Here is a 63311-nt window from a genome sequence, read left to right on the forward strand (position 1 = left end):
CACTCACAGCTGACCAGGTCTGGACAGATGACATACCAGTTTGATGCACTGTAAATGATAGTAGTTTTTAATTTGCTGCACTTTTTAACCTGTGTTTCGAAAAGTGATCAACAAACAAAGAATATTATTACAAATATTATTATGAGCATCAATTCCAGAGGAGAAAACCTCTCCTTGCTCAGTGGAATGGTGTAGACATGATGATATCAAACAACGTGTCCCCTAAACACAGTTGACAAAGCTCCAAGGCGGCAGCAGGACGACCACTGACAAACACAGCAACAAAATGTCAACCAGTTGGCAGCTCAAGGGAAGTCAGTGACATAAAAAGGAACCTTTTACCGCTAAACGGCAGCATGTCAGTCTTTGTAACGATAAAGGTCTGCAGTGCCAACACTGAGCACAGACCTACAGAAGGACAATGAACAAATGGGGAGGGGCATGGTCGCCCAAAAACCAGCTGCAACACAACCCGTCTGTTATTTCTAACTTGTTGAGAGAAATTAATCGAGGGTTTCTTCTGAAGTGCCTCAAATATACAGAGGGGATAGGAAAATGACGTCAAAAGCCACAGTTATCAAACCAGCACTTAGAAGTAGGGGAGCACAATACTCACATCATTTAGAACTCATGCTAATTTCACATATTTATAGGATCAGTTTGTTTGAATTCTAATTAAATTTTGATGGTGAACATTCCCAACAGTGAAATTATAATAACTTGACCGTTGAAAATACAGAGTTCTAAAAGTTGGAAATATTTCAACTTTAGTCGAATCTAGTCAAAACTTACATTTTCAATAACTGCATGTCTTCCCACGAACATCTGCTGAGTGCCTTTCGCTTAAAATGACGTGTCTGGTGAACACCATAAATTCTCAGTGAAATGTCAGAGAAGAAGAGCAAATAGCCGTATATAAACACACAAAAAACTCACCCACATATTTTTGGTGTGTGCGCTCACATTCACAAAATACCAGGGGACAAGTTATGGAACTTAAAGCACAAGGCTGTTGATCCAGGTGCCATCTGATTATTTTTGGCCACCAGGAGTGTCAGGAAATCAGTGATAGATGTTCCAGGATAACCTTATCACCCCCTTAAACCTACCACAGAGATAGATAGCCTGTACTAAAAAAGAGAGAGAAAGAATTCATGAATCTGTCACAGTCTGCGTAACTTGATCTCTACGCTCTACTAATCTTTAATTACATGAGGGTTCCTGAGGTGAAAGACAAAGGTGGTAAAAAAAAAACACCTTCAACATGTGCGAGGCAGATACGTATACCCTATATTCAGCTATTAAAGATGGAGAGATTGAGTGCAAAAAAAACAACAACACCTCTGTAACTGTGTTGGTGTTACAAAATGCGCAGACAATATTCACTGAGCTTAAGATTAGAAAACTGTTATCTTTTCAACATTTACTAATTTATTCATTCAACAGTGACCGCTCTTTTCCCTCTCCGTGTGTGCGTGTCTTTGCATGCGTGTGCGTGTGATTGTGCCGGTGCCGGTTTGGTCCAAATTAAGTTTAAGAAACAACTACGCATCCGCAAAGGAGTAACACAACCTTCCACGCAGTATGCATGAGACACACCATCTGTTGTAGTGAGAGGTAACAGAGTTACCGTCTGTGCGAATGCCCGCCATGAAGTCTGGCAGCAATAGAACATTGCTCCTTTTGGCATGGTACTGGCTATGAACTGGATCATTGTGAATGCATACACCTAAACCTTCCCGCATATTTAACACATTTTTGTATTATTTCTTTATCAAAAACTGGAGATGACAGTGGATTTTTCAGTTCTGACTTTTAAAAGAGACTGCTGCTAATATTGGCTGGCCTACGGGAATTTAAGCTTCAAACATTCAAAAACTAGACAAATGTGGCATTTAAAAGAAGCTCTTGTAATATGTTTCATGCTTGTCCCATATTCACTGTGAGGAAGGGGAGGAAAGTGAAAGAGGAAGAGTCCCAGGGTTTAACAAAGAACAACTATCACTCCGTTTGCAATCAAGTGTAGACATGACGTCACTATCCTGGGAGCAGTGCGCGTATATGGGCTGCTTCTTTGTCAACTCTGAATGTTTGGAGGTGTAGAATGAAGTCCTGAAACACACGTCACCTGGCTCATTATTGCTCATGGCAATGTGAACCCTTGCCTCCTCTTCTAAACCCCCTTAAAAAGGAGAGCTGTGTAATATATTTACTTGTGTTTGTCTGTCCTGGCCTACATAAATGTCTCAAATAGGATCACATGGATAGAAGAATATAATGTTGAGGTGACATGCTTCTCAGGGGTAATTTCTTGCTGAAGACTTTATACTCTCTCCTGTAAATGTCACATGATTGGCAGTAGAGTGTAATAAAATGCACACCCTCGAATAAAAAAAACAAAACGTTTTAACAGCGGCAGCAAAGTAACTGAATTAAAATTAAGGCTCTGTGTTTTATCAAGCCTTGGAAACGCTCATGTGTGCGTAACTTGTTTACTATAGTGCAGAGAAAAACTGGCAGCTAAAGCCTTCTTCTTAAGGACAACAAGGTCTGACACTCCAAATTATGGTAATACATACTGAAAAAAAGCAATTAAGACAACTACCACATAATTATAAACAAAGTGGTAGATCTAAGGAGGAATGGAAATTAAAAGCAAAGTCAGCATTTAAGGACGCCCACCAATGGCACACCTACACCAGTGTTTTCACTTATTTCCCCTGTTAGACCTCCTGTCAGGTTTGTGTAGCTCTCCTGTTTTGTGCAACTGTTAAGAAAAGACAACTTGCGTCCTGGTCCCACAGGAGAGTGGTGCAACAAAGTTTATGTCTAAGTGACACTGGTGGTGCTATAAGCTTGGGTGATTTTGGAACTACTCCCAGGGCTGATTGGTGAGCGACTGTGGCTTTGGAGCTAACCACAAAAATGTAGTTTGCTGGGAACATGCTAACACAGTAGTAGGTAAAGCGGATTTAACTGCTTCAGTTTCAGGATCATGGTTTTGTGCCTGCTAGCTCACTGTCATGCTGTCAATGCTTATTAAGATACTTAAATAGATCGGAGGCATTATTATATATATATATATATATATATATATATATATATATATATATAATTATTATTATTATTATTATTATTATCCTTAGTGACACATGTTGATTTCCTGTGATTTTATGACAAGTTCAGATTTTTCCAATTAGAAAAAAACTCACTAATATGGCAGAAACTTCATGCTGTCTCACTCATTAACAGAATAGTTTGCTATAGCTTGATGTATCGCTCCATCTAGCTTTACCACCGCCACTATTGTTGGAACTACATTCAGAAACAAACACTTGACTTCAACGTCAGCACATTTAGCCACAGCTACTGGTCGCTGATTGGCCTGCCCTTCACAGGGACTGAGCGAACCTTCATGCAAAAAGGACTGCAAGACTATCATCCCTGCAAAGACTGAAGCTGTGAACAACAAGCGGGCAGAGGTTCGCTACAGCTCTGTATAATAACATTATTGATGGCTAAGTTCCCTGTGTGGGTTCAGAGTTCTGACATTTTGCAATGTAAGTCACTTACTTACTAAGAAACTCCTCCTACAATACTGAGCCAAATTGTCATGCAAAAAGTATATTACCGCGGGGCATTGGATGACCTCACACAAACACTGCTTGGCTCTGCCTAAGTTCAGATAAAATACATAAAAACACCTGAGCAGCTTTGCCAAGAATGTTTAGGGAATTTAAAACCTCCCAAAACAGGACAAAAGAAAAAATGTCCCCAAAAAACAAAATGTAAATATGCATCAAATGGGACACTCTACTTCGAAGTCAAAGCAAATGAGGCCACGGTGCTTTGGTTTGTCATGCTGAAGTTACATATCTGCATTTGGCAGCGAGTATAACTGTAAAATGGTTCCAACAAATATTTACAAAGCCCCTTTTCATCACCCTGTTCTGTCACTTTGACACAGCAGTGATTACAGGTACTGTGTGAATAATCACTAATCCCTCATTAATGTTGTGTCCTCACTGCTCCGACTCTCAAAGATAGGAAATCAATGGGACTTTGCCTGAAGCAAGAACTGAGAGCTGTCCATCTCCCACGTTTAAGAAGCACCTACTCTCCATATGGAAAGATTGTTTGAGAAGTAAGGGATCCTGGACCTATTGACAGTAATTTAGTATCCCTAGGATAAAATAATCATATTTACCAGGAGGGTTTGGTTTTAGAGACTGATATGCCACATTCCTACAGAAGATCTCACAGCTGAGGTGATTCTGATCACGTTAGGTCGGCATTTCTTAATGTGATGATAAGAAAGACAAACCCTTCTGCACCCATAATCCACTCGGAAGGAGTCAAAAACTTTAAAGGTTTAGAAAAAAATAAATATTTTCTCTCTAAAGCTCCCTCAACCATTGACAGGACTTTTTTCATTCTTGCTAAATTTTACGTTGATTTGAATTACAAATGCACATGCACATTGCAAATATGTACTTTACCAAAAGATCCCCATGGCACCGAGTTGTTCTTTAAAGATTCATAAAGCGGTTTCTGAGCCCATCTCCCCATGTTTAAAAGTCCCTGTAGAGATGTTAATGTATTGTTCCAAATATTCTCTCTGCAAGCTTGTTAGGGAGTTAAAATTACAATCGTTGAGGCGTAAAGACATTTTACAGTTACAGTTTTTCCAATTTGAAACCTCAGCAAAAAATAAAATAAAAACTTGAAACAACTAAAGCTCTGAAAAAAGCTTGAATTAATGTTGCCAGCTCATGTAAGTCCAGTGAAGCACTACAGCAGAGCAGCCATGAAGGGCCGTAAAGATAATACTAACAGGCTGAAATGGCTCTTCCGAGATCTTCATTCTGTCTTTGGTACACAGCTGGATCATCCTGTTGGACTCCTGGGTTGCTTTACAGACACAGACACGTGCGCACACATACAGTAAAGCACACACACTGAGCCTGGCTGATGGTGACCCCTTGTTATCTGCTTCTCCCCAGCTTTGTTTGCATGGATCATCTGGAAACTCCATTTGTTGCCATTTTGGAGATGCACTAAAGGGGTGAGTCTGCACATACTGGTCTGCTGATGTTCTTTTTGAACAAGAAGGGCTTCTGAACCATAAAATGAACAGATGAAAGTTGAATTCTTAACAGTGAAGAATCAATAACTGTCTGTTTCAAAACAGTGGACAGCTCAGAAAATTGAGCGCTGCTGCTCTGGTAGTCGGTAGTGACCACGAACTGGATCCACCTCTCTGTAGGGGCCAAGTGTTTCTGCTTTTATGTGAAACAAAATAAAAACCTTTTACAGTTCTAAAGAAATACAACAATGTTTTGTTTTTTTCTTCCACACACACAGGCTGTACAGGTGATTTTCTGGCCTTGTCTTTTCCTCCTGTTAACATTAGAAATTTGGACATTCTTATCATTATATTGCCAATTTAGGTGGCTCACCGCCTAAAGCTATCTGACCTGGGAAGGAATTTACTGGAAGGGACTGCCTGTCTGCCTGCATTTTATTGTATAACCAATTAGAGGTGCGCTGTCGGCATGAATTTGGACCATGAGTGCTCAAACTTTGTGCAAAGAAAACCTAAAATGAAATAGGTTTCTGGTGGAATGTCCCAAATCTGCCTCCTTTGAGAGCTCCATTTTATCTTGTATTTTATTAATCTTTTGTTTTACTTCTCAGAGCCCAGTAAGACCTCTGTCAGCACAAAGCCACAACTTTTAGAGATGGTGCATTGGGGAGATCGAGGGTCAAATAGATACAGCAAATGGAAACACATACATATACCTCAAAATAAGGTAATCAGTGCTGTCTGGAATTTCAACTGTATTCTCAATTTTCTTTTTAAGCTCTTTTTAATTAACTCTGTGCTACAAAAACTCAGACTTCTTATTATATGAGCGCACTGAATGCTAAGTGTTAGACCTTGAGGTGATGATAAAGGACATGATGATAAAGGGAAGCCTTTATTTCACAAATCCCCGAGACATTAAAGTACAGTAAAGCTGAAATTATTTCGAATATTTAAAGTGATATTATATAAAATTTGTATCACGAAATAAACGAGAGATAAATATGAACAGGGCATCAGTAAATGCAATAAAAAAAAAAAAAAATACCCCAGAGCAGTTTAAGATTACCATAAACAATCATACACACACAGTAAGTCCCTATTGTATTAGCATGATAATGTTTCTGTTGCAGGATTAGTATTGTGCAAGTCTATATTACCGCTAAACCCTGACCATCAAAGCAGGCTGTTTAATGTCCGTTCCTGCAGTTCTCCCTCTCCCTCCCTCTTGGCACTGGTTCTTCCCGGCACTCAGCATCTCTCGAGCAGCAGACTCAAGGACTTGTGCTGACCACCTCGACGCGCAACAGAAGGCTCCCCCTCACAGCACAGGACCGTACAGCGCACAGGACAACTTTCACTCACAATATTACGCATGGCTCTGCCTTTGCGCAAAAGCGCGACTGTCTCTGCATCTTGGAAGAAACTGGTGGGATTCTAAGATCTAAAAGACAGCAACAACCAGATAAAAAGACGCTTTAAGGATTTTTCAAAAGAGAATTCTTTTTGCGCAAATAATGATCTCCAAATGCATAACAGGATATCCCGTTCTTACCGTGTAACTATCCCGCTGTAGGTGTAGCTCCGACGCATAACCTGAAATTCTGATTTGACACAGAATGGATCTGTGGGGAGTTTATCTGTTTCATCTCATAACTTTGGGTAAGTAAAAACTTGTCTTTTTTAAAAATCAAATTCACCAAATCGTATGTGTCTTTAGGAGGAAAAGAAAGTAATACAACCTGCTCATCTCGGTGTTTTAAAAAAATCTGATCAAAGTACTCAATCACAATGAGTTTACCGGTAGTTAGATCCTTCAGCGTCTTGAATACTCAGCGATTACTGCTGTTTTGAAATCTCACTGTAAACATTTTTTTTTTTTTTTTAAATTTGTGGAAAATGACTCAAGAACGCGCATGTGCCTAAGTGTGTGTGTGTGTGTGTGTGTGTGTGTGTATGTGTGTGTGTGTGTGTGCACCTGAGCGCGAGTGCATGCACGCTTTGTGTGTGTGTGGGCAGACGTGTTTTTTCGACAACACAAATCGGTGTAAAGATGATATTTTTGGGCTCTCCTGGTTCTAAATGTTTATTAACAGCAGTGTATTGCATGTCCACATGCATTAAATACGTTTGACCGTTATATTCGCCCCGCAATGAATAATATCAGTCATAATTACTGTCTCTATGTGCATTCAAAGTTGGATTGCTTTTTTGTTTATTCTGGTGAATGCTTTCAAAGGTGGCCATATAGGCAGCAGTACATCAGTCATTGCAGAGAGTGTCACTGTATACCTGCTCGCTATGTAATTGAATGAAGCTGAGATATTGATTTTTGTGGCAGCAGTCCAGCCTTGAGAGAGGGAAGCTGCTGTGTTGCTGGCTCTCAGTGTCTCTTTGTCACTACACACAAATGTGTCAATCTCAATCCTGCTGCCCCTGCCTTAACAGATATGATTAAATCCTCTGATGGACACAACACAATGAAAAGATAATTATCGTTTTAACTGGCACAGCTTTCATGCTCAGCAAAGACAGGAATATGCATTATATCTGATTGCTTTATTCATCATTTATATCTTCTTTGAAGATCTTCATTAGATAAATAAATGGAGCTGCCAGTAAGCACTGTTGAATGAAAAACAATACAGTTTGCATTTTGAATCAACGTTTCTCTGTGTATTGACCTTTGATGAGTGCTTGTTTTCTGGCATGATTTGGCTTGCAATGGATGACTAGAAATAGACATAAGCAGAGATGTTTATACCTGAAAACTACTCCACCGTTTGTACTTCTTTCTGTTAACCTGGAGATCCATATTGAAAACGCATAGCTCTAATAAAGATAAATCATTGATATGTGGCAATATATTTAAGTTGCGATTTTGTTTTTGTTTTCAAGTTAAGATATCTGCTCAAATCATTTAGCCAAGATAAACTGCAAAAGGTCAGTAAATACAGCCTGTTTGGATGACTCAACCCATTCATGCAGCATTCTGGGCAATTTCTGTGACATCCATGGCTTATGTGGATGGAAAAATAGAATTACACATTATCCAGCTCTCTGAACTACTTCAGATACCTGGAAACGAACACAAAGGGATCTCAAAGTAACCACAATTTTCCAGAAGGAGCTTTTAAAGCAAACATCAGGAGCCATATTTCTTAGCTGTGAACAGTGGCTGTTAGATGTGGGCACTGTTATATTATTTTGTTGCCTTTCTTTGTGAGGTTTAAATATTTCTGTGTGCTTATTTATACTCATAAATGCCTTCACAGAAAAATAGAATCACACCATGTTGAAGTTTTATTTTTGTAAATGTCAGAAATAGTGAGACATTTTGAGGCCTTGTAATCCATGCAGACACCAAACACTACCATATAGTACAGTTTATGGGCACCATTTTCAATTCAAAATATTTACCTGTATGGTTTAATAACATAACAATCAAAGTCATGAATTCTTAAGGGCTGAAACGATTAGTCAATTAATTAATTAGTTGATTAACAAGATAATTACCAATTTTTTTTTCCCCATGAAGAATCTAAATATTTACTATTTCTACTTCTCTCAATGTGGGGATTTGTTGCCCGAAGTTCTTTGTTTTGTTCTCTGGCGCCTCTTGCAGATGCAGATGCAGCTGTGTTTTGAGACTTCACTTCCCAGAAATCCAAACAGCATCATCTGTGTGACACCACTCAGTTGACATCGACATTAAAGTTGTTCTGTATACTACAAGTGTTGACCTTAATAGATTTTTTTATTTCTTGGTGCACCGTGTAGAGTCACAAACCCCTACCTGGCATCTGAATAGCGAGCCTGTTGTGTTATCGCCCCCTAGCCTCGAGCTGTTCACCGCGAACTAGCGACCGGTAACGTCGCCAACTAACGTGTTCACTTCGTAATACTGCCAATGCAGGGTGCTTCATCAGTGGGCTACAGACTGAGTCACAATTATGTATCCTCACTCAGCAGTAGGTAGTGACCTAACAGATATTTATTTGTATTACTTTAAATAAATATCTTTGGATTTTAGTCAGTCGATCTAATAAACCTGACCCAACACTTGGAGATGTCAACTTGGTCTTGTGATTAAATCATGATGAGGAATCTTCACATTTTTTTTTTATATATATATATTAATAGAACAAAAGGGTTTCACAGTAATTGTAGTAAATGCAGCTGTCGCTTTAGAAAACATATTGGTTAAACACAACATAACAGCTGAGGTTGTTGAAATGACCTGGAATTGTATAAACCTTGGTGGTTATAGCTTGCTGATTATTTAGCTGCATCCCTGGCACGATCTGTTCGGTTGGTCGGTGCTGATGATGTTCAGCGCAAACCTGCAGCTCTTGAGGAAGACATTGATCTAGAAAAGGGTCAGTTTATTAATTCAGAGGAGATGTGAAGTTAAAACTGAACCTCTGTTCCTTCCACTGTTAGGGAAAAATAAAAATGAATCCAAGGCAAGTCCTTGAATGTCCAAGCTTTGATCTTATCTGCATGATAAATGTGCACTGGGGCTCACTTTGACAGATCCACGCAGAAGCTCAAAATTATATAGAATTAAGCACAATTTTGCAGTGCAAGTCTTTTTTTTAAGATTAGATAAGCATTTTTCTGCAGTAATAACTTGAAATGGCAAAAGGTGCACCACAGTCACATTGCAAGCATTTCATATCAGGATACAAGTCCCAATTGTTGCACAAGATGATTACATTTCATATTAATAGGTCAAACTGAAAGCGTAAGGAGTGATCTCTGGCACTCAAACTAGTTACGGTTGCATTGAAAAACACTAGCAGCCGACAAGGACATGCAAATTCATCATTACTCCTATAACAGTTTACATTTTTCTGATTAAGGCCGATCAGTTTGTCATCAGATTAATTCAACTATTTTCAACCTCCTTCCTCATTCAAAACTGCATTAAAAAAATAAAATAAAACAGCAGCAGCACCCAGATACAGCCTAGCATCATGCTATATTCTGTGATTTAATGGTTTTGACATTGCGGGATATGACCTGTGTCTTTAATGGAGACAGATAAGTACTGCCAAGCATGCTATTACCTAGCATATTGGCTGGCCTCTTGTAGGGAGATTTGTCATGAATCTCATTTGAAGCAGGTACCCATGGCGAGCAGACAACTCATCACATGCTCATGCTTTCTTCATGTGGAATAGATAGGTCAGTTCTTGAATCCCAGTAAAATGGTGGGAGGAGATAGTGTCACCTTGGTCATGGGAGTGTCACTGTGACATTAATACCACTTTAACACAGAAAATCCATGCATGACACAAGATGAATTTGAACCTTTACACTCATCGTTGGTCAGGGTTAAATGCGTGGTCAGCCAAGTAAAGCTCCATTCCCATCAATGCTAAAACAATATTGCATAGCACCTTATATAATTGTATGTGCTTTATAGGGATGGTGTTTCACTGTAACCTCTACTCTGGAGATTCAACATACAGTAGTTGCCATTGTGTGCAAATGTAATGCAATTTTGTGGTATTTAAAAAAAATGTTTTGTCACCCTATAAAAAAAACGTGCTAATTCTCAATTCACGCTCTACATGCCTTTTTAAGTACTTCGGTGATTGAAAGGAACAAAACTTGTGTCTTAAAGGGATAAAAATAATTGTTTCATGGCAGTTTTGTTTTATTGGCCTCGTGGTATCCAAAATGGTTCCAAGAGAGGAGCTAATCAATTTTCTTTATTTCTCGGAACACGTAATTTGATTTTAAGGAAAATGCAGCCTGGTTCCAGACCTCATCACCACCCAGATCTCTGATTGTTCAATGATTCACTTGACTTACAGTGAGACAAAATGGCAAGGCCAGGAAAAAAAAATCAAGTATGCTGTTGGTACTTCATTTTACATATCAGTCTGTTTCACTTAGTGGTTAGTTCAACTAGACACAAACAATACAAAACAAAGTATACAGTCGAAGTGACTGTATTTAAAGGTACATGTAGTGAAATCAACAAATAATAAAACTTTCTGCCATTTCCATCTTATCTCAGTGAAGATAAACTAAATACCAGAAACACCTCAACAGCTCAACAACGCCACAAACTACAGCCTAATTTTTAGGTTGAATAAACATCAGGGCTGTTTAGAGGCAGACTGATGTTTATGTGTATTTATCATTTACACACTTCACCAGCTCATCCAGACCTTCATCATATCTCTGGGAATATATTCATCCTGTTTAAAACAAGCACAGTGTTTTTCCTGACAAATGCAGCAGTGAAGCCCCGTCTCATCACCTGCCCAAAACGCACCCAGGGACAAAAGCGCTAGCTCAATTTCTTTTCCTTGTTAGGGAAAGTGTGTGCTCAGTTTTCTAACAGGCTGTACGTTGCACAAACACAGTAGTTTACTGTGATGAAAAATCATGAAATGCAAGGTAAAACTAGCAAATAAAAGAGCAACTCACAAAAAATTATACCTGTTCAGACTCACCTCAACCTCTGCACAGTGTGCTACAGAAGAGACGACTCCTGAATGTGATGTATTGTGAATTAAAAAAAAAAAGTGTTTTTAAGAGCACTACTGAAAATGTTACCTTTTTTCTGCCTTCCTTTATGTCTCAACTATAAAACTATAAAATTGTACATTTACTTTTCAAATGATCATTTCCAAGAGACATAAATTTAGTTAAAAATGTAAAACTGTAAATTGCTCTTAAATGCATCTGTCCTAAGGACACCTTTGCTGACCTTTTAACTCAACTGATTATGAGACCTCAAAAGTCAGTGTTGTATCTCTTGAACCTCATAGTTTACAGAATATGAAACTGTTAAGAATATGAGTTTTCCATCTAAACCCTATCAATTCAGAACAATTGAGTAACAGTCACTTGCTGGCAGAGCTGGGGGTTAAAAGCTTCAGAGACAGAATGGCTGTTACACTTTTTCTGTGGGCTGTCTGTTCTCCAGCCATTCTCAGAACCCACTGAATGCCTTTGTATTTAATTATTGAGGTTTTAAAAATCTACTGTTGAGTTGGCGCATTGCCATTCATCTAATGTCAGTCAGTCTGATGGCTCTGAACTTTAATGGTGACATTATTCAATTTCTCACATAATCGTCAGCCTAAAATATAAAACTATGATAACTTGAAACAGTACATAAAGTTTGAGAGTGAATGTGCGGCTCCTAGTTGTTTAAAAGTCTGAGACAAGCTGTGACACTGTTGGAGGCTGCTGGAGGAGGGTTACAGCCAAAGGCATATCATTGATTAGGAGTGATGTATGTGGGTGAAAAAGAAATGAGTCTGATTTTAAAGCCCTAATCCATTATTGTAGTCGAGTGCTTCCAGTTATATCGCTCTTAACTCATTACTGAATGTGTTTATATTTCGAGATTTATGTGATTGAAGACATTCTGTTAGGAGAAAATGACCAACCACAGGTAATATGGAGGAACAGTATAAGACTTCTGTCTAAATTCCACAGAAGCCCTTTTATTCTCATATTTCTACACTGCAGTTATCCATCATTTGTTTCTATTTTTCCCAGTATATTAAAATTTGATTGGGTGGTTAAAGCTGCTGCAATCAATATTTTTTATATTAACACTAGATCAAAAACAAATTACTTGTGTGTGTGAATTGTTTTGCTCATAGAAATGAACACAAAGATAATAGACAGACACAGTTTCTCAACTCTTTTTCTTTTTTTCTTTTCCATCCTGCAAACAAATGGCAGGTAGACAAAGTTAGCAACATAAAGGAGTGCAGCTGGAGAGCCAAATATTTCCCTCAGGAGATAGTGGAGACCAAAACAGTGCTAAAAGGAGATTTAACAGTGAAATTACATCCAGCAGATAGCCAGAAACATGTCTACGTTTAAGGGTAATGTTGTTCCATACCGGCTGGATGTATAGTATGTACGTTTTTCAACTTTTAGGTTCTACTATGTCAGTGTTGCATTTAAAGTTTGTAGTAGAGCTTTAAAATTAAAGCACATGGCTTGAAGGGGCAATTTTGAAGACTCCATAATCCTTTTCGTCATCCTATGGAAATCCTTCAGAAACTTATGGGTAACATCAGTGAATATACCTATTTTTCAGCATTTTATGGAATAACCCTTCCACTGAACCTGTATATTATAATTTACTGTTTGAGAATAGCACTAACATTATTATTAAGCTGTGTTACTCAGAATGGTCACATTTTTTTTTAATTTATTATCAAAACAGATGCAACAGAACCAGAAATATATATATACATATTTTATTTCACATCTTTGTCAAAACTTTATTTCTACATTACCCACAATGCAATGTGACCACCAAAAGACATGTTCTGCTACAGCTAGGTATCACGCCAAATTGTGTAATACACCCACGAGTCCACCAGAAGATACAGTGTCAGTGTAACATTTTGCCTCGCCCAGACATGAAAAGTACATGCATGTACCACGGTTGAAGAAGGAGGTCATGTGACATAGGTCATGTGATGAACACAGGGCTTTCACTCGGGATACTGCAGGACAAGTGCATTTCAAAACAAAAGTTGTCATGGAGGTAACACAAGTAAAATACGCACATGATGTATTTAACTCACATAACGTATGAGATGTTATTTGCGTAAATATAGTGTTTTTAACTCGAACAGTGATCTTTTCCAAATGCTAACCATGTAGTTTTGGTGCCTAAAGTTAAATAAATTGTGATTGTGTCACTTTTAACCCAAACCATTATGTTTTCCTCAACTTAATATTGTGTTTTTTGTTACCTAAACCAAAGGCAGCTTCCTTTTCAAGCCTAGGCAAGACAAACGTGACACTGACACGACACCCTGTAGTGGACTCACAGGTGTACTACACACTTTGGCATTAAACTGGGAAGTTTGCAAGTAACCATTAAGTTGTTGCCTCAAGATGAGGTGTGCCCTGTCCATTTCTAACGCCACATGCCCAGATTTCTTTCATTTTCAAACTTGTAGTTTTCAGTTCCAAATGATTAGATTACACATCCCTCTGTGGAGCACTAAATGTTTTATGTAACTTTCTTCCCACATGTAGTAGTAAACACTTGGCAAGACTTAAAAACAGACTTTGGTGTGTAAAATTATTAATTGCAATTACCAACTGCAGTCCCTACTAGTGCATTCATGCTCATAACCTGCATATCATGATAATACACACTACAGAGAATATATAACATGCATTATTACGGTTTACAGAAAGCTGCTTTCAAAACTCTGCACATGGTTTAATTAAGAACATATTTTACATACATCAACACCCCACAGTGGTCCAAAGTACAACAACAAAAAAAAACCCATTTCCTTTACAATTGGCTTTTCCTCTACACATAATTGAAACCTGAAATGCAGCAGCTGCTTTTAAAACAAAGACTTTACTTTGCTGGATCAGGATAAGGTCATGGAACATCAACCACTGACAACAGTTTTGGCAAGAAAACCCAGTGCGGTTAAACTTGGAGGAACAGTGTAGCTCATGATTAAATGCCTTGTTTTTGGAGGAACAACAAACTCAATGCCAGGTGGTTGCAAATCAATCTTCTCAAAGGAACATTTTGTTTTATTTGATTTAAATATTTCTGTTTGATGTTGAGGAGGCAGTTAGTCTTATTCTATGAAGTTGTATTACTGGATGAAATGTTGAGGGTTTAGTGAAAGAAAGCACATTGTAAGTAGTATCTGCTTTACCCAACTATCTTCCCCTTTTTCCTTAGGCTGTCACAACATTGCTGTCAATTATCATCTTTTGGGTTGTGGACTGAAATTTCAAGTCTGACTAAAGAGATGCCCTCCATCACACTGGTAGTTAATGTCCAAAAGAGAGAGTGAGACAGTGACGTTCTAAAAACAGACTGTATAACTGTCATTCAAGTGACAGAAAAAAAGCGTCAGGGGTCATCTTTCAACTCAAGTGACAGCGTTACATTTACAAAATGAGTTTACTTCAACCTGGCTGGTAGACTGACTGAAAACTGCTGACAATAATAAAGTTCAGAGAAAGAAGGTGTAAATGATACAGTACTTAAATAAGTAAAACTAATCAGACTAAAAGCTGTCTCTCCTTCTCCATTAGACCTGTTAGAAAATTCAGAAAATGTTGCTGAGGTTATAGACATACAGTGGCCTCCAAGGGCCAAACAGAGGCTCATTAACTTTCTGTCAGTGGTCATCCAGACAAAAAGACTGTTCCAGACAAGCAGGCACAGTCCCATTGTGACACAGTTTCAAATGGAGAGCTAAAGCCGAACTTCCTGCCTTCTTCTTGTATTTCTAGGGCACTGTGAAATCTATTTGGGGTGAGTGAAGTTTCATGAAGATAGATGGAAGAAAATCTTGGAAGAATTCATGGGACAAAGGTCCAATGATTGACTTTGCCAGTTACTCAAATTTGAATTTTTCTTTAAGGATAATTCCTGTGTCACCACAAGTACATTCTGGTAAAAATTCAGAGACATGTACTCCTCTTAAAAATGATAAGATTATCAAACGTGGACTTCTTAATAACGGTGCTCTCTCATATTTCAATAAAATAACCTTTAGTGAATTTTGATTAATATAGTGAGTTTTCTCAGTTTCTTCTTTGACTTTCTGGCATTAATAACCACAAAGAGTGCTGGCAGCAAAGTGACTTTTTGATGAACCACAATCATCTATCCTGTGTTTTTTCAGCCAAATAAAAAAATACAGCTGCTGATATTCATTCCCTTATTTCCTCTTTTTAGTTTCCCTGCAGTAAAAAGCTACTATATCATACAGTGGTCATATTTGTGGTTGTGAAACAGTATATCCTACATTAGTAATACTAATTAATACCTAAATCAAATTATTACAAGCCAAAGAAACTATTTTTGTCTTGGGTTTTTTGTATAGTTTCCCCTTTCCCTTTGCTTGACAATTTTTCCATAAACATTGGCCTACTATTTTATCCTATAAGTTTTCAAATGTGCGACAAAATCTGAAAGAAGTAAGAGAAAAGTTTAAGAAAAAAACAGAAAAGGGGCCTAGGCAACATTGCTTGCAAGTGATGGATGCAGCTGTCTTGTATCATTGTGGTCCCAAAACAGGTTTTATGGCAGGCAAGATGAATGAGCTCACTAACTGAAATATTTGATATCTGTAGCTGTGCATACTGTATTTACTATAAGCTATATGACTGCTATTATTCAATTAAAATAAGAGCAGCAGGATACTTTATAATATTTAATTACTGTTTCATTGTTTGTTTACATGCCCAGGCAAGTGAATTACACTGCAGTTCAGCCAGTAAATGGAATCGTGTCTTATCAGCGTTCCCAGATTAGACCATATACCAGCGGAGCTATGGCACCAAACAGTTTTTCACTGAAATTAATTCAGCATCTTTTATGCCTAAGAGGATCTCCTCAGTTAATCAAATCAGTGAATTCAGTTTGTGGCCTTATTGTAACCACAATAAAATGGAATGCCTGGAAATGTTCGTTCGCACAATATAAATTTAATTAATGTCTCGGCCGAGAGATATGAAATACAAGAAATGACAGAATAACAGTAACACTGTAATTTAGCAGCAATCCATGGACCGTCTCAGGTCGGGAGCCCCAACTCTGAACCATGTAACTCAAACTACATCCTTAGTAGTACCGTCGTTACTACTGTACAGCCCTCAAGGAGAAAAAACATCTGATCACATCTCAGAGGAAATTATACTGTCAAACTTCGATGTATCGGTACATCGTATATGAACCACAGACTTATTACGTGGCCAGTGTAACAGGAAAATTAGTCCAAAAAATATCTCCCACAACACAAGACTCAAATGTGTCATATTTTTGTAAACATGTCCATAACTTCAATGTAGCTACATTTCAGACTTGTTTTCTGAGGATAAAGAAAAACATCGGTATGCCAAGAAATGCCACAAGTATAAAAAAGGATAAGAGCAGTTGAAAAAAACTAAAATAGGAGGAAATTTACCAAATGATCTAACAATGTAAATATATATGTGCATACTTACATGTACATGTTAAGGCTTCCTAAGATGATAGGCACCTAAAAATATACCAAAATATTACATTTGTATATCTTCTGTAGGGCTGGGCACAATATTGATATTGTGATATGATTTTGATTTTATCTTAGATTTTGGGTAGTGTAATATAGTGTAAGTGTTGTCTTTTCCTAGTTTTAATGGCTACATCACAGTAAAGTGATCTAATTTTCTGCACTTATCACACTGTTCTAGCTGTTCAAGTATTTGAGTTTAACCACTCAGTCATTATATCCACTGATGATTCTATTTGTCATATCTTATTATCCTTCAAATTACTCATTGTCCAAATATGTAGTGCAATAACTCACCTGTTAGCACTGCCAGGGTTCCCACTCTAAGTCAAATGTCAAATTCCCTGTTATTCCCTGACCCATCGGAACCCTTCACTGCCCTCTCACTGCAAGACGGTCCTGGTTTGTAATCTTTGTCCTGCTGCATTTGTTGTGAGGTTTGTATGTTCTTCACTTTTTTCTGTTTCTTCCCACAACCCAAAAACCTACAGAACAAGTGAACTGAAAACTAAATTTCCCTCGGGTGTGTATGCAAATATGTTTGCTCCACACCACCGTGACCTGACAAATAAGTAAGTGAGGAGACGACAGATGCTATGCTATCCCCATTCTAAATAAAATTGTAGGTGTAGATGTAGGCTGACATGAAAAGGAGAGTGAGTCCAGGCTCAAATGTCGAAAATATAGTAGATCTTTTAAGTGAAGTTGCACGTAAACGAACAAACACCTTAAATCCAAAGTGTTCTCTTTGAACTATCTATCCATGTAATACTCACGTGGGAGTAAACAGTGAGTGTCCTTCACACGTGTCTTTGGATTTACTGGAATGTCCATTATTGCATGCAGTGGATTCATCTGATCAGTTAAAGGAACTCTACTGAGCATTTCAAGATCTGGACTGAGCTTTGGTCGGTATCTGTGTCACATATCTGTGTTCTAGACATTTTATTCCACACAGCACCCTCCATAGGTGATTTGTGAACCTCTGCTCTGGTGTATAGCCTTGTAATGTGGAGATGATCGAGGTGGACTGAGTGTTGCTCGATTCCTCCAGTGTTCCAGGAAAGGAAACGCGCCATTACCAAAGCAGCAGACAGGAACCAGCTTGAGGGCACCTGTCTGTGTGAGCTGCAGTGGATTTACAACATCTGCTCCATACAGGAGAGGACGCCACCTCCGTTCACCATTACTTGATTAATTATTTCAGGCGCAGGGAAGTAGACAGCCAACAAATTGGAAATTGAATGCCCAGAAGATCCCCATCTCACTTTGAGCTCAATACTTGGATCTCGCAGACATAAGTTATTTAATCTTAGTTTTTTCAGGTTTGGTTTTCTCCACATTTGTTTGAAATTAAAAATCGAATCTGAACAAAAAGAATTTTGTTTTATAAGGGAGAGTGGTTGGTTTTTCCTGCATGTTTGTAGGACATTATGTAGGTAGAAACCTAAACGAGGATGTTATTCATAACTTTCTTGAAAACAGAAGTTCTCCACATGTCTCATTAATGGCCAGCGAGTGTTGGCCTAATTTGTGGAGGCCTTTGACTCAGTCACCACCCTGTAGATCCAAATCCCTCCCTTCTCCATGCCTTATTAAGCCCTAATTAATTGGATCAAGAGAATGCCACTAAGCGTTTGATAGCTCTCTGTGAGTGATAAGTGTGAAACCCGAGCTTCGTTCCCATGTATATGCCCCTGGAGAAGAATCACTCCATATTAGGTCCATTGACTCTCTGCCACAGTCTTCCTAAAGGATTCAACCCTGCTGCTGTGATAAGGACCTGCTTTGAAAGCTGCAGTGGGTTTTTAAGTTATTTTCATGTGGTACCATGTCATGACAATTATATCTTCATAACAGCTAGCGGAAAAGATCAACTTTTAAACATTTACATGTGGTCAAAATATAAAAATAAAAGATGCGATAAAATGGTTGTTAAATGTCAATTTATACACATGATTTAAAATATTTATAAGTAATAAATCTTAATTTACATTTGATCGATCACCTTGTATTACCGATCGTTTCATTTAATTCCAAATCGTGAAGCATTTTGCTAAGACTTTGTAAATATGAGAGCTATACATTCATCTCCAAGAATCCTTTTGGCACATGGGAATCATGACTGAAATATCACCATGATGATGGTTTACAAAATGTAATAAATTAGTGGTAATGGGTTTATTAATAGCCACAGCTGTGTGTAATATTCATGAGTAATGACAACTGTTCTGGTGCCGTTTGAAAACTCCCTGTTGCGTCAAAAGCGACCATATTTTTTCTTTGTTTTTCCTGTCATTGACATGTCTATTGAGTGGTGGAGTGGTCAAAAATATGTTTAAGAGCATTTCTACATCTACTTATGGCCAACTGTTGAAGTGGAAATGAGGCTTGGGCACGTTCGTCCTTTTTCACAATAATTGAGTTACAGTGCAGCATAAATCTTATATCTTTAATCTTTTATTGATATATTAATTTACTGTGCATTAAGTGCATGGTCCCCGTCCGGTGACACCCAGTCCTGGCCCGTTACTTGGAACTTTAGCTTCTGGACGGCATCCTGTTGGCAGGAAAAGGAGGTTCAATGTCAATAACTGTTTCTAAAACAAGCCTATCTCGAGCAAAAAAACATGATGAGCCATATTGTAGAAGGGTAGGAAAATGGGAGGCTCATTGATTGGGAAAGATTTGATATTATTAAGTTAGTAAGGGGCTGAGGTTGTGATCTCATGCGTGGAAGTTTCTTTGACCAAATTACCTGCTCATTAATGGTGCGAACCATGAAGCGGAGAATAAAGAAGCAGAGAGGTCTCAGCTCAAACATTTTCTGCAGCATTGTTACTGCTTTTTGGATGTTGATCCGTTGCACCACAGCACACACGGTCTGCATCATTATGAGACGCAGCTTGATGTCTACTACAGAATCACACGTCTGGCCTATAGAACAGGAAGGGAGTTTTACAGTCGGGTTGGAGGGCAAAGGAGGAGGAGGAGGAGGAGGAAGGTGTCTGTATGGGTTTGCTGTATGGGTGCTTTTGTACATGCCCCCTGAACCTGGGAAGAACACCTGTTTGGAGTGACAGAAACAACATATGGCGATGTTGTGAAAAACAAAAGGTCATGTAAAAGCTGATGTTGCTCTCTTGAAGTTATTACAAGCCCACCAACCTGGCTTGAGAAAAGGGAGTTTCAGGATCAATATCCCATTCAAAGTATCACTTGAACTGTTCTAAGGTCATGCAAAGGGGCAAGACAAACAATCTCATTCTGAACTTGTTGAATAATTGCTATCAGATGCAATGCCAAAGTATATGTGCAAGTCTGTTATAAAAAATATTTAGGCATACAAGGCTACTTTATGGCATTTCATATCATTGAACTATAACAGAGAAAACTTTACAGAAATGACACCTCTAAAGTCAGCTTGACATTTTCAGATATGGGTATTGCAAATTTAGAAAAACCAATAACACTTCTTTTGTCATGTATTTTATTTGTGAATATTTTCTGGCCATATTGCCTCTAGTTTCAGTTCTGTCTTTACTAAACTTTCAGCTCTCTTCTAGCCTTCTTTGAATCTGGCCTATCAAGATAATAGAAGATAAGATTGCCTTTTTAATCCCATAGTGGGGAAATTCGGTCGTCACAGCAGCAAGAAAAAAACAAAAAGTGCACACAATATGAAAAAAATTACAAATACGTGTAAGATATAAGAAATAAGATAGAAAAAAAAAAAAGTTATTTTAGAATAAATACACACACACACACACAGACTATATACACACAAAAAACAACAACAAATAAAACAAAATAAAAAAATAAATATATCCAGTTTGGGATGAATGGAAAAAAATGTCTGGTGCTATAAAATGAAATGAGATGAACAGTGCAACGATATTATTATAGGGTGGAGTTGTACAGTCTGACCATCGGAACAAACGACCTGCGGCAGCGCTCTTTCCTGCACTGAGGGTGCAGCAGTCTGCTACTGAAGGAGCTGCTTAAAGCTCCTACAGTCTCATGGAGGAGGTGAGAGGTCTGGGTTTTTATCAAGTAGGCTAATCACTTTAATGTAACCCTTTGTACAGTACATTCCATATGTACATTAATTTATGAACACATTAACTCAGTGGGAGACTTTGTCAGAAATATTTTTCCTCACTCTGAATTCCCATTTCAAACTTTCCTGTCTTCAATGCTACTCAACATTAAAACATTGGAGTCTCAAGACAAATCTAATCTGCCTTTTGGAATACATCATGGCCACCTGCTTTTTTTTTGTTGCTTTGCTTCTGAGAAAAATACTTGTTTTGCTTCAGTTTGGCGCAGAAAATGCTCGAAATTTGACAATACCTATTAACCTGGACTGCTGTTGTAATATTAAGTGAGAGACAGTTAGAAGTGGGAGTCATAAGGTATTAGGAAAATGCCTATTTATTGCAGTTGGAAAATAAAACATGGCACCAAGGTTGCCGAATGAGTTGAAAATTTACCCAGAATTTTAACCTGAATTGATTTTTGTTGCAGATTTTGTTAGCAGTGAGCATGACAGAATGTTAAATTCCCTGATTGTACGTTTCTTATCAAAACAACATTAGAACTAATTGAGAGCATCACACAGGCTTGTACCTTTGCTTTTTTTGTGCAAGAAACTGATATTTTCTGACACAGTTGATGATCAAAAGATGAGAACTAATCATCCAAACAAGTGAGACTAAAATCCATCCAAGCCCTGCAGCATTTAAACTATAAATTAGCTAACATTGTCTGTGGAAAAAAGGAATGTGACTTTTTCTTCTGAGACCAGAGGCATCGGAAATTTGCATTGCAACTCTATCCAGCTGGCCCACTGAGGCCTGTTTCAGTCTGAGTGGGGCATAAGACAGCAGGAGTACAACTCTGAAACAGGATCCCAGCTGCAAAATATTTCAGTCAATAATGATGTGGTGGTTATGAGGAGATATTTGTTATGAAAGTGCTCTTTGTAACCACCACTTAGAGGAGAAATCTGTTCAATGTCTGCCTTATTCTGAAAGTCCTTGCCATCCAAATTTTGAAACTTTCTTTACATCGGTTGTTAAAAACTTCCAACCTGCCAGGAGCCATTTCCTCCAACTGACACATTCGTAACTACTGTTGGTGTCTCTTACTGTATCTTTTTTGAATCCTTTTTTGTTGAGATGTAGGAGGCTGTGTTCAACCTGTCTGTATGTATTTTACAGCATTTATTGCAGACTGCAAGTGCATAAAATCTCCAGAGTGAAGTGAAGATGGAATTTCGATTGCAGTCAACCTTTATAATGACAAAATGTGGAACAAGAACATGAAAAGCAATGAAAGCAATTGGAAAGATGCTGTAGTCAAATCACCAGTCATGTACTTGTCATATTTTGGGTTTTCTGCACTATTCTTGCCATTTAATAAATACACAGCTTATTAGTCTGTTTCTGAACATTTTTAGACTCTTTATCATTTCCTATCCAGAAACACAGCAAACATGGTTAATGAAGCCACTTATTCAATTATACTGTAGCTTCTGTTATGTTTGACCCTGCAAGCTATAATCCACACACACTGTTTGACTAACTATGAATTTCAGGACTGAAATTAATTAGGATATTGTTATGGTTTATTGCCAGTGGAAGTTAAATTGAAGTGACTAAAAAGGGAAATTGTAATAATCTCAAACAACGTGCTTTTGTTCTACAAACTGACAGAAATACCTAATGGGTTTTTGTTAAAATAATGGATAGCTGTTTCAGTCACTGTGTGTGTCTAATACTAATTATAACAATAATAATTATTTTGTTCCATGAGAAGAAAAACAGAACAATGTTCACAAGATTTGAAACAAACTGTTAATATGTCATTTTATATTATACAGAATGACAGAACAAATCAAAACTTTTGATAATACTGAAAAAGAAACCCTAGAACATATTGTGCAATTAACACACGCAGTCATGATTAAATATACCTGGTTGATTAACAGTCTGTCAGAACTTCTTTACAAACATTCAAGGCTACATGGTACGTTAGGAATCACTCCTGTAACATGCTAATGAGCAGAGGAAAAGTGTTGAGGCTTCGCTGTCATCCTATCCTGTATTCCTAGTATTTTTAAAGACTTCAGCATCTGACTGTAAATTTCATTTATCACTAACAGTGGTGTTAACATGACTGACAGCTCTGAAGATGACAAATAGCTGCCCAGGTTTTAGATCCTTGGGGAATGACTTTCACATATCCTTTGCAATCATACTCCAGCTATAACAAACAGCCTTGTTACAACACTCACTGAAGCAGTGGTCTGCCGTGTCTTTATACTTAAACCTGTGTTGGCTGAGGGCTTATGCGCCTTTTGATCTTCAGCCTATACCTTTTGGTGTCTCACATCCCTCTGTGACCTTTCATTTAAAGCTTTAAACCGTGAATCACAAAGGCACCTAAAGAAGTCATGTAACTAAGCTACTGAAGATCACTGTTGTCCTCCCATGGGTCGTGTATGATTGACAGAGTCCTCTGCCCCAGCATCTACCATAATAGGTTAACATCTGGTCATGTTGACCCACATTTCACTTTTTGTCATCATAATGTTGGCTCCAGGTGAATGATAATTTCCTGCTCTGAGTTTCTGTCACAGAGCTGTTTGAATATAGTATGTGTGAAGACACCAATTACAGAGACACAAAATCAACCAATCGTTTCTGCTTGAAATCAAAGAACATTGCCTCTTCCAAGTTATTGTGTCTCTTTTTTAATTTGGCATAAAACCAAAATGTGCTCACAGTGGTGCTGTGATGTTTGGCTTTGCAACTAAATCCATGATTTCACGGTCAACAGATGCTCATCAAAATGCTGTCGGTCGAATATTAGAAGTGCCATGAGTCAAATGGTTGTGATAATTCTCCACTTAAACACCATTAAACCATAATAAGAAGGGGGCACAACGAGATGATGTCATTAAAAGAGCTCCAGTCAAAACTCAAATGGAAAACATATGGAAATGTCACGTTTCTGTTTGTTTCATCCTGCTGTTTTTTGACAAATGAATGGAAAAAAGTATGCAAAATTAATGCAGTCAGCTCAAATAATTACTATAGGGCAGTTATGTAATAATTATGAGAGGCCTAAATGCAGCGTTGCTTTGTAAGACAGATTGAAATAATTTATAAGTTCAACAGAATGTCTTTAGACCAAGCGGCAACCAATTATGACATCACCCATCGGTTTGTGAATGGCTATTTGAAAGCCTGAAGTTTGGCATTTCGGCCATCCCCATATTGTTTGTTTTGGAGTCAGAAGTGAACATATTTGTACAAGCTGGGGAGGAGCGAGTGGTGGAACTGGCTCAATCAGACTGAGAACCTGAGGACACTATGCCCACCCTCCTATTACATAAACCTGAATGCACCTCAGGCATGTCAATCAAACCAAACATGCCACCACATATATCCCTTTTTGAGGCCTAATATCTAATTAATCAAGGTATTCTCTTCAGAAGGGCTACCAGAAAACTAAACAGAAGGAACCAATTTAGCTAATGACATCATAATGACGAGTGGATAACAAATATTGACTTTGTATTTCAAGAAAAAAGTTGGATGGGAGTCAATGGAGGAAGAGCATTTATGGAGCCAGCCCCCAGTGGTGCTCAGTGGTATTGCACTTTATGGCATTTTTGCATTCGCTTCACTTTTTAGACTGGGAAGTTATGTCCATTTTGAAATACGGTCCAGTGTCTAGATCCATGTCATTGAAATACACAGCAAAAGTGTTTCGACTACCTAAAACACAACACATTATGAAAATTGCCATGTTGCAACTGATCTTTATCTTAGAAAAACAAGCAGAGGCAATCAGCTGAAAAGCCCTATCTCAAGATTCATGCGCGTCTCCTGCTGCATTATTACACCACATCCATCAGGTCTCAAGGACTGGAGGCATGCTGGGAGTCTGAGCTACGCAGAGGACAGAGGGCTATTTAGCAGTCTCATCAGTAAAAGTGTCCATCAATCATTGTACCGGAATGCGTGGCCCCTCCTCCATCCTGTAATGACTCTTGAGTGACAGCCACAGCTGGCAGGTATTATTGCTATGCCACAACATCAGACCTGGCAGAAGGTTAACACTTCATCATTGTGTTAGGCAGCACTGACTGTTATGTAAATATTTTCCTCTGACTTACAGAAAAACATCTTTTTACTTCTCAAATCAGCATTTGATACATGGCGAAGAAGAAATGTTATTTAAAAAAAATTGTTAGCCAATTGACTGTTCTCAAAAGGCGATGGTGTAGTCATAGCTTAGCAACAGTAACTAGGCATGGCAGGCCTGTTGAGCTTTGGATTTCCACATGCCAAAGAGGTGTGCATAGAGCTGAAGGGAGCGTGATATTCCATGGGTCCACAATGGAGGACTTTACTAGTGTGGAAGTGGTTTGGTTAAAATAAATCAAATGTACAAAAAAAAGTTGGTAACTGTATGTATATAATTGTAAGTTTCAAATCATCTCATCACGAACCTTTGGTCTAAAATAGTCCAAGACGCTTTTGGGTGTGGCAGTTGTCTATCAAGGCTCAAAAACACTGTTAAAACATTTGCATGAGGTGTGTGTGTTCAAGCTAATACAGGGTGTTAATTGCGGTTTAAAATGCACTGTTTCTAAGTGATAAGTCTTCAACTGTCATCTTGTCAAATTGTGGTCAGAGAATGTTTATAGACCAAGTGTTCTATCTGGAAAACAACGCAATAAGAATCAAATGACACAGTGGTAAGATAATTATCAGTAATGCTAACCAGGCTGGTGTCTGTTCATAAGGCATTCTGGTCTCATTATATCACCAAGATATGATTGGCAGCCATTTTGTATTGTGACAGACACATTTCTTTTAATGACTCAGATCAGTATTAGTATTGTGTTCTGCTCCCCATATTTGAGAAGACCCATCATTTGTATGCCCTGGTTGGCTGGCACAAGTCCTGCTGAGTGCTGCAGACAGCCAACACTTTCACACTGGGAGAAAAACATGATGCGCCACGCTCTGCCCCTCTGGGAGCAAAGGACAATATGCTGATAAATTAATTGCAACCATTACATACCAACAGTCAATCCACTCATTAAATCACCATTTCCAAGTGAAGATAAAACAGTCTTTGTTGTGTGACATTGAGACCGAACTCGACAAGGCTTCACATAAAAATTAGCACACACACATGAACATACACACACACGTTCACTTCTTCAGTTTAGCCCCTAAAGAATCACATCCTGTATTTTACTCACATCTGGGAAAATAAATTAAATTCAACTTTTCTAAGTCAGCCTGATGGATACTGTTCTGCATATAAAAACAAAGCCTTTCAATTATTTCTCATTAACAGTAACGAGTTACATCTCCTCCTTCCATGTAAATGTTGGAAGCTGCCTGTTTGGTTATGAATATAGTCTGTGCAGCACATAAAGGTATGAAGAAGTACTGTCTCTGTGTGACTTTCAGTGTAAATGCAATTTTGTGTTTATCTCCAATAGTAAAATATATTAGATATTACTATTATAAAACACAATTCAAACGTATTTCTTTCTAATATCAGCTTGCTGTTTTTGTTTTTCTCCAACCAATACAGAAAATTGTTATGTTGATAAGCCACAGGATGTCACCTCAGACCACCATTAAACTCATTAATCCATTTCTATTTTGGCCTTCCATTCACTCAAGACTGCATTTTCACACTTGAAATGTGAGCTTTCTGAAAAACCCAAGTGGACATTTTAGTGTGGACAACAGAAATGTGAAGCTTTTTGAAATTAAACAAACCAGCTGGAAGTATGATGACTGTGGTAGTACAGATGGATTCCAACTTTCTGTTCTCTAACCCTCTCTGGAGTGCTACTCAAGTCTTCTGTGACGCACGTTTTTGCTGTTTTTCAGTCATTTTATAGTGTTAACAATTAATTAATTAATGAACAAAATAATCAGCAGTGTTAGTTGCAACACTATCCCTCTGTAAAAGCTTTAGAATAAGTGGCTCATTGCAAGAATAAAAGTAAGAGTTTGACTGCATTTAAGCACAGTATAACAGACATTCGTATATCGGCTTAAGAATAAAATGGAGAGGATATCTCGCTCTTTTCTGATTGTTTTGGTGTGGACAGAAACTATGAATTGCTCTCAGTCTTCCAGAGGTGGTCATAACTATTGTCATTTGGCATCCGTGTCTCTGTCCTTCTGTGTCTGCATGCTTTCTAGTCTTTTCCTCAGTTGGGGGAGAGAACTTAGATCTGAAAGCCGTTAGCCTCAACAAAAAACATGTTCATTGTTCCAAGTAGCACATTGTCTGCTACTATTTAAGTATCGCAAGGGGTGTGAGGCTATTCCAACAGAGTCTTTGTCCGGTAGTCTTTCCTATGACTCAATAGGAACACAACAGGCTGTGGATCTGTTGTTGTGTTTCTGTGTTATGATCCGCGGGTGGGTGTTGCATTGGTTTGAAATTTGGCATGTAGCCCAGGGTGGTTCATAAAGCCTTTAGAAACTACCTGAGGAGGAGCAGTCAAGGCTTTTGCAGAACACACACGTCGGTGGAGTGTGTCGCTCCTGTTTCACTTCAATAAAGAAAACAAAAGAGAAGCAAAACATTCGACTGCCGAGATTTTCAAGAAACTTCTGGTCAGGTGAAATTTCAGTGTTTGCACCAGTGCAACATCAGTTTTTCAGGCTTATCAATGAAACCTGATGATTTTGCCTGATCGCCTGATATCTGCATGTTCCTGCAGTTTTTAGAGCATCAGATAAAAAAAAAAAAGAATCACAGTTTCTTTTCACAGTGGCACACGGCATACTAAGCATTAATGTATCATGCATGCACCTGTGAACCATCAGACAGTGATCATCATCAAAAATCAAAAAGGTAATGATGAGGATTTGACGATAATGATTTACTTTATGTCACTCATGTCGAAAGAAATACTTCACAAACAGGACAATAAAATGGCAATAAATTTAAGCACACAGGCAATTTATATATTTTTTCAAACTGTGAGAGTCTCTATGGAAACAACATTTTACATTTTAGAATATTTTTTTATATTCTCGTTTTATTTTTCATTTCCACCTTTCCTTATTATCATTATCCAGAACTAAAGAAAGTGTAGGTGCACATGCACTATGTACAGGAAAGAGCTCGGTATTTCTGGTCTTTGCCTGAGATTTGCTCATTGTCACAGTATCTTTTTTAGCCATGCTAGCAGTGTGTGGGTCTATCGATGGCAGATTGTTTGGTTGGTCCACCACTTTGTTCCAGCCTTCAATATTTTAGCACCATTGGATGGATTTTAGCCATTGGTCCCTTCCCTTGTTTTTACAGGTGCCTGATAGTAATGGGTTACTAGCACCACAAGGTGGCGGCAATGCACCTAAAAGCTGTTTGCCAACCATCAGCAAACAACAAAAGAATGAGAAGAAGAACATGTTACTACCAGGCTTCGGTAAAACGCGTGTGGTGCATTGAGATGAGATGCCATGGTACAAACAACAGAAACGTGCAAAGACTATCACAGCTGTAAAAAAGTGCAGTGTGGAGCTCCTTCAATAAATAAATAAAAATCAGGTGCAGGTAAGGCCAGCATATCATAAGTGTACTATAGATATGCACAATCATTTGAGGGAGAAGCAAAGAGCAGACAGTCCATCCACAACAATCAGTGGCTAGCTTTGTCACTATTAAAAGTTTGATATTTGGTGTGCAGAGAAAACAATGACACTCTTCTCAGAGATGATAGCCAGACATGCTTTGTGAAAGGTGACAGTTTTCCAACTTTGATGTTGTTTAGTGAGCCAGAGTTTACAGCATACACCAGCAGGTCAAAGATTTCCTTTATCCAGAAAAAAATATCTCAACATGATACTTGATGGATTGAAACTAATGAAATTACATTCATAGCTTTAACATGATGCATTATATTAACTTCAGTGATCCTACTGACTTTATCAAGTGCCACCGTGAGGTTCACATTTGAGGTCATGAGTAAAATGTGTCACCAACCATATTTGGTATAAATATTCACTCAGCAGTATTGATATACTTTTATAATCAAATATCTGCAAATAACTAATTTCATTGCCAACAGCCTAAAATTGATTTCATGTTAAGCGCTAATTGGCAAATATTAGCACGCTAACAAGTTCAAATAACATGCACCTGTCTCTTGTTGAACCCAATAGCCTGAACTGTTTCTCCTAGTCAGTCATAACTGGATGCAGGACTGAAGGCTCCAGTCCAGTCATTTAAGCAATAGACAGTGTACAGCGAGGACAAAATCACTGTTAAACAGATTGTGTCAAAATAAATTATCCTCACTAAATGTCGCCTGCATCAGTCTTCATTCTTACCCTGTGGCAATGAGCACACTTCATTGTGCCATTGATATGATCTCATGTGACTTTAACTGAATGCCACATAGCCTGAGTCGTGTCAAAGCTGCTGCTGATAGGGCTATAACATTAATTACTTAGTGTGCCTTTATTTCTGAACTCCTTAACCCCCCACCTTGCTGAAATCTTGTTCTTATTCAAAAACTAAAACTCGTACTTGTTCTCAAAAGGAAATTACATGAGGAACACACACATTCATGCCCACGTACAGAGTCAAGCTGTTACCAGTCAGGTCTCAGTCTGAAAAGCCAAACAAACTTTAATTCGAGGAGACCTTTGATACGGTGCCAGTCAGGTTTTACAGCATCTACCCCGCGGATCAAACTGACATGGATGCTCACTTGAAGCAGCGATTCGAATCATGAATAACAACCTCCATCTTTGGCGTGTTCAGATATAATCTTTTGTTTACGATTCGCTCCCTTTCACAGCAGCCCTTGCATTATGGGATCTTTTTGTATGTTTGTTTTTTCAAACTCCACATTGGGAATGAGAAATTCTAAACAATAAATGTAATCTGAGAAAATCACGTTTGGAAAGAAAACATGCCTGTAACTACATGGGAAGAACATGGCAACATCATGCTACTACCACCATTGATTATGATGAATTAATAATAAGCGGGTTTGTCAATACAAGTGCTTTGGGCCAGAGTAATAAGATCATGTTGCATAATAAAGAAGAGGAGGCTGTTGTGTTTTATTTTATTTATTCTAGTAGAGTAGGAAACACGGAAGATTAAGTGTTTTGAGAAGTTAAGGGCCTTGTGGTATTGCTCTGCACTGGCTGGGATTATGCATATCTCTATTTCATGCATATGTTTTTATGCAGTGTTTGTGTACATGTTTAAAGAAGTGAAAAGCAGAGCCAGTTCAGCTTGACTTCCTGTGTAGACAGACGGATCATCTCGTTTCTGGCGGAAACTCCTCTGAGGGAAAGCATCGATTAAAGACAGGGTTAATGGCGTTGGTGGAGGACATGAGATGGTTATCAGAGAACTAAATGGTTCCTATCCGGGACCTGATGCTATCTTCGAGACGATACTTCACTTCGAGGAATACAGGTTTTCAGTGCTTGAACAGACTTCTGTCACTCAGTCAAATTAGATACATATATCTATGTGTGAATATGTTTCTGAGGTGTTCTCTGAATGCAAGTTTACCATTGAATTCAAAGAGTAATCCTTAAGATTTCTGTCCTTGTTGATCTGGCATCATACTTTGACGGAAATACAGCCATATTACATTAACAGTTAATCATGAATAACTGGAACTATGATGTGATTTAATTGTGCACATTGTGTGAAAAGTAATCTGGAAGTCTTCATCCAAGGGCTCAGTTTCACTGCACTTTGTTGTTCCATTACTCTCTGAAATATTTAAAATTGATACTTTTTTTTAAGGCCATAAAAGATGACAATTTTATTACTGCACTGGCTTTTTTTTGATGAATTGCAGTCAGTGTGAACTTTAGCGGCTTTACAATGTGCATCCTGTGACTGTCACAATAAAAGCCAACTCATGCTTCACCTGTTGATGAATGTGTTTTTTGCAATAAACTGCTGCTGGAAATGTTCGGTTTAAATTATCACTACTTTAACAGAACGCTGTGGAAGAGTGAGAAGTAAACCATCAGGCTGACATCACTGAGACACAATTAAAAACTGAAATGCTGATTACATGCATGCCTTGAATCCCCTGAGCTTATGAAGATGATCTGAATCTAGCAAGGGAATGGCAGCCTCCACCACTACAGATGAAGCTTGCTGTGTGCAGTTATTACAGACAGAATGAATGTGGCAGAGAAAATAATTACCTTATATAATATCAAAACAAGGGTTTAAATTTTGGAAAATCTTAAGCATTATCACTTTAATGTGACACCAGACTTGAAAACTGATGTTGGCAAATGATACAAGTGTTGTGTAAATGATCTGTTCTGTGTGGTCAAAAGATACTGTTCATAGTTCTTACCAAATGTCACCATTTTTGCCTTGGCTGAAACTTGGTTTGACCTATACAATATTCAAATGAATATCACTTAAATATGGAAAAAAAAAAAATCTAAGTAATATAAAAGGAGGTTGGCTGTTGATAAGCTGCAGGAATCAAGATAAAAAGCAAAATCTCCTGTTTGTTTCAGGCAATCAGACGAATCAAATTAATTAAAGAACATTCAGCACAACATGTATGGTAATCACTGTAAGCTAATTCATCAGTTCAAACCAGTAAGTCAGGCAGTCTATATGACAACAAATTCTCAAACTTTAGGGCCTTAATGCTACTTCAGCTGTGAGCTGTTTACTTCCATCTTCCACTGCCCATCCCTCCATCACCAGATCATCCTCAGTTGCAATTTCTTACTACCTGCTTTTGTTGTTTTCTAGCCTCTGCCTTTGGTACTGTACATCACATACCTAAGTGATGTGTGTGCAATGTGGGTTTTTTCTGAAAGAAGACATGCGCATATCTATTGATTGACAACAAAGTCCTTTAAGGTACGAGTTGGTTTTCCTGAGATTGTTTGCAAATATGAAAACTGTTTTTGTCTAAATCTCAGAGTATATCATTTTTCTACGGCAATCCTACAAGCAACGTTTTCGTCCGAAAAAGTTGAAAATAGCCACTGTTGGAAAAGGATCACATCAATGGATGTTTTTTTTTTTTTTTTTTTTACAAAGCTATTCTTAAACGTATTCTGTTGAAAGTGTGAATGCCTCTCTTTACAAACCTTTGAAGCTAAATTACAGGGCTTCATGCGCTATTTGTTTGATGTCTAACATGAAGTGTAAGTGGAGCTGACATTGCTTTATTCTGAATGTAGATGGATATTTTGCCGTCTAATTTTGCCAAATTCAATCTACTCTGCTTTGATGTCTGAAATTGCTAAATTTGTCGCATAAAAGCAAGTAATGTGGCCTCATAAAATGCTGAAAAATCTGACTCCAATAACTTGTGATAGGAAGACCCAGGCTGCATCTTTACCAAGATGATTTAAACACTGAAAGTTTTGTTCACTTACAGTATGCCAATATCTGAAATCTATGTGCCAGTACTGATAAGGCAATCAAGTTATATTAAGTTACATAAAGCCTTTCCTTACTTTTATGATATGTTGAGGTTCACGTTTCCCTCAAAGGCAAAGTGCTAAACTTATAAAGTTCAATGTGACGATCAGGAGATCAATACAGAGAATTTGACCAAATGTAATATTCCCTTGGATTTTATTAAAGTATACCACTACGAACCCTTTACATTTTAATAACTTTTAATGAATGAATTTAAATCCTAAAACACATTTATTGGTCTAAATGTCTGTGTCCTCTCAAAATATATAAGTTAATATTTCAAAACAATACAAATAAACTCGGGTTTTTTTTTTTTTTTTTAAAGAAATTACAGATTATTTTACAGCTGCCATTGTTTTGATAAGCAGGAAAATCACAAGTAAGGAGCAAGAGCTGTAAGAGGACTAGTAGCACTTCGAAACATAAAAAAAGGACTTAAGAGCAAACACATAATATTTGACTCAAGTGAGTGGAAACTTGTCTGAAGGAGTATGAGCTTCTGAAAGAATATTAAAATTATGAGTACAACTGAAAAAAGACAGAAGATAAGAAAGGATTTGTAGAAGAAGGGCCTCACAGTTGCAATGTGTTTTTACACACCCACAAAGTGCTGAGGAGAAATCTAAGCAGCTAATCAGGAGTGTATGTGTATATGCCGAGGCTGATGTTTTTAAGAATAAAATGATCCACTTGAGGTCGTTTTCTTTTATTATTTAAAGACAAACAACCTGAGCATTTATTTTTGAATATCAAATATATGAAAGAAAAGTGGAGTTTCTGTGGTTCCAAAATTTTAAAAAAATACGCAACACGCGTTAATATACTTTGCACAAACATGAATCGGCATGGCTGGTTATATTTGTGAGAACAATTAAAAAAGTCTAAGTAATAAATTTAAACTCAATGGCTCTTCTCTGAATAGACTAATTTATGTCTTTGAATTAGAACAAACACAACTATCAATCCTGTTTAACCCAATAGCTCTATAAGCCATTGTGTGCACAGTATCTTGCAAGCAAACTTTTTTTTGTCACACATGAAGCGCTGGACTTGTACAACACACCGTTCCTGTTAAACAAGGCAGGTACAGGTTTGCCCATGCAAGAGTCTGCTTTAGAAATAAACAAAAATGAACAAACAAAAGAACAACCTTCCATCCTTGAACTAACATCACTAACATGTTTTATTTTCCATGGGATATATGATGATTCTTTTTGTGGTGTTACTGATGATATGAGTGGGCTTCCATGTGAGGAAGCTACAGCAGCAACTTCTTACACTATCAGTCATTAATATTTACATGACTGCAAGTGACAAAACGGAATATTAACTGATAGAGAGCGTGATTTACCTGGAGATTTAAACAATTACTAAAGTTGCTGCTTTGCCATCTCTGTAAATTAGCACAATATCTTTCTCAAATTATTGAATCTGGATGAAACACAGGAATAATTCCTGTTACTGTTCAATGACTAATTAACAGCCCGGGAAAGAGTGTTCTGGGCTGCTCACTTATCAAACACAACATCGGTATTGACGCTTCTACTCGAGGTTGCTGGATTACAGAGATGTTAATATAGGGAAGAATCTTCTTCAGTCACGTAAACATTTTTTTTAAAATATATATATATATTAATCTGTAGTAGATGAAAAAAAAAAAACGAATAAAATGTATTCTGTGATTGTAAAGAAGTTGTGTCAGTGCATGCCTCTGAATCCACTATAGCCCAAAAAATGACTGCACTGCCAATAGGTGGTTGCAAACGTACTGTACCAAAATGGCCACGAAAACTGCATTGTGGTGTCTAATCAGCATACCTACAGACTCAGCAGTGCCTCTCCCCTCACCTTGGCATAAAAAATGTTTGTTCGGTACCACAAAATGAGCACAGATACACAAAACAAAAGTCTGTTTTTGCACCCGCATGAAAATTTGGGCCCTAAGTGTGCTGGATTAGCTGCTACACTGCAAGGTCTCCATGTTGCCTAACACCTTTGGCTGAACAGTTGTAAACACACTTCAATGACTATCCCAGATTATTTACAAATTTGAAGAGTGCTGAAACAAAGATACCCATTAAGCGCACAAATACATGGCCATTTCCCCTCCAGCTTCAAATCTTTGTAGGTATAGGAGTGAAGGTAACATTCCAGCTGTCTTCATTAAGTTTCATTTTCCATTTTATCTCTCCTGAAGTGGACCATTAAGTCGGGGCACAAGGGTAACTGATCAGATAATCTTCCTGTGATTTATGTGGCAGGGAAACTGAGTACTTAACTGAGCCTCAGAACACATTGATTACTGACATGGTTAATTGGCTAAACCTACTGGTACAGAGACAGGCTTATTGGAAATATCAAATCAAGCGACTCATTTGCATTCATGATGTATGGTGTCTAGTCCAGCTTCTGCTCAGGCACAGCACAAACTGACATACATAGCCGTAGAGGAAGGGCCTGGGATTTTGGTCTTGAATTTGCAAATGACCATCTGGCCTTCCAAGACGCTGCCCCCCGCCCCCTCAGCATCCAAACACATGTCTGTATTGGTTGTTTTATTACTTTTCTTGTTTGTTCCTGAGTATGCATGTAAGTGTTAGAGAGAATATTTCTCCAGAAATACCGACAGTGTAAGACGATGTAAGCTGCATAAAATTGAAAAATTCTGATAGAAGGAGATGGGGTAATTGACATTATGAGTAACAACAGAGGTGTTGTGAATTTACAGTGTTTGACTAAAAGGACCGACTTGATTTACAGCAGGTCATGCTTAGTGATATCTTCTCAGAATAACCCGAGAACACATAGCTTTCTTCAGAGAAGACACTTAGGAAACTGTGTGGACACACACTTAATATGTAACATCTGTATTTTAAACAGTTTATGAGGTGTATAGATTTGTAAATATTTTACTGTATGCACTGTTATGGTCTGCTTTCATAATTTGGTTTTATTTATCCGTATGATTTTTGTGATCATCCATTCGAAACTTAAAAATGTTGCTCTCAAAGACCCAAAACATTGCATTTTTTTTGTAAAATAAGATGTCTGTATATTGAGTTGGCTCAACTGCATGACAGCACTTACAGGCTCAATCGTCAGTACAAAACATCAGAGAATATTTATATCTCTAAATCAAGAGACACAGCAGACATTTTAATTTATCTTCTAATATGCCTTCAGGTGCCTAAGAGCCATAACATCATATAATGGTTATCCAACTTCAGTGAATGTATGGCACCAACCAAATTTCTTTGATACTGTATTTCCAAAAGTTCATTGTCATTCGGCTCCAAAAACATGTTTTAAAATATAACTTTTGCTACATTAACGCAGTAGTAAATCTTATCAGAATCAATGAGCCAGTCCAGCGTTTACAAAAGGCTCTACTTGGGGAGTCCATTAAATCATTCAGTCATCCAATCAATCACCAAATCGAGAAAGGTAAATCTTACATTAGAGCACCTTGTATACATTTTTGGCCACATACCTGTCTAAATTGAACGTGTTGCAGGTACTTGAGGCTCCTCTGTACTCAACCGGCCAGCCAGCGTCTATCAAATGCGTGTGAGGCGGAAATTTGTAAATTGTAGAGAAAACAACCAGAGTTAAACTCCTCCTCTCTAAACTGGTTGAAATTAAAGATTTGTACCATAATGCGGAATTTTGCATTCAGGAACTAATATAAAAGTACATTTCTGAACACCTAGCATAACTACTATATACACTACTTACCTTGAATTTCACCTTTATTGTTCATCACTATCTTCACCAGAGCAGCAGTGGAATATCTGTTTATTCTTTCCCTCAATAATGGTGTCAATATAGTCTGTACATGACGCATAGCCTACATCCAAGCTCCCTGGCTCACTGAATAGGCTTGAGTCATGCAGTATAACTGTAGGAGTCGAAGCTTCTCAGGACAAGGTTTGGCAGTGAATCATTAAGAGAATGGATTAGCATCTGTATAACTCTGCCACTCTTGATTTTTCAAACAGTAACTGAATAACATATGCGTATTCAACATGCATAAAAAATACGGTATTTCATAACTTCAGCCTTGAAGTAGTTCAGTAAAGCAACAAATGCTGCAGCCTGTAGGGCCATTTCCAAGACTGACTTTATGGGAAAAGATATGTCGATATAACAGCATAGAGTTCAGATTTGATTTTGATTTTGAAAAGAAAATAAGTGTTTAATGTGTGTTGGATAACTAATTTACCAATAAGGGCACATATGCACATTTCTAGATTCATTATTTTAGTCTGAGACCAATGTCAGACTTCAGACAGCTCAAGAGGCTACCATAAATGTACCGTAGAAACAACATACAGGACTCAAAGATGAAGCCCACTCACTTGAATGAAAAATTTGCTCGCCGAGCATACGAGTCAAAAACGTTTCCTAGCTTCCGGGTATGCTTCAACATTGTGCGCCCCACTGCCCATGTGCTTTAATATTTCCCCTGCTGGCCCTTCCCTGGCATTCCCACTTGGCTCATAGACCTCACAGTGAGATGATGTCACGCAAATTAAACTCATTTTCTAGGCTTTGGGAAAGCCTTACAATTAGGAAATCTCCACGCATTAAAGATTCATAATAGCGTTAACAATGACCTTATTTACAGTTGGAGGTGTCCTGTCAATAATTTTACAGACATTTCTTTTGCAATGGTGGTGTATGGGGAAAATGCTTTTGGGGCTGCAAGAGATTTCTTCATTGTAATGCCATAGTGGGCATTGGTAAAAGCTCTCTAAACATATCACTAGAGGCAATGAAAACAAGTCAGATTTTACTTTTTTTTCCTCACTGTCAAACTGTCAATTTATAGGTTTTCACAATTTAACAATCAGCCTTGCAGCGGATTTAACTTCATGCTCAATATCTCCTTTCAATGTTCACCTTTTTCCTACAAAATGTAACTTTTTCTCATCCTTTATTCTTCCTGACAACTGGTCTGCTTTTAAACTCAGGTCTCCTTTATTTCCCATTTAATCTAATTATGTTACACCCCAATGCCATTTCAAATCCTCTTATCTTTCTGCTTTCTGTTGTGCTTTTATTTCTTCCCACACAGCTCTGTTAGAGGTTATAATGGCCGGCAGAGACTGCCTAGTGGCTGGAGACTCATGCTCGAGTGATGAGACTTGTAGTCCACGTCTACGTACTTTGCGGCAGTGTGTGGCGGGAAACGGCAGCATGAAGCTGGGCCCCGGTGCCAGAAGCCAGTGTGCCAACGCGGTGTCTGCCCTACTGTCCAGCCCTTTACATGGCTGCCAGTGTAAAAGAGGAATGAAGAAGGAGAAGAACTGCCTGAGCATCTACTGGAGCCTTCACCAGTCTATCATACATGGTCTGTGCTTATGTGCTAAAAACTAAATTTTTCAATGAACTCTGTAAGTCAAAAATCCATTTTATTTTCATACAGTAGCAACGGTTCATTAAAAATAACACAGCAATACTGACAAATAAATAATAGGCAGACTGTAATGTGGGTAAAATGTATGATGTTGTCAATTGGAGCCTGCATGACTAAATGAAAATGACTACATGTAAGCATAATTTATGTTTCATCATTTAGATGAGCTGTGGCGTTTATTCAAGCCAATATCTCTATCTGTGTCTATTCTACTTTCAGGACTAAACCTGGTGGAGAGTTATCCCTATGAGACAGTGCAGAGGGATTACGATTATGTCCGCCTGGCTTCTATAACAGCTGGCAAGTTCACTGACCTTCATTAACGTTCACAATTTTTTTTACTATTTCACCTTTTGAAGACGTTTTGTTCTTGCAAAAATAAGACTTCAGAATTTTCCCTGGAAACAAGCACAGGACAAACAGAGGTCCCTTATGTTCTTCAGACACCACTACTACACATGTATCCTATTCATCCGAGGTCATCTCCAGCATCCAAAATTGTATCTTTGTCTTCGTCATGTTACTGAATGGCAATGTCATTCACATCCAAGACTCAGCTGAAACAACATTGTCCATGAATGTCAATTCATTTTCATAATAGAGAGAATAATCCAAATCTCACCTTGTTTCTTAAACCTTCAGGCTTCTTGAACAACTTGGTCATAAAAACATTACTAAAACAAGGCCAAACTCTGAAAAGCAGATTTCTGTATATCTTGTGGATACAAAAGATCCAAACACATTATGTAATGACAACATTGTGAACCTATAAACCTTACAATTAGTGTAAGAAAATAAAATGTAGGCTAAGGTTGACATGGTCATGGTTAATTAACTCCACCATAGAGTTTACGTTTACGGTGCAATTTGTTTGCTGGTTTGTCAGCAAGATTACACGATAACTTATCTTTTAAACAACAACTTGGTTAAGTAACAAATCGCTAGTTACTTTATCAACCACTCCGACCAGAACACCTGTTGTTTACAAAACTATAAACACACTGCAGAAAACTGATGAGTCATCCCTGAGGCAAGCAGCTCAAAGAGATCAGCTGTTTGCTCAATTCCCAGGCAACATGTATACAAAAGCTTCATTCAGATGTTGCCACACAAAGTAGCAGGGTTCACTCTCACACCAAACATGACCATTCATGAACTCTGCAGCTTGTTTTGGTGTCCTTGGTCAAGATCACATAACACTTCAGGTCTAACACTGAAGAGAATGAAATATAAAATGCTCGGTGCATTTCCTGAATCTCATTTAAACCAGCATCTGCGGTCGTTTCTCTTGTTCAGTGCCTTCCACTGAACTGCTAGTTGCTAGGGCTGGCCCCTGAAAGTCAACGAGTCGAATCATCTGTTGGAGACCCAACAGTCAACTGAGATTCTTCAAGTCGAAGCGAGCAGTGTTCCGATCTGTTTCACACAGATATTGAACACAGACATTGAACACAGACATTGAACGCAAAAGGGGGGTCGCAGTAAGGCCAAGACTAAGGAATGCACGTGGGTGCAATGCGTATCTAGCAAGGGCAAGTAGCTCTACTAACTTTACTACAACACCCCTACTTGTTTTATTGTTGACTGAAATGTCTGAAATACTGTTCTCACTTACTCAGTTCAGAGACAAAGAAGAGACTAATCCATGACAATAAATGACTACAATAGCCCAAAATATCAATAACTCATCATACAGGCCAGTGCACCACACATTCAATCCTGATGGGCATTATTGAGATGCTTTTAGAATGCTGTCACATTGAAAACCTTAAAAATTATAAACTGCTTTTCAATAAGAACAAGTTGTGACTGCTTGTTATTTTTTGCACAACTGCACTGTTTCAGGATAAATGAGATTGAAACCTTATGGGTACCTTGAAATAGCAAATGGAGGAACAGCTGTAATAATACAGCACTCATTCACATTTTACAGACAAATGGAGGAACAGCCGTAATAATACAGCACTCATTCACATTTTACAGACAAGAGGACGGCAGAGGGGGATTTGCAACAGATGTCACATTCTGAATACCAAATTACAGACTATATTTTCATAACAGTTGATGTTACAAATGTGGGAGTACAATATGTCAGCCTACCATGCTTGAAAGCTGTCCCTGTGGGCCCTAATTTGTGCCAAAACTTTCAGTGTGTATTTACTTTTGATTTGGAGAAATTGTTCCATTTTCATTACATTGGAGCGCATACTTCTCTCCTAATACATGCTTCGTTATTCTGGTAATCAGGAAATAAGTCTGTCTCAATTGTTTATTTACAACCACTTCTGCTTTGAAGCGGATCTGTAATTGCAAACTATCTCAAGTTTTAAGCTTCTAACAAGAGATTGCATCTCAGCATGATGAATAAATAAACTGAGTACATACCTCAGGTCGCATACACTCTTATTCACATAAAGACAAAACTTTGTTAATCTATTGCTATTTGTTTTCCACTGACATCTTGTCTTTGACCTTACCTCCATCCACAGACACCGATGTTGGCATGACAACTGTGAATCGCTGCCTGGATGCAGCCAAGGCTTGCAATGTGGACGACTTGTGCCAGAAGCTCCGCACAGAATATGTTTCAGCTTGCATCAAACCCACGCCCAAGTCAGGCTTGTGTAACCGGCCTAAATGCAATAAGGCCCTCCGCAGGTTCTTTGACCGCGTTCCTGCAGACTACACACACGAGCTGCTCTTCTGCCCATGTACGGACACAGCATGCGGAGAGCGACGACGGCAGACCATTGTACCCAGCTGCTCCTATGAAAGCATGGAAAAACCTAACTGCATGACACAGATGAGGATCTGCAACGCTGACTATGTGTGCAGGTTAGAACAGAGCTAAATGCATTGGAAGCTTTTAATCGTCTTCCCTTTATTTTAATATCAATCTTAGAACAGATATTAGGTTTATTACTCACTTCGCCATCTTATATGGATAAAATAACAATTTGCTTAAAAATATTTGGAATAACCAGTTTTGTTTTAGCTCAATGATCCAACTCTAAAGCTTATGTTTAATTATTCCGACTTTATTCAAGTACTCCCTGGATATCGTTTTTTTTTTTTTTTTTTTTAATCAATCATTTATTTGGGCCAGTGCTGTTCAGTATTTGGACTCTTCGAAACCAAATAAACAGCCACTCAATCAACAAAATGGCCTGCTGTTTTACCCTAAAGCTTTCTACCACCATTGGTTAGAGCACCCCAGAGAGCCTGTAGAAATAACACATTAAATATTTAGCGCAGATAAAGAGCCAGATGGATCAGAGTTATCGCTCATTGCTATCTCTGGTCATGGCCATTATTTTTCCACAGCCCCATTACACTCAGAGGGCTTTACTAATGATCCCAGGTCTCGGGGATGAAATATATTACTCTTTCTATCACTTTCACATTACAGTCCAGTGCTTTCAGTCTTCACCATGGCCAACAATATTTCTTTATGTCAGAGGGGCAAAGTCTAAATTTAATGACCAAGTTATAGTAGGAAGAATTTATTTTTTTTTTAAAAAGGAAAAAAACAGCAAACCTTTTACATAAAACAATACAGGGTTCTCATGTTCTTGCTAACTGGTGCCCATTTTGTGCTTTTGCAGGTCACGTCTGGCTCAGTTTCAGTATGACTGCGAACCCTCCACAACATCTGCCAACGGTTGCAAGCAAGTGAACTATGGAGCCTGTCTCCTCGCCTACACAGGGCTCATAGGTAGGTGCAGACTTGAGATGCAACATAGAGAGAGAGAAAGCACATAAAGTTGTGGGGAAAAAAGGAAATGAACAGGTGGAGGAGGAAAGAGACAGGATGTGAATGAAGGTATGTGCGATATGCTGCGTGACAGAAGGAAAGAGAAAATTCCGCAGCGATAAAGACGCAGGAATGAGTGAAAGCTAGCTAGAAGGGAAATGAATAGGTTAAAAGAGAGTGGGAGAATGAAATGAAACTTATTCAAAACCAAATGACAAAGTTCAGGATGGTGTAAGATACAAACGCATAAAAATCTTGTCTAAAAAAAAAACAGAGGCTGTTTGTACGTGAGCCTTAATCTGTTTTATAACAGTCCGTAAAAGAAAATGAACAGCCACTTCTTTTCCACACACTGGAAAGCAGAGCTAACCTAATGCATTTCAAGAACCTCAAATGGTGCCCCTCAGCACAAACACACTCTTGGCATTTTCATTCCCGTCTTGTATTTATTAAAGCACATGAAATACCACCATCCACTATATGAGAAGAAAAAAAAAACAAGCACAGAAAAAAAAATCTCAATGTCAGAGACTTCTGTGACCTAAAAAAGACAATATTGGAGTATTTCTCAATTGCTCTGTATTTTATCCTACCAGTCAAACCTGCAATCGAGTTTTATCATTCCTTTACATCAGGTCAGTGCAGAGAAAAATGCAGTGTCCATTAATGTTTCAAGAAAATAAATGAACTATGCATACAGTGCAACAATTCAAAGGCGAATGAATATTTTATATTGATAGAAGCCTGATGCCGTCTCTCTGCAGGAAGTACAATTACTCCCAACTATGTCGACAACTCCACATCCAGCGTGGCCCCATGGTGCTCCTGCTCAGCCAGTGGGAGCCGGAGAGAGGATTGTGAAAATTTCCTGGGATATTTCAACGACAACGTCTGTCTCAGTGAGTATCATCACTCTGTCTGCAACAAACTGGACGGTGCTGACTATAGAAAGCACTGGCTGTACATCACCTGACAGGAACATGTAAGCACATGGACACATTCAGGCTAATAAACAAGTATATAAAGAAAAAGATCATAACTGAAACAACTACCTTTTCATGAATATATCGCTGACCCTTTTGAATTTCTATGGTTTCATATAATTCCACTCCACAACTGGTAGAGCAGTGTAATTTCATTCATTAAAGGAAAAACAAAATTTCCATAATTTGCACTGATAACCTGTAACTGGGGAGATTCAAACAGACTTGGTGTTGAAAGCAAAATTATCTCCATGGCAGAGATAGTGGCGGGATAGAGCTGTCGGGATTCAGTGAGACAGATGTTTCCCAGCATGCTCTAACAGCAGCAGAGCGAGATGTTTTTAAATAAGAGATCTGGTGCTTGTTGTAGAATTAACAGTGTGCTTTCTCTCACTCTCTCTTTCTCACACACATTTACATGCTTTACACTTCATCCTTTCTCATTATTAACACCCTCTCCACACGGGTGTCTTGGTAATTCCACCTGGGTGTTCAGACTGTCACTTTGTAGTGAATAACAAGTAAGCAGCCCTGTGATTGTGAGGTAATTGTATTTTTATTAAGTCTCATCTGAACATCGGATGTACTTATTTCTTTTTTTTTTTTTTATAATGACTTAAAAATGACTCATGTAAACTTCCTTTAGAAAACTTTTCTGGAACTCGGACACTAATTTTATATTTTAAACCTTAAAGAGCAACTTGCAGGTTGGCGATCCAAGTGAAGTAATATGCAGAAATATGAAGCAAAAACTAGATTTAAAAAACAAAAAAATCTGTTTGTATCTGTGTTACAATAACATTTAGAGTTGTATTTGTAATGGAGTTTCATACTCGCTTTAAATATCAACAAAGCTAGGAAAGGAAGGAAATATGAAATAACAGTAGTTTTGACACTGAAGAGGGCACAGATGTATGGTGAGTGACTGTTGATACGATAGCTAACGTGTTCACTTCACAGTACTGTAAAGTTATGTCAGAATCTCTTAATTTACACATTCCTCACTCAAAAACTGAGCTACATTCCAAACTATGCATTTGGTGTACTGTAACAACCCATTGCAATGCTTGACTCACTAAAACCTGAATGTTTGGGGACAGCTGCAATGATGAGACTTCAAATGCAGAACAAAAACAAAAACACACCATACAGAAAAGTTAAAGCAACTCTATGTGTCAGGTAGTACGCTTTACTGTATGGCGTTGATTACAGATTCAAGATGATGAGCTGAGCAGCGGTAGAAAAAGCAGCAGCATGTCTTGTAATACAAATGGGAACAATAACATGGTTTAATAAGATTGTTTCATATTAGGGCGCTCCATCAGCCTTTTTTTTTTTTTTTAGAAGTCCTACACTGGTGTTTTGTAATTTATTGTGTCTTCTGTTCTGTTCTACTGTGCCTCCTCATTTCCATGCGAATTCTTACCCTAACACCTTTTCTTTTATATCCCTAATGACCTTTGCTCTTGAGTGTGAGTAATTAATGTCCTTATTATTGACCTCAGTGAGTATGTATCACAGAACCTGTACACATGGTGAATATCTTTGCGTGGTGTGTGGCGAGGTGAATCTTTGGCCAGTCTTTTCTTGGGCCCTCTGCCTAGAGAAGATACAGAGAGGTCTCAGAGTTATTTGGCCAGTGCAAATGGTTGGAGAGTTAATGAGGTCGATGTGGAGAGGCAGGTGCAGTCTGGATACTTGAAGAGAATACTGAGTATTTTCTTTTTTCTTTTCTCCTCTGCTGACCACATCCAAACTAGCTCTGGCCCTGCAAAAGCTCGTATGTAAAATTTACAATTCAGAACTGTCCCCCCAGTTCTGAATCTGTCATGATTCGGTTAGACATGAGTGTAAGTCAATGAAAGCATATCAATCCGATGTTCCTGGAGACGAGTAAAACTTTTTTTTCCTGCTATATCTCATCTTGCAGGGACTGCTCTCATGACATTTGGAAGCGAATCAGATCAGCAGCCGACTCTCAGCGAGTACAGCACACCCAGCCACGGCAGACGAGAAAACAGGAGCACCACTTCTCAACCAGAAACCATAGAAACTATGAGGAATATTCTGGATACAATAATACCAACACAGGTGTGCAATTTCATTGTCATGGCCAGTTCACTCTAGCAGCTTCACTTAGCCCGTCATTCTGAAGTGAACCTTCTGAATAAACCTTATTTTGCACTTCTGAGAAAAGAAAATTGCTCAGAAGTTCTGCAATATAGGTTTTTCAAATCATTTTGGCATGCAATTATATCTGCAGAAGAAAGACACAATCGTGCTGAAATTTGTTTCATTTTATTTCAGCCATTTATTCTCATTTGGTAAGAAAAATTAATACAAATAATGGGAATGTCTCAAATGTCCTGACAAACCACCAAGCAGTATTTCAAACAAGTTAAATAAGGGGGTGCACTCTAACTTCTGTACACATATCCCGCACACTTTACAAATCCACCCTTTTCATGTGGATTGGCAAGGACAAGAAATAGAAGATCCCACCTTCAAGTGATGATCAGTCGTTCTGGCGTTAACTGTTATTCATAAAAACATAAATTGCAAACTTAAATATTCAATTTGCTTCGTAGCACTTTACTATCTTTGTTTGTCTTGTAAACTGTGAAAAACAGAGAGCAATAACTGTTCAAGATCCAATTGAAACATGGCAGTTATCCATGTTTCTTGGGAAAGATATGGCAATCAGTTTCGACAGTGACCATTAAAAAAGGCAAACATATTGTGTAGGCTGAGGATGTTGTCACTATTATCTGCATTTCAGAGACTAAAGTAGCCCTGGCCTCAACCTTAGCTGACTCGCAGTCCATAAAGTCACACTGAAACATAATTTAGAGTCCTTAACTGTAGTTATGTGACGTATCTATAAGTGGAACGGATTATGAAGGTAGGGTTTAGCTACAAGAGGGATTTAAAACAAATCCCATTGATGAGAATGAAGAACTCAAAAGTGTGTTTTTCGAATACCTTTCAGTCAGAGCTGTAAATAGATGCAAATGTAAGGAGCTGTAGCAGAAAACACAGAGTCCTTACTTGCATTATTCAACCAGGAGGTGCAGGATGTGTTACATGAACAAATTATGATATCAACCACATTTTTTGGAAATGTAAGTGAAGTTTTTTCCAGCTATAATGCACACGCACACACACACACACACGATCCACTAACTACTCAACGTTCAAGTGTGGTTTTAGATGACAAGTGGGGTTAACTTGCCCCAAATCACATCGGTTTGGATACACTTATGTAGCTAACCAGGTGTTCAAGATAAATCATAAAAATAATTTTACATTGTACTGAAAGAGTAAAAAAAAAAAAAAACATACCTATTTAGCATCTGAAACAGGATTAATGATGAACACAAGGACACAGGAGTAGAATTTGTAAGGGTTTTTTGCACTGACCTGGAGTTCTAAGGTGAATCCTGACACAGAATATCACTAACTTGCTTTTACACGAGCAGTGATGACCACCTGAAACTCAGGGGACTACTTGTAACAAAGTATTGTATTTAGAAGATAAGTAGTATTGAAAAGAGAGGACAAAAAAAGTGGTAAACTGATCTCTCTCTGTCTCCTCCCAGGTCCTGGGAAATGAACTACTGGTGGGTCACTCCACCCTGCCGTCCGACAGTCTCCCAAACTCTGCCTCCCGTCCCATCTCAATGCTTCAAGCTGCCTTCAGCCTTCTGTTGTCTCTCCTTTATGTCCCCAACAATGGACACTAAAGACTGCAGGGAAGCGTGCTGAGGACCCTCGGAGTACCAAGCAGATGGGAGGACAAGTGCAGTTCAGAGGAAAATGGACCATGTAGCATCACTCCTCCCTCGAAATATGTACAGCGATTCTGTTTTTCTATTTTTGTGTCTGAATAGTCAAGTTCCACCTGCCAGTGTTCTCACTCAGAGTGTGGGAGCCCTCTGCAGACAAATGCCAGTCTGTACATTTGTACATTGTTGTTGCGATCAAGCTGAAATGAAGTCAAAGTACTGCTTATGTGGACTAACTCAGTTTCAGCTGTATCTGTATTCAAAGTTACAATGAAAATATGAAGCAGATGTGTATGATACAAATATATGAAGTATGTACCTGTGAAGATTTGTATTATCAACAGAAGCTCTTGTTTGAAATACTGTAAGTAAAAATGATTGGAGTAAGCCAGTGTCTGCTCAGTCCTCAGAGCATAAAGTGTTCAGAAAGATGTTGGAGAAGATGGGGCGATGATACCGCTCTACTAAACTGACGGACAGAGGACAATTATTCCTGACCAATACTGGAATAGTGGAGCGACAGGGGGACAACAGAACTATATTTTGCTCAGACATTATGGACTAATGTACTGATTAAATAATGCCCAGCAGCTCCATCTAAAAGAGATGTTGCAAACCAGAGTACGCAAGAAAAATCGTGACATAATCCTCTCCATCAAGACTGTTGTTGTTTCTCAAACTCTCTCACATCACTTTATTTGTTATTGCTACAGTTGCGGAAGCTGTTAATAGACCATATAAGTCCTTGGTCATTATCATCAAAGAAAAATATATGGACTTGAAAGGAAATACCGAGAAAAGCAGGAACTTCATACCTGTATCTGCTGTGCTGTGTTTGTGAGTGTAAAATTCCTTTTCTTTCTCATTGTGCAAGTGAACATTGTTACACAGGGCTCTGAGTTTTTGTGCCACAGAAGGAAGTGAATGGTTTGAGAGTCACCAACACCAGTACGGAGCCTGTTAGAGATTTGACAGTAACGAATGATTCAGTATTTCCTGTTCTGGGAACATGCCAGTGAATTTTAAACACGTCCAGAGGTGCAGCAAATAAAAGTTCTCAAATCATTGATGTATACTCATTAGCATCTATGAACCTTTCTTTAAGTAAATGGCAAATTCTTAGTCTGGTGCTATTGAAGTGAACACTTTGGTTACATTTTCAGAAGCAACTAAAATTGTTTACCTTAACAGTCATATGACTCAGACTTCCAGGATTACTCTGTAGTGCATTATTTGAAGTGAGATTAGAACAAGATTTACAGTGTAATCCTGCCACTTGTGACCTCGTCTGATCTGTCTTAAAAAAAACAAATGAGCTGCTTCCTTTTTGAGCTACCGTGTTTATATCTTGCTTACTTGAGCCTCAAAGTCCTTTCGGGCCAATAGAAACAAATTTTAACCCCTAAGGCCATTCAGAATACTTACAAGTACAGTGCATGTTAAGTTTAGGAGAGTCATAAAAAGGCAAGACAGATGTGCTGTAGAATATATTTTCTCATTACATAACAGGCCTAATGGTGTATACACTTCTCCAGGAAAGAAAGCTGCTGTTATACTCAGCAGGGGAAATGATGACTTTCCTTGAACATTCACCCACAACCCTCCCCTGTGTCACTGTCACATGTATCTGCTGTTAATTTGAGGTAAAATCAAACATTACAAAACACTGTCATCAACAAAAACATACTCTATTTTAAATTAGATCAGTAATTACCTGGGAATTATTTTAAGACAAAACTAAACCCTATTTTATGGATATTGGAAAAAAAAATATATTTCCTCATATTTTATTACCAAAAGTAAGAAAATTTAATGAAATGATCATAAATGGAAAATATGTATTAAGATGTTACTATTGTTAATATTCTAAAACTTTTGTCAACAAACTGGCCCCTTAAAAACATGTAGGTTTACTTGACCACACTGTAAAGTTAATTTGAAAGTCAATCCAGCCAAGAACAGTAAGAGAAGACAGGATCCAACTTTAGTACAGTAAAGCCCTGGTGGAACTACATGCTTGCAATGACAGTGTTAACTTTTGACAAGTATAATGTTTACTATGTTGATTAGTTTCCTAATTAATAATGAACTCAAAGTACATTGTAGCTGATGGGAATGTAACTATAGATGCTCGCTATTGGACGAATTGCCGATACATTCCAATATTTCTTGAATCTTTAAGCTGATTGCAAATACCAGTATCGGTATGCATGCGTTTTTTCACCCAATTGCAGACAACATCAAATCTCTCCTGTACTGGAATTAATATATTATTATGCCTCGTCATATCGGGATTTCCTACTGGCAGATGCAGGTGAAAAAAAAGCATTGCTTTTCAACATGTGTACATACACTGGGCAAATTAAAAATACTGCTTCAACCTGGGGTATGTTAAATATGGCATAATTATTTTCATGTAGCATTTCCTCTAAGATTCATCTTATTTAATCAGACGTGGATGTTGCTCCTACTTAGAAAAACATTAAAAACACCAAATTTCACATTTGTTTCGGACACTTTAAAACACCTCCACAATGCAGACATATGGTTGCTCGCTTGTCCAAGTTCAGCGCAACAGACGTGATGACGCTGCACTGCGTACACATACTCATGCAGGGGACGGGGCATTGAATATTTATGTATAATTTAAGCATAATTTTATCAGTCAGTAATGTTGGCAGAAATGGTTGTGTCAGGCCATTGCTGATATTTCATTTTTAAGGCTGTTTTTAAATCAACCAATACCAATTGCACCCCTAATTGTAAGTGTCAGTTTTGCAGGTATGAATGATGTCACTCATCAAATTCAAGTTAAAGTATCTCCAATTGTTACAATTCATCCTAAATCACCTTTGCAAACACAGATACCATGGCTGGTCATACCACACACTAATTATGGCAATGTTTATTATACTGTATATGCTTGACATACAGAACGCCTGATGGTTATTTTCAGGGTTTGACTAATGTTCCTCTTTGGTGATGTACATGTCTTTTTTTGACACTTGTCATGATTTTCAAGTGTACTTCTTGAAATATTTTTTTTTTTTCAGTTATTAAACTGGTATGCTAGCAGTTTGGGCTCACACAACATCCTTTTATTGTCTTGTGTTTAAAGAACACCTACCAATGTGCTGATTGCTACACATTTTTCCTTTCAAATAGATCTTTGTAACTGGAATCAAATACAAGCCACCTAGATCTGTAACTACTGGTTATATTTCATTACTGATTGATATGTCCAGTCTTGAATATGAAATAACTTAGTTACAAAATGTGAAAAATGCCCAACACAAGTTCAGGGATTCCAAATATCTTGCTCTGCCCAACAATCCAAAACCCGCTGAGATTCAATCTAGTATGATACAAATAAAAAAACACCACTAAATCCTCTCAAATAAGAAGCCGGATAGTCACATTTTGTCCACACCTCTGGTCACCCCTTTCTAAATAATAATAATAATAATAATAATAATAATACTCTATCCATAGGAGTGTTGGGACCTAAAAGTACTGTATACTATGCAGCACTTCTCACTTACAGCAAAGATTAGAGAAAGACACACTGGAGAAGGCCGATATATAATCAACTGCTCTTTTAAGAGAGAAAGTGGTCAGGTAAATCCAAATTGTTTGAAGCTCAGCGTTACGACTCAAAAGGAGAGTCCCTACTAGCTACATAAGAAAAAGGCAGAGATGGTGCCTACGAAACACGGCATCCAAAGTGAGAGAAGAATGCACACAAGTTGTTTGCACCATGATGATATTTCACCATGGCTATTGGTTGTGAAATCACCCAGAGCAAGAGCAGTGCTTTCTTATATCCAGTACAACAGGGAGGAACTATCCACATTTTACTTCAAGTGCAGATGAGAAACATATTACCGTGATGAATCTGAATGTTCAGAATATGATGTACTCAGCTGATTTATACCAGACTCATTACTGCATGACTGATGTATAATTTCACTGTGCAGCATTCTGAAAAAAACAAAACAAGCATCGTTTACAATCATCTCTGATCTCCACTGACACACGATACGATTTGTCAAACTGGAGGTTTACTTGTACGAAATCAGTAACTCCAAATATAACTACAGTCTGTATGCATTTTTTTTTTTTAAATCCCCGAAAGAAAGCTTCATGGAGCTCACCAAATATGCAAACTTCCTCAGGCAATTTGATTTGAAAGTTAATTTCACAAATCCATCTATTGCATAATCTCATGTTCAGTTTAGTCACATCTCATCTTTGTTAATAATGTCATTGCATATAATATAGCTTGCTGGCTAATACAACCCTGAATCAAGACAGAACTTCTTTAGTCAAGAGGATGACAGGTTACAAAATGTCTTACTTCTGAGTAAAATGGACCAGAACATTAAGAGTGACCGCTAAAGGTCCCCTGCACTCAAGCAAAAGTGTCTTGGTCAACGTTATTTTTCTTCAATGTTTGGCCTTTACGGTACAGAATAAGATTTTATATTCAAAGTTTAAAACTAAAAGCCTGTTTTTAAAGTTGATGATGTATACCTTCAAGCAGGATCTGTGACATCACAACTAGTGTGGAAACCAATCCTGGTCTAATAAGTAATTTACACAAATGTAATGTGGGGCTATATGCAGGCCCACACAAGAATATTGTTTTTTTAGTGAGGTAGGAGACACGCTGTGAACACAAATCATTCTTCAAAGTAAAAACATCTTTTTGTACAGCATCTTCAAACATGCCAGGACAGGCTTTTTAAGTACTACTGATACAAATATGAAGCTAAATTTGATCCAATGGCAATAAAACATGTCAAGGAGTAAATTGTATTTTTTCATTCTGCTGGTAAAGTAGTACTTGCCTGTATAGAACTAAGTCGCAAGCACACAAAGCATGGGCGAAATAGTTTTCTCCGAGGCAACCGCTGGAGGGCATAAACGCCCTCACACTTTAACCCTGCTCTCAAAGTTAAGTTCTGCTTGCAAAGAAATGACAAAAAGAAAACTGCTATTGACATTAAGTAAAAATAATACCAGCATTTCATGATACTGAAGAAAAAATACAATGTTTGTTGTTGAGATGATGTACTATTACCTACACAAATACAAAAAAGGTTATTCTTTCAGGTATTTCAGATTAGAACTCAATCGAGCTTCAAAAAGATATTCAAAGAAAATCTGACAGACTAAAATCTTTAATATTTTACAGACACTATTTGCACTCGAGTAATTGAAAAGAATAGACTTTCTAAAGATAAATAATGCAAATACATGACAATAAGTCAGCAAATGAAAATGATAATGAATTTCTTGCAAACTAATTGTCATATTTAACAACTGCAGGATTAAAATCAAATTCTGAAGGACTGGTGGGAGGATTTTTCAGAACACTACATTTATGTATTCATTGTTAGCTGACATATATTTATCTTATTTTCTATGACCACACACTAATTTTTAAAGCCACTGAGTGAACTCCACCACTCGCATGATACTTTAATATTCATAACAACAATGTAAAAGTTTTGTTTCAGAATTACTATCAGGACTGCAGACTAACCTTTTACATTGGTAGTACTGGTGCACTTAACTTTTTGATTTAGGTGCACGTGGCTAATGGCTAATTTAAAGTGAACCAAACAATACAGACATATTTGGAACTGTGACCAGCAAACTGACAGGTTGGATTTTCAACTTGAACCATTCCACCTGTAGTGCACCAACACATATTTTAGATGCATTTTTCTGCACCCCTTTGGCACTTTTTTGTGCATTGCAATAAGTATTAGTAATTTATTAAGCCTCTGTATAAATAATTGAAGATGTCCCATCTCATCCTCCATTGCTGTTTGAAAAGCTCAGACTATTTTACTGCTCCTTGGAATAAATTGCAGCTCATGCATGTCACAACAATCAGCAAAGTGTATCTACATGACCAGGTGATAATATCGAGGGGCCAGAATAAACTGGAACCGAGACTGATGTAGACCAACATGTGAGCTTTATTAATTTATAAAAAATAAAACGTATCTCCAGTTGACTGGATAATACAACTAAAACACAGTGAAAGATGAAGGGGTTGAAATAACTATGTTTAATACAAAAAAAAATAATCACATTAACCACAAATGAACAACCAAAGAAATAAAGAATGCGAGTCGAAACTGCACTGACAGGGAGACTGGTGGAAAGTAAGGTATACAACAAATAAACACCACTGCAAAACAAACTAATTGGAGCTTAAACAAACTATTCCACAGCACTACAATATGCTGAAACTTAAAAGAACTCGAACAAAACAAGCATGAAGACTGCCACCATTTTGTTCTCCGTGGCAGAAATGAAACAACAAACGGCCCAAACAATTTTGTATTTAAAACCAACTAAAACCTAACAAATGGTGGAAAAAAGAACAGTGACTGGCTTCTCAGAAGTGTCTGGTAAAAGAACTAAGGAAACAAACAAACAAATTAACATGCAAAAGAAACTTTACAATCACATTTTATAAACAAAAGCAAATACCTTCCAGGCCTGAAACAAAGCCCTTCCCCTCGTTTGGAAGCATGCAGGTGCCTGAAGACAAAATGACCGCCTAGGCGGGCCTCACCTTGATCTCAGGTGTGCAGGAAAGAGGCCCAGGTGAGCTTCCTGTCTCCCTTTATAGCCTATCCTCCCTTTCTCCCTGGGTCCTAGTGTTCGACTGGTACCTGCCCGGCCACATTCACAAATACTCAGGAACTCTGCTTTGCTCAAAAGAGCCGTCCACAAGAGCCGTCCATGAGGCTAATTCCACAACAGTACATCAACAATCAGTAGTAGTACTCATTCACTGAAATTGAAGCTGATATGGCAGGTTTTGAGCAAATCGTATAAGCCACTGATGTTTTAGTGCATCTAGAAGATTCAGACAGTATTATATATATTATAGACAGTAGCCTACACATTAGCAATATATGTTTGCTATTTGCTGTGCAAGTCCCTTGCACTTTTTTGGAGGTGAACTTGTATTTAGGAATTCAAAACATGCAACAAATAAGTGTCACATAAGATGACACACTGCAGACAAAAACGCTTGTGTCTAAAACTGTTAAAACCCCTAGAACGACAAAGTCCTTGCTTTTCAATAAAAGTTTCTGTCCTTAACTTAGTTACTAAACACGTTTATTTACACTGTCTCATCCTCCTACAGACTACTCAGCTACCAAAATGGTGGCACTCGGGAGCCTTGAATATGATTTAGTGTTTGGGTTTGTCTGTGACCTAATTTGAGTTAACAACTAATGTGGTTTAAATGAGAGATGGCTCACTGCTTATTTGGGTTATTTGCACTAGATGGAAGAACTGCCAGGTAAAATTTCTTGAAACACAAAACAAAGGAAGAAATATGACTAGGATTTATGCAACCCCACTGACCTTGCCCCTCCATTCCCAGTGGCAATCAATAGTAACAATCAAATGTGGCTCTGGGTTGTTCAAACCTCTTGCCATTTACCAATGGATCAGTTTACCTGTAACATATCAACAAACATTTTCCCTGCTTGTATTTTCAGACTCCATGTGGTTCCTGTGTTTTTCTTTCCATGCCGTCTGTTTTCAGAGGCAGAAGTGACATTGATTTCTCCCACTAATTGCTGAAAATAAAGCATAAAAGTACCGCCAGCGCTCATGACATGTGGCATTTCAATTTTGTCACAGCATTCCTCACCGACAAAATAACTTGTTACTAGCTGGGACATCATTTTACATCCAGCCTGAATAAAGCTCACTGCATTCACAATCTACTCACTGTTTCCAGCTGGAATACGACTAATGACTAAATGACTAATAATGACAAATTAGCAGAGCGACATAAGGGTTTGAATTATTAACTGCAAGTTTACTGCTGAAGCAAACAAAACAAAAACAAACAAAAAAAGATTTTATAGATGTGAATGTATCGGTACACAAAGTTCTGTTTGGTACATACTTCAGTTTTGGGGTCAAAGTAGATAGTAAGTTTTCAGCATAGAAGAGTAAACAAAACAAATGTCATTTATTTTTTAAAATGTAAACTTTTAACATTCAACAATGCTAGCAAATGGTTCAAATGTGGATATAGATAACTGATGTCTGTTATGCTGCCATTAAAGCCAGCAGTGCGATTTCTACTCTAAATTTGCACAAAGTAATGCTGCTCGTCTCTCTGTTGCTCACACTGAGGACACAGCTGTCATTATTGGAAGTATTATTCGGCCAAACTGGCTGAGATTCATGTATAGGCTCAATGTGAGCTCCACATGTCGGCCGGTCCATTAACCCATAAAGCCTGACAAGTCACAGGAATCTGCAGGAATGTTGATTTGAATGTATAGTGTGAATTAACATATCATACAATATTAATTAAAATTGCACAAAGTTGCTCTAAGATTTACGTTCTGGGAGTGTGAGTACATAGACCTTATGGACTATTCTGCCAGTAATTGGACCGGACAGAAGGCCGATACCAAACAAAACACCCCACACTGAATAGTTTGGGGAGAATACACATACCATTACGCCCCTACTTGTAACAAGACCTCTTATTCGAATGTTAGTGTTTCCGTGAGTGTGTTTTTATGTAGGGGGGGTTTCCATAAAAGTGACTTGGATCTTTTTACTGTCAAAACAGCAAGGAAAACTTAATGCATAGTCACTATTCCACTATAACATTTGGAATCCTTTCTGCAAAAATGTATATCCTAGTTTAAACTTTGAAGGAAAGAAATTGTGCTTTGTATAAATTAGATGCCTACTTTGCAACAGGGTAATGTGTAATTGTGTCAGGACATTTTGTCTTGCTTGATATGATCATAAAACCTCCTTGCCTGCATTTTTTTTTTTACCACTCTCTCCCCATTAATGGATTATTCTGTTGGCTCAGTACGGTGCAGTAGCAAATCTTTGCAAAACTGTGACGATATTTGACAAGTGCCTCCATGAGTTGAAAACAGTGTTGCATATGTTGTTGTAGATTCACTCCTCCAGCTGTACGCGTGTGTTCATGTTTGTCTGCTCACATCTGTGTTTGTATGCAAGTCTGCGTGTTCATGCGTACGTGTGTGAAGCATGTAGGCGTATGTCTGCAGACATCTGTTTTTGTGTCCGTAATCAGTGTTTGTCCATGCATATCTGTTTCTTTATGAGTATGCATGAACGGACAAGTACAAATCTGGCCTGTAAAGGTGATTTCTTGCTTCTCTTCCTGTACCTTTGTTTTCTGACAGGAAGAGGTCTCTGTGTACCTAGGCATGTCTGGATGTGTCTTATCGGTTTACAATTGTACGTGAGCATGTGAGCATTTAGGCTCAAAATTCACTGTTTTTAATTTGCCACAGTTGCCGGCAGCTGCACTGTGGAAGATGTACTCGTGTTCCTGAGTAGGACAGCGTCGGAGGGGGAGCAGCTGGACAGTAATGACTGCCCACTATTCACCAATCCTTCCATGGCCTTTACCCTTATGGGCTGCAACTGGGGTCTCATGGGAGCTCACTCGATTCCTCCATACTTGAAATTCTGCCTGTCGAGGCCATTTTGTGCATAAACACCCCTCCTCCAGAGGCACTTTCGCAATTATTGCCACAGTATTTCATGTTGACCTGGTTGAAATGTTGTACAGTATACAGTATTTTATTTTGTCTGCCTCGTTTACAATGAGTATGGGCTAACAGAAACACATCCTTGTAATGCAGTGCAGTTTTAACAAAATTTAAACATAGAATCTTAATGAAGGAAGGATTTATTTTAGGACTGTCATATTAGACTGCAATGTGGCTGCTGTGCCTAATAAGCTGGCAACCAAGTGTAAACCCAGCGTCACTGCAGAAAGCAGTATGGTCTTCATACTATGTAGCAAAGAAAGTAAAGGTGTGGAGTTTGGGATGATGGTGGACATTGGAAATTTTACCTTCATTTATTGATTTGTTGGCCACCCGGAGACAACTACATCCATCCATAACCCATCATGCAACACTGCAGCAGCATAGCAACTGGAAAAAGGTGTCGGCAGTGACAAGTTAGACCTTTTTCTGCTTCGTTTCTTTCTCTTCTTTCTGTTTAACCAGGATCTGATGCGATGATGATGATGATGATGATGAGTTGTGGGTGAATGTGTTTGCTCCATTTTCAGGTATTATTATTTATTTTTATTTTTTTTGTCCTTGTAGCCCCAGTTTTACCAGATCAGGGATCTCACGGCTTATTTATAGCACGGACTTTTTTAAAGGTGACATGCCAAACCTGTGAGCAATTCACTTGAAGTTGTGTTTCTGGCCACTTGATTAATTTAAATCCATTATTCACTGCTCTAACTCTGTTTTGGTCTGCACCAATCAATATTTTTTTTATTTGTTTAATACTACACTTTGCCTCACCAAGTAAGATGGTAACTTTGTCCTTCTGCTCTATGGTGCTGAGCAGGTATTGTACAATGGGTTAATCTGAGCTGCTTTGCTTAAAACAGCCAGAAACAGACCATCAAGCCAAACAATGAGCTGGAAAACACTAAAATGCTCCACAGAGCTGAGGGAAGCCACAGAGTCTGGTGGTATTTTTCTGGGTTTATCACTACAAGCAACACCTTTCAAATTATATGTAGTCCTGTGATCTTTTGTACATATAAAAATATTTAGTTGCGCAGTTCTCTATACTGTATTGTGCAGACACTATACACCAAAAAAAAAAATGTAGGACTATCCTCAAAATGTCTACAAAATAAAGGATCGAATAATGTCAGTTTAAAACTCAAGAGGATGGGAAGATTTCAGATTGTGTACTTCTTGTTAATAGCCATGGTGAGAATGACAGATTATCAATAATATATTGATGGAATATAATAACATAAAATGCAGAAAAGAATCTCAAAATATTAGGTGGGTTTTGGATTAACACTGACCTCAACTCACTCCTGCCTACCCTTCTGCCATACACTGCAGTGTTTCCCCTACAGTGTATAACACCAAATAAACAATATTTTATTCATACAATAGGTATATTTACCTGATATTAGATCATAACAATGAAGCAAGCACAGGTGAAAACATTTTCAGGATTATCATCTCCTGAAAAGGAAAACAGACCTGCAGCTTTGAGTATGGCACAGTAACATTACAAATTTGATAGGAATACACAAGGGAACACATATCTTTGATATGAAAAACATTTGGAAGCGCAGTTTGATACGAAGAAAGTGGATATTCCATATACACTGATTTTCTTCTTCCTCGAGGCAAGCTTTACTATGTGTGAAGGCCACCGTGACTTGGGAAAACTAGATATTGACAATAAATATTATTTGGTGAGAATTCTCTTCAAGAAACATCAAAATATATGTTACTGTATGTACAGTAGGTTAGACAGACATTCCCCCTGCTCATTACTGTGCACAAATGTTAAGAATATACTTAGGCCTCAAGAACCCTTCTGTTGCCTGCAGATACTATACTATGGTCCCAGCAGAGCACACTTTGGAGCACAAAAAGTTCAAAGTAAAGAAATGAAACATTTTCGCAGCACACGTGCAACACATATCAACTACGGCTCAATCCTCAGGAAAAGCCTGCATTGAACAAAAAATATTGCCACTTGTATACGTTTTTTCCCATCTGTTCTATTACAGGTCCAACAATGGCTCAGTCTGTGATATTCTCTCTTGTCTCAGCAGCAGGAAGAACCCACCCACCATCCCCTAACACAACCCCGCCGTGAAATGAAATCTATACCCCTGATAGTGTGATGCTAGAGTGCAGGGACAAACTACAGATAAGCCAACTGGCAGCTCCTCACTTCTCACCCTTTTTGACATTTCAAAAATGCCATCCCCAATCATCCCTTGGCCTAAATCATATCCCACCACCATGAAGACACTACCGCCCTATAATCTCTACAGGACAGCTGTTTTACATAAGGACATTATTGCGTAATAACTGAATTTTAAATATGTGTAAAAATGGATAAAAGGGCACCTTGGTGTAAAAAATATACATACATACAGATAAAATACGTAAAATAAATTATAATGTGGATGACCATTTAAAATACACTAGGAAGAAACTGTCAGGACGCCATAAAAAGAATCAGATATCTAATGATAGTAACGGTGAGACCTCCTAAGGTGACTCCCTCTAAGGGTAAGCCACACAGGTATGGGTTTGTATGTGCAGTCATACTAATACCAAACCAAAGGTCAACAACAATACAAAACTCAAACAAAACAAAAAGTCCAAGAGAGACTTTTTGTGCACAAATGCATGATAAAAAATGAGACAAAATTCATTTTTGTATAGAGTATATAGTTTATAGTATAGAGTATAGAGTACAGAGCATAGCCAGGGCGATGCGGCTAAGTTTGATGTTTCCCCGTGACACAGGAAGTTGATGTTTAAAGTCAAACGATGCTCCAAACCTCACAAAACTTTGCACATGTGTCAGGCTCCAAGTTTCATGAGTTTTTGAAGATGTTAAAGCCGCCCAAAAAAGGCATTTAAAAAAAAAAAAAAAAGAATAAAGAACGAGATCGAGAAAAAAATTAAAACTGCAAGCAGGAATATGCGGACCCTCGCATGCTGCACGTTGGGGAGCCGGCGGCCCCGACCTGCTGGATCCCTGACGTGCGAGGGCCCACATATCACTGCTTGCAGTTTTAATTTATCTTGTAGATGTAATCTCTGAAGTCTAACAACTTCTACAGTATTTGCTCCTCTCTGCCCTGCTGTTGTTTCAAACATGCCAGAACTAAATGCAATTCCCCCAATTCACTCAGACTCGCCTCCTGTGTCGAGCTGAGCTTTAAAATACAGACAAAGTGCCATAATATTGCAGTACAACACCGCAAGGGACCACTGACTCAATGTTACTACCTGTCATCACCGATCAAATGTGTCGCTAACTCACAGGAAGCTATGCTAGCGCTACCTTAATATGACTACCCACATTGCTCATATATCCAAGACACGAGTAAAAAGCCTCAGTAACAAGGTGAGAGTGTGCACTCACTGGGGTTAGTAAGTGGGCACTGTTGTTTCATCAAGTTAGGCGAACTGATGCTTCGTGTGCAATCATTGAGGCCCCTATGGAAGATGGTATTACGTAGATGCTGGTAAAACCATAGATATTAAATTAAAAAGAACAGTACATTGTTATTCTTATCAAAACAAATTAAGCAACACATGTACCACTAAAAAAGGTGCTGTTGCAAGGCTGTATTTTTAGCTATTTTCAAAGTTATAAATATTAATGAGATTTTGAATGGGGTTTTCTTACTTATGGAAGTTCTGATTTTACTTAATGTGTATGTGACAGGAACATTCCGATTTTTTTTTTCCCTTTAAACTGTAATGAAGAAAATGAAGAAGTGGCCTATAAATAGATAACCCAAGTCAAGTTAAAGTGAAATAATTAAAGGAAACTCCTCAGCCATAGCTATGTCTATTCCCATAGGATTTAATTGCCAGGTACTATGTTTTCAGTTAGAAAGAAAGCAGAGGCAACAGATGCACAGCCTCTGGTGCAAGTAATTGGATGACCTGGTGGTAAAAAGGCCCCCTACATTTAGGTAAAATGACTCAAGTGGCAAAGTGAGGATTTCCAGGTTAGCAGCCATCACAGGCCTTTACAACAAAGTTTGGGCACAGTGTTTGAAATTAATCAATTGTCCAACATGGTATATATTCCACCACAAACTTGTTCAAACACTTAATTACACACTGTGCTGCAACACAATTATTCACATTATGTGTTAGTTAAGTTGCATATACATAAGCATTCAAATTTTGCCTAAAAACACATTCCTGATGATTCAAACTCTTGACCTTGGACCAAATCACTGACAGTAATCTTTAAGAGCATTTCTGTCTGCATTTCTGCTCTACTGCCAAATGAGACATTCTAAAGGCAACAGGCTGGTGGGTTGAGTGTATGGAGATGTCAGTTTACATCCACTTCTGATACCAGCCATGCCCTCACTCAGTCACTATTATTGTAGTGAAGCCATTCAGACTAGACCGAGCAATAATTTGGCCTCAAGAAAAGTGTCTGCCTGGGCAATGATATGGGCTAGAGGTTGGCATGTTCTCTGACTGTCTCTTTCTTTCCCTGCAGAAATCCACCAACTGCTGAACAACTTTTCCACAGTTTTAATTTCCAGATGTAAGTCAAGTCAACACCTGCCCAGTGGTAGCATATCACCTGAACTAGCCAGCCTTGATGAAACCACCTTTGCGTTCTTCACGTTTGCCCGAAATAAGGCGATGAGTGAATATCATCACAGCGTTTCATGTTCCTTTTATTTTTAAGCACCTTACAGGGAAAGTAATATTCCAAGAAAGATATCAGTTTCATGCTTGAAATTACTATAACACCATTTTTTTCCCCATTTATTTATTCTTACACTTTTATTCTTTATTAATATATATTTACAGTTTTGCCACAAAATGTCAGAAAAGCTGCTTCATGAAAATCAACAAATCAAATAATCATTTGGAGACCCCTCGGTTGACTGAGGGATGAGATAAGGGAAGAGCACGGAGGGCAACTAAGGGCCAGTATGGGCTGTTACCGTGGACAGGGACTCTATACTGGCATCCGCCAGTATGGAAACCAGTGAGAAGGGAGCAATTGGCAATCAAAACACAAAGCATGGCAATCAGTCACACTTACAGGTAAATTATGTGCTTAGCAAAACATTCAGAACCACCTCAGCCATTTGGCCGTCATGAGGGCAGTCTCACTCAAAGTAATATATATATATATATTTATTTTTTAATATATATACCAATATTTGTTCAAAATATTACTGAACTCCTAATATCAAACGTAAAGAGTGTAGATTCTGTAGTTTTGAGTAACAGGCTGTTTGTAGGGACTCTGGTCTCTCAACACATCAGCTGGGGTTATACTGCCATCTAGTGCTTTTTGACAAGCATTACAGTTCTCCCTTCCCCAGAGTTCAAAAACACACAAAACCCATCACTCTCACCGTTTACAGTACAGACAAATCTAATTATTGCTCTAAGTGCACTGTGTAATCCAAATTAACTTTTGCACTGACATTCTCAGTTGTCTCTAGTGGAGGTCTGATATTCAGACATGCAGTAACTGAGGCTCTCTGGAGTCATGGTAACATACAGGAACACATACAGTGAAGCTACACAGGTGCTTAAACATACTTATAAAGAAAACTCTAGTTTCAAACAGACCCAGAAGGAATGCCATTTGAAAATAGCAAATGCAAATGCCATTTAATAAGTTATCTTAACACAGACTGAAAAGAGAGAGAAACAGATATCACAAAGACACTTTCATGAGGAGTAACGAACTACAGCTCAGTGACATTTCTGTCATACAATACTCTATATTGTGTTATACTTGGCAATTATGCAATGATGTGTGAATGATTTTTTTTAATTTAAAACAATAAAAGCTGTTTTCTGAATATTGCCACATTCTTTGAAAACTTATTTTTTTTAAGCTTTTGTGAATCTTAGGAATTTAAATGCTTTAAAAGCAGGTTTTCTGTTTTTTCTTCCCACTGTCACTCATGTTGGAATTGTTGATAAGTTGAATTTCTTTCTATTGTGTTTTAAGGTCTCAGCTTTAGTATGTTAACTGCCCTGGGATTACTTATGTTATGATTTGGCAGTATATTAAATAAATTTAATCAAATGAAATTAACATATTTTGGAGCTTATAACTGGAAGGTTTTTGTCAAAAATCATCAATAATTTTGACATGAACTGCTCAGTTATCAAACAAAATTTCAAACCATTATCATTTTCTAGATTGTCAAACGTGAGGATTTAATTAATAAATCCAACTGGATATATCATTTAAACTGTTGATTGGAGACATGAAGATATTTTTTAATGTTTTTATAGAATAAATTATCAATCGATTCTTTCGGTGCAGTTTGCAGTTAATTATTTAATCATTTTAAGTGGTTTTAAATAATCAAAGTATTTAATTATTATATACTAAACTTATTAGTACACATGTTTTTCCGTGCAATCTGTGTTTTCTACTTCCGGAGAATTCTCATGAAAGACCAACACCTTAATACAAAGCTGTTATTAAAATGTTTAGAGGGAAAGGATGATATATTTTCTTTTATACGTTATGGACAAAATATTCTCGTTACAAAGCTGGCGGAAGTTCTTCTCAAACTTCCTGGGCCACAGAGCAGTCCATCACAGAGCCATGCTACTTTGATTCAAGTTCTCCCTTCACCTTATTAGTGCTGCCTCGCTACCTTAGACCCGTCTAAACCAGAAAATGTGTCACCTATCTGCTTTATTACGCCCTATTTTTGTTAAGTTCGCAGTTCACGTCTCTGTAGTTTATTATCTTGTTTAGACTAAGCTGATGGAGACAGAGCAGCAACATCTCTGGCAGCGTCAGAGATGGGTCACTTATTACGTAATTGTTGCTCATTAACTCCAAAGCACCTGCAACCTCTTTTTAACACTCATCCTTATCACAATGCCAACATTTAACTGCAACCAAACAGCCATGAAAATGTGTTTTGGCAGTACATTTAGAAATGGTGGTTGTGCATTTCAAACTAATGGTGACTGCTGCCATGCTCTATCAGCTATTAGTACTCATTAAGTGGACACAGTGCAGAGACTTCAAAAAAAGGCTTTCGCATTCTTAGGTCTGATTCAGCTCTGTCATACGTCTTGAACTCACTGATCTGAGCAGCATGGCAATACACTGTTTTATCAACTAATCAGCAGGATTATCAA

At 38.0% G+C, this 63311-nt stretch overlaps 1 protein-coding gene across 1 annotated transcript; it reads left to right on the top strand.

Annotated features, from left to right (window-relative positions):
* Nucleotides 1-6393: 6393 nt before the first annotated feature.
* Nucleotides 6394-49664, top strand: gfra4b (GDNF family receptor alpha 4b). The gene is made up of 8 exons (XM_069170720.1): nt 6394-6748; nt 37706-37981; nt 38267-38347; nt 40537-40882; nt 41653-41762; nt 42566-42700; nt 44715-44875; nt 46384-49664. Exons 1-8 carry the CDS (start codon nt 6706-6708, stop codon nt 46525-46527), a joined length of 1296 nt encoding a protein of 431 aa, XP_069026821.1. The 5' UTR covers nt 6394-6705; the 3' UTR covers nt 46528-49664.
* The last annotated feature ends 13647 nt before the right edge of the window (nt 49665-63311 follow it).

The sequence above is a fragment of the Embiotoca jacksoni genome, unplaced genomic scaffold (genome assembly GCF_022577435.1).
Source record: "Embiotoca jacksoni isolate LCO1_2020_lvr unplaced genomic scaffold, fEmbJac1.0.p SCAF_5, whole genome shotgun sequence".
NCBI lineage: Eukaryota > Metazoa > Chordata > Actinopteri > Embiotocidae > Embiotoca > Embiotoca jacksoni.

Coding starts and splice junctions, on each gene's coding strand:
- gfra4b (XM_069170720.1), top strand. CDS start 6,706: ATGGATCTGTGGGGAGTTTATCTGTTTCATCTCATAACTTTGG. Junction 38,348..40,536: donor CCTGGCTTCTATAACAGCTG/GCAAGTTCACTG, acceptor CTCCATCCACAG/ACACCGATGTTGGCATGACA. Junction 41,763..42,565: donor CGCCTACACAGGGCTCATAG/GTAGGTGCAGAC, acceptor GTCTCTCTGCAG/GAAGTACAATTACTCCCAAC.